This window comes from Nerophis ophidion, linkage group LG02 (genome assembly GCF_033978795.1).
Source record: "Nerophis ophidion isolate RoL-2023_Sa linkage group LG02, RoL_Noph_v1.0, whole genome shotgun sequence".
NCBI classification, from domain to species: domain Eukaryota; kingdom Metazoa; phylum Chordata; class Actinopteri; order Syngnathiformes; family Syngnathidae; genus Nerophis; species Nerophis ophidion.
The window spans coordinates 23,921,832-23,993,920 of NC_084612.1; the positions used below are offsets into that span (position 1 = coordinate 23,921,832).

Genomic DNA, 72,089 nt, shown 5'->3' on the forward strand with positions numbered 1-72,089 from the left:
GGGGCGGTACCTCTGGATTGGCAGACCGGGGTGGTGGTCCCTCTCTTTAAGAAGGGGGACCGGAGGGTGTGTTCCAACTATCGTGGGATCACACTCCTCAGCCTTCCCGGTAAGGTTTATTCAGGTGTACTGGAGAGGAGGCTTCGCCGGATAGTCGAACCTCGGATTCAGAAGGAACAGTGTGGTTTTCGTCCTGGTCGTGGAACTGTGGACCAGCTCTATACTCTCGGCAGGGTTTTTGAGGGTGCATGGGAGTTTGCCCAACCAGTCTACATGTGCTTTGTGGACTTGGAGAAGGCATTCGACCGTGTCCCTCGGGAAGTCCTGTGGGGAGTGCTCAGAGAGTATGGGGTACCGGACTGTCTTATTGTGGCAGTCCGCTCCCTGTATGATCAGTGTCAGAGCTTGGTCCGCATTGCTGGCAGTAAGTCGGACAAGTTTCCAGTGAGGGTTGGACTCCGCCAAGGCTGTCCTTTGTCACCGATTCTGTTCATAACTTTTATGGACATAATTTCTCGGCGCAACCACGGCGTTGAGGGGGATCCGGTTTGGTGGCCACGGGATTAGGTCTGTGCTTTTTGCAGATGATGTAGTCCTGATGGCTTCATCTGGCCGGGATCTTCAGCTCTCACTGGATCGGTTCGCAGCCAAGTGTGAAGCGACCGGAATGAGAATCAGCACCTCCAAGTCCGAGTCCCTGGTTCTCGCCCGGAGAAGGGTGGAGTGCCATCTCCGGGTTGGGGAGGAGACCCTGCCCCAAGTGGAGGAGTTCAAGTACCTAGGAGTCTTGTTCACGAGTGGGGGAAGAGTGGATCGTGAGATCGACAGGCGGATCGGTGCGGCGTCTTCAGTAATGCGGACGTTGTATCCATCCTTGTGGTGAAGAAGCAGCTGAGCCGGAAGGCAAAGCTCTCAATTTACCGGTCAATCTACGTTCCCATCCTCACCTATGGTCATGAGCTTTGGGTCATGACCGAAAGGATAAGATCACGGGTACAAGCGGCCGAAATGAGTTTCCTCCGCCGGGTGGCGGGGCTCTCCCTTAGAGATAGGGTGAGAAGCTCTGCCATCCGGGAGGAGCTCAACGTAAAGCCGCTGCTCCTCCACATCGAGAGGAGCCAGATGAGGTGGTTCGGACATCTGGTCAGGATGCCACCCGAACGCCTCCCTAGGGATGTGTTTAGGGCACGTCCAGCTGGTAGGAGGCCACGGGGAAGACCCAGGACACGTTGGGAAGACTGTCTCCCGGCTGGCCTGGGAACGCCTCGGGATCCCCCGGGAAGAGCTAGACGAAGTGGCTGGAGATAGGGAAGTCTGGATTTCCCTGCTTAGGCTGCTGCCCCCGCGACCCGACCTCGGATAAGCGGAAGATGATGGATGGATGGATGGATGGATCAACATCCATCCATCCATTTTCTACCGCTTATTCCCTTTCGGGGTCGTGGGGGGCGCTGGTAGCAAAATACCAAATATACAGTTATGTAAGCTATTGCTCTATAATCAAATGTACTTTAAACAAAGCATGATATGTAAACATAAAAAATGTGTAAATATGTCCGAAAAGGCTCTAACACTTATTAATGTTCTAAATAAGTTTTTTTTTGTAATGCTGTAGGTAAGGGAGCAGTGTACAGCTTCGACCCAGTGGGATCTTACCAGAGAGACACCTACAAGGCTGGAGGTTCTGCAAGTGCCATGCTGCAACCACTACTAGACAACCAAGTATACAACACACACATCTTGTTATTTCTCGTTCTTCACATTGTTTCACACACTTTTTCTTTTCCTAGATTGGCTTCAAGAACATGGAGGGCGTGACACATGTTGCTCTGACCCGTGAGAAGGCAGTTCAGCTTGTCAAAGATGTTTTCATCTCGGCTGCAGAAAGAGATGTTTACACCGGAGATGCCCTTATGATCTGCATGGTCACAAAGGAGGGAATCACTGAGGAGACTATCGCACTGAGGAAGGACTGAAGAAGAGCTCTATTATTGTTCGCTTGTCGTCTTTCCTCTTCTAGCGTTTCTTTTTACATTCTAACTGATAGTTTGGTTGCTTGCCTGCAGATTGCATATGACAGGAGTGTTGATCCACATCCTTTAAGCTTGAAACATATAATTCATATTTTGATACCAATATCCATACATACTCCCTTCTTTCCTGTTATGACAACCTTTTTGGATTAGTGTTCAAGCTACCGGATACTTGATCAATATGCCTGTTGCTTTAAATCTGCGCTCCCGGTTTGAAAATGTTCCATTTTGAAAGGCAACATAACTGCTATTATTTTTACATTCTTAATAAATGTAAGGAATTGGGGAAAAGTGTTTTGTTTAGTCTTATTTCTGCTGCAATATTGGCTTTATTTTCAGTGATAGTAAAGCATTAGTAAAAATGAAAAGATATCCGGGTTTAGTTTAGCATGGCTGTTGAAATGTTTTACGTACAAATGAAGTGCCTGCACATTTTCCCTTTCAATTGGTTTGCCAGAGAAGTCACTTGCGCCCAATTCTATTGGATGTGCTCTTACACTATCGTCAGCCCTTGGTAATAACATGTACTTAACATTTATACCAATGCAGCTCAGTTTACATTACTGGCATTGTTGCCGGATGGGAAATTGTCGTACCTGAAGGCTAGAGGGGACCTATCATGATTCTAATCTGCATTCAACACACTTCCTTGTTGTCTAGATCCCTCCAGATCTCTTAAGCTTTTTGACCTTGGAGCCCATCTTTTTCACTACAGTGGAGCATGGGACACGCTCAAATATAACAAACACTGACTTAGTAATCTTACTCTTGATTTTAATCGTATCCAATATCCTACTCAGGTTATAACATTGTCAAAAAGTATGAACCACGTTTGTTCGTCACAAAAAGTATTTATTGAACCCAAACCATAGGCTTAGATTAAGCTGATTCAAAAAAATAAGTAACCAAATATATTGCAAGAAAGGACTCAAATAACTGACAAAAAATATGTTTCATAACTAATTATCAAGTCGCAAATTGTGATACATTTTCTCCACCTTAGTCGTATTTTCTCCGCTAAAGAAACTTCTCTATGATTTTAGCTTCAGACTTCTGCTTGTTTAGCACTGTCGTTACTGCCACAAGTTCTGTAAAAGTGTATTAAAACTGAGGCCCACGGCTGAGCGATAGTGTCTAGATCAGGGGTGTCAAACTCATCTTAGCTCAGGGTCCGCATGGAGGGAAATCTGTGCACATGCAGGCCGGACTATTAAAATCATGTTATTAAAACTAAAAAATAAGGAAAACTTCGGATAATTTTTTTTATCTTACTTTGGCCAAAAATAGAACAAACACATTCTGAAAATACTGCAATAAAAATATAATCAGAAATACAGACAGTGGTAAAGTTTATATAGAATAGAATAGAATAGAATATCCATGAAGGAAAGAAGAAACTGAATGAATGTTTATAACTGAATACATTTACATAGGCATAAAAGATTGTTTACTTTTGTATTATTATTTTTAATGAATTACGTAATGCCTATGGTAACCTTTTTGCAAAACACAATATACCTGTGGAAAGTGAGATATAACAGAATAATGCGTACATTGATCATTTGTTTTCAAAACACTTACAAAGAAGTAGGACCCCAAAATTTACTGCGGCACCCCATTTTCATGTCCTGACGGGGTCCCTTGGACCCCATTTAGAAAATCCCTAGCGTCAACACTAATGGAGTATTGGTGCGTGCAAAACAGCAGCAGGCGGCTGTGGCCTGCGGGCCGGTTTTAATACTAATCAAATATCATCCCGGGGGCCATCGATAATTAATTTGCGGGCCACATCCGGCCCACGGGCCCTGACTTTGACACCCCTGGCTTAGATAATATAAATTAGATATACTTCGATGTAAATTTTGCTCCAGATTAATTTTTATCACCTACTTTAGGTGTGTGTCTGCAAGTGTTTCCTTTTTGGAGGCGTTCCATTTAGAGAGACTGAACCCGTCCACTCCCAACCTCTCCGAAAGTATCAGAATGTGTCTTTTGAAAATGTACATGTTAAATATATATCTTGAAGATGAACAGCACCGCTATTTTTTTGTCCAGAGACAGTCGAAAATAATATAACATTCATAAACATAGAGTCACCAGTCACAAATACAATTTGGCTTTATTGTACACATCCTATGGTTAGAAATAATACTTTATTTTATATTATTTTAAGGTCTCTCAAACCAAGTAGAAACGTGACAATGTATCGTCTTGTATCATCGGAGTTAAGCAGCGAAACCAATTTTCTAAAAGTCTATCATATCAAACAGTCCTATGTAAAATGTTGTGAACAAATAAAGACCTTATATATTTTTAAATATACGTCAGAGCGGATTCTGTCCCCGATTCTGTTTATAACTTTTATGGACAGAATTTCTAGGCGCAGTCGAGGCGTTGAGGGTATCTGGTTTGGTGGCTGCAGGATTAGGTCTCTATACATTTTGCAGATGATGTGGTTCTGATGGCTCCATCTGGCCAGGATCTGTAGCTCTCACTTGATTGGTTAACAGCCGAGTACGAAGCGACTGGGATGAGAATCAGCACCTCCAAGTCCGAGTCCATGGTTCTCACCCGGAAAAGGGTGGAGTGCCCCAAGTGGAGGAGTTCAAGTACTTTGGAGTCTTGTTCACGAGTGAGGAAAGAGTGGATCGTGAGATCGACAAGCAGATCGGTGCAGCATCTTCAGTAATACGGACGCTGTATCGATCTGTTGTGGTGAAGAAGGAGCTGAGCCGGAAGGCAAAGGCGGCATAGCTCGGTTGGTAGAGTGGCCGTGCCAGCAACTTGAGGGTTGCAGGTTTGATTCCCGCTTGTGCCATCCTAGTTACTGCCGTTGTGTCCTTGGGCAAGACACTTTACCCACCTGCTCCCAGTGCCACCCACACTGGTTTAAATGTAACTTAGATATTGGGTGTCACTATGTAAAGCGCTTTGAGTCACTTGAGAAAAGCACTATATAAATATAATTCACTTCACTTCACTTCACAAAGCTCTAAATTTACCGGTTGATCTACATTCCCATCCTCACCTATGGTCATGAGCTTTGGGTTATGACCGAAAGGACAAGATCACGGGTACAAGCGGCCGAAATCAGTTTCCTCCGCCGGGTGGCGGGGCTCTCCCTTAGAGATAGGGTGAGAAGCTCTGCCATCCGGGAGGAACTCAAAGTAAAGCCTCTGCTCCTCCACATCGAGAGAAGCCAGATCAGGTGGTTCGGGCATCTGGTCAGGATGCCACCCAAATGCCTCCCTAGGGAGGTGTTTAGGGCACGTCCGACCGGTAGGAGGCCACGGGGAAGACCCAGGACACGTTGGGAAGAGCTGGACAAAGTGGCTGGGGAGAGGAGAGTCTGGGCTTCCCTGCTTAGGCTGCTGCCCCCGCGACCCGACCTCGGATAAGCGGAAGAAGATGGATGTCATCAGAGCGAATGGGATGGCATGACACATTAAGGACTAACAGGGAAGACTGGGGCCAGCAGCAAAACCAGTCTCACAGCCTGGAGCAGAGTGGGAGACAGCAAGTACCAGAAATGCCCGTTCATGCTCCACATCATGACTCCCATTGTATACACTGGTTTAAAAAAGCTGCAAAATACAGGGGTGCCAAACGTAAGGCCTGCGGGCCGCATCAGACTCGCGAACAGATGAGTTTGCTAAGTATAAAATAAGTCAACATTTTTCAATGAAAGAAACTGCTGTTGAAAATGTGTCCAGTAGATGTCGCAATAGCAATTTTTTGTATCTATGTAAATTATGCTATATATGTAAAAAAAAAATAAACCACATGATGTTAGTACATCTGAAAATTTGATTTTACATAACTTTTTTTTGGATGCATTGAAAATGAACACCCATGAGTTGACTGATAAACATTATCACATCAATCAATCAATCAATCAATGTTTATTTATACAGCCCTAAATTACAAGTGTCTCAAAGGGCTGCACAAGCCACAATGCATCCTCGGTTCGGATCCCACATAAGGGCAAGGAAAAACTCACAACCCAGTGAGATGTCATTGTGAATGACTATATGACTATAAAACACCTTGGAGAGGACTGCAGATGTGGGTGACCCCCCCCCCCCCCCCCCTTTAGGGGAGACCGGATGCAATGGATGTCGAGCATAATATTGTGAAAGTCCAGTCCATAGTGGATCCAACATAATAGTGAGAGTCCAGTCCGTAGTGGATCTAACATAATAGTGAGAGTCCAGTTCATAGTAGGGCCAGCACGAGGCCAGCACGAGACCATCCCGAGCGGAGACGGGTCAGCAGCGCAGAGATGTCGATAATTTATTCAGAAAGTATAGATAATGACAAAAAGAGGTAGAATCCTATTAACCGCAACACGTTAGTGTAAAAAAAAAAAACAACGAACAACATTATGTTTTTTGTACAAGCTCAGAATGTGCTTGTTCTATTTTCAAACAAAGAAAACCAGCTGAAGTCGTCTTTATTTTTGAGTTATCGTGCCGTGATTTTACCAGTCCGGCCCACTTGGGAGTAGCTTGTTCTCCATGGCCCCGATCTAAAATGACTTTGACACCTTAGAGACTTCCAAAACTGCGTGCAAGCTCATTCCAAAATGCATGAACTTTATTGTTTGACACGTTGGCATTGTTTAACAGAAATATCCAGCATTTTAACAACAAGTTAGAAACGTGGAAAATCATCATAGGTCCCCTTTAAGAGTATCTAATCCATCCATTGCCTACAGCTTATTCCCTTCCGGGTTGCAGGGGGGGTGGGGGTGGGGGGTGGGGGGGGGGGTTACTGGAGCCTATCCCAGCTACAATCTGGCGGAAGGCAATGTACACCCTGGACAAGTCGCCACCTCATCGCAGGGCCAACACAGATAGACAGACAACATTCACACTCACATTCACACACTAGGGCCAATTCAGTGTTGTAAAAGTATATAGTATTGGGGATAATTGTCGTATACATTTGATTTGTTGTTGCTTTTGACGATACAGTATTACTGCGGACGGTGTATAGCAGGGGTCACCAGGTTGCCTGTAAGGACCAGATGAGTCACCCGCTGGCCTGTTCTAAAAATAGCTCAAATAGCAGCACTTACCAGTGGGCTGCTTCTTTTTTTAAATTTTTATTTATTTACTAGCAAGCTGGTCTTGCTTTGCTTGACCTTTTTAATTCTAGGAGAGACAAAACTCAAATAGAATTTGAAAATCCAAGAAAATATTTTAAAGACTTGGTCTTCATTTGTTTTAATGCATTCATTTATTTTATTCACTTTGCTTCTTATAACTTTCAAAAAGACAATTTTAGAGAAAAAATATAACCTTAAAAATTGTTTTAGGATTTTTAAACATATATACCTTTTTACCTTTTAAATTCCTTCCTCTTCTTTCCTGACAATTTAAATCAATGTTCAAGTATTTTTTTTATTGCAAAGAATAATAAATACATTTTAATTAAATTCTTTATTTTAGCTTCTGTTTTTTTGACGAATAATATTTGTGAAAGATTTCTTCAAACTTATTATGATTAAAATAAAATAAAAATATTCTGGTAAATCTAGAAAATCCGTAGAATCAAATTTAAATCTTATTTCAAAGTCTTTTGAATTTCTTTTCAAATTTTTGTTATGTAAAATCTACAAGAAATAATGATTTGTCTCTGTTAGAAATATAGCATGGTCCAATTTGTTATATTTTCTAACAAAGTGCAGATTGGATTTGAACCTATTTAAAACATTTAATCAAAATTCTAAAATTAATCTTAATCAGGAAAAAAATACTAATAATGTTCCATTACTTCTGTTTTTATTTTTATGAAAAAGATTTGAATTTGCTGGTTTTTCTCTTCATTTTTTTTCGGTTGAAATTTGAATTTTAAAGAGTCGAAATTGAAGATAAACTATGTTTCAAAATTTAGTTTTCATATTTTTTCGTGTTTTACTCTCTTTTAAACCGTTCAATTAAGTGTTTTTTTCTTCATTTATTCTCTACAAAAAACCTTCCGTAAAAGTAAAAAAAATGTACGACGGAATGACAGACAGAAATACCTTTTTTTTTTTTTTAAATATATATATAGATTTATTTATTAAAGGTAAATTGAGCAAACTGGCTATTTCTGGCAATTTATTTAAGCGTGTATCAAACTGGTAGCCCTTCGCATTAATCAGTACCCAAGAAGTAGCTCTTGGTTTCAAAAAGGTTGGTGAACCCTGGTGTATAGCATGGATTTTACATGCAGTTCTACCTTAAAACAAAACGCTGCGTTGGTAAAAAAAAAAGAAGAAAAAAAAAAGAAAAAAAAAAGCTACTGCCGGCAGAACAGCGCCCCCACCTGGATGTAGAAACACATCAGGCGCAGTGCAAGATGTATCCTGTTCGTGTTGGCTAAAAGACAAAGGCCAATTATTTGTACATAATTTAATGTGTAGAATTATTGCTCGAATAGAGCGTGAAATTAGTTTTTATCGCACAAATACGATGATAATCGTACGTCTGGCAACGTCTGGGTGACCTTTTGCGACAGTATCGTAAAGTGCATTTTGTGTTGGGAATTTGACCGGTCGTCCTTTGAGCTGTCAGTTCGTCGCCCTTCACCACCAATTTCAACATCTCTAGGTCAAAATAGATCCTAGCCAAGCGTTTAACTATGGCCGGGACAATTGCACGGAAAGCTATAGACCACCTAAAGAGCAAAGATTTCAGGGATTATTTGACGAGGTAAGTAACATAAAGCCGCTATGAGCAAACATGTTAAATGTAGCCTGCTAGCTATTTGTATGTGGTTCAAGTGTGACATGCTTTAAAGCTCACAAATGTTTCACTAATACTTCTTTTTACTATCCATTTTGTGAATTATTTCCTGTGACTTCAGTAAACTCGGTGTTACATTTGGCTTCCAAGGACACTGACGTTATGGAGTTCTATACTGTAGGTTTACATACTGGGTCGTCTTGTCCAGCCAGTTAGACATTGCACTGTAAATACAGAGCAACAACCTTTTCAACAATAACTAAATAACTCTACCCTGAACATTTATAATCGTGCTGAATGCAATAAAAATGTTTTTTGTTGCTTGTTCAAATGTTGTGAAAATCTGCAAATAATATGATTGTGCTCCAAATGCCCTACATCAGTGGTTCTCAACCTTTTTTCAGTGATGTACCCCCTGTGAACATTTTTTGTAATTCAAATACCCCCTAATCAGAGCAAAGCATTTTTGGTTGATAAAAAGAGATAACGAAGTAAAATACAGCACTATGTCATCAGTTTAGGATTTATTAAATTGTATAACAGTGCAAAATATTGCTCATTTGTAGTGGTCTTTCTTGAACTATTTGGGAAAAAAAAGATACAAAAATAACTAAAAACTTGTTGAAAAATAAACAAGTGATTCAATTATAAATAAAGATTTCTACACATAGAAGTAATCATCAACTTAAAGTGCCCTCTTTGGGGATTGTAATAGAGATCCATTTGGATTCATGAACTTAATTCTAAACATTTCTTCACAATAAAATAAATGTTAGATCAATATTTATAGAACATGTCCACAAAAAAATCTAGCTGTTGTTGTGGATTGGCCCGAAGCTTAAACAGCAAACAAAGTGGTTTTATTACAAAAGTTTTATTTACCCATAGTCAAAAGTACAAGTTGGATTGAATTGCCAATGCAAACAGACAGCATCATCCGAAGGATCCAGAATCATGCAAAATCATGCAAATCATATCAAATATTGGTCAACTGGCTTTTTATATGTTTCCCTCATGTGTCAAGGTCTCGTTGTTTTGCAACTGCTTGCTCCACAACAACCGTGGATCCCTTAGTCATAACAAACAATCAAAACATTTTGTAGAATGGTTAAAGCGACCACAAATTCAACTTTCCCCCACATATGCTCTTCCAGCGATTCAGAGGCTTTTAGATATACTTTCTTTTTGGACTAAAACAGACACAAAATATGGTATAAAGGTCAGAAATTCCACTACACTGTCAACACTTGATATTGAATTGTTGCTTTTCTTTTCAGTTTATGATCTTACGTTAATATTTTGTTGAAGTATTATAAAATAAATATATTTATAAAAGGATTTTGAATTGTTGCTATTTTTTAAATATTTTGTTAAAATCTCACGTACTCTTTGGCATACCTTCAAGTAACCCCAGGGGTACGGTGACCCCCATTTGAGAACCACTGCTCTACATGAACCATCCATCCATCCATTTTCTACAGCTTATTCCCTTTTGGGGCCGTGGGGGGCGCTGGCGCCTATCTCAGCTACATTCGGGCGGAAGATGGGTTACACCCTGGACAAGTCGCCAGCTCATCGCAGGGCTAACACAGATAGATAGACGGCCTTATTTCAGATATATTACACAACCTGCCGTTTGTTTTTGAACAGAGTGGGATTGTTTTTAATTTATATTTTTATTAATTATTTGCCAAAAATAACTCTACCCAAATCATATTACAAACAGAGAAAAAAAACAAAACACAAAGCAAGAAACATGGAAAGGAAAAAATTTGAGATGTCCGATATATCGGAACATATCCGATAAAACACGGACATAGGGGGAAGTACAAAGCAGATGCGTCTCCCAGTCAGCAGCCCCTCCCCTCTCCCGTCTCCCACACACAAAACAGGATTGACGACTGCAGCATGAGAGGTTTACTGGCGACGCTTGATGACCTCATCAAACCGCGGCGAGCGTAGCATAACAACAACGAGTGCGTGGTTAACAAGCGAGCTTGCTCGGTGACTGACTAATGACATGGTTTGGGATTATTTTAAAGTGTCTCTGACGGAAAAAAAACCTGGCAATTTGCAAAGACTTGAAAAAGTTGGTTATGCGAGGAGGAACCAAGACACCTTTCTTTAATACGAGCAGGTGATAGAGGAGCCTACCCATCATCCGTGGGAGAAGTTTATTGATTTCTATTTTAGTATTGGTCTAAAATATAACAACATCAAATCGTGTTCTGGTCCCACAACAGAGCACAGATGATGGGTAGGCTCCCGCATTCTCCCGCTTCTCCATCGTTGTGTCTGTTTTACTTCCAGTTCACTGACATAGGAAAAAAACCTTTTGCGAGATCTCGCACAAAGTATTGCAAGATCTCGCACAAAGTATTGCAAGATCTCGCACAAAGTATTGCAAGATCTCGGGCAAAATACTGTGAGATCTTGCAAAAAGTATTGCAAGATCTCGCACAAAGTATTGCGAAATCTGGCAAAACCAAACAAAACAACCCCCCACCCCCACACACACCCATTGAGAGATGCTTACATGAACTACAGAAAATCCAAAATTAAAATAAATTAAAATAATAATAACAAAAAATAAATATTAATTAAAAAAAGATAATAATAATAACAAAAATGCATACTTAAACCATCTAACCAAACCAGTTTATTGACTTTTGCAGTCAAGATATTTCATCACAGGGCCCCAGGGGTCCTCCCATTTTATTTGCGTGGATTGTCCGTTGTATCGCAGTTTCTCCATATATGTAACTCCCTCCACATAGCACTGACACAATGGCTTTCTTGAACTGATTTATTGAAGGCTTTCTTTCCCTTCAATTCACCGTGAAAACTGTTAATAAAATAAAGCACGTTACAAACGTAAAAATAACATGCACAGCATGTGGCTCAAACATTTACCGAAGTAAAATACAAACAGAAATGACAAATACCTCGTTGGCCTGCATGCTTCTTTTAGGAGGAAATTGTGATCTTCTGGCTCTTGTGGCCCAAACGCTGAAAGTTCTTGTGACACTTTTTAGTCCTTGTAACCATCAGTCGCTCTCTTTATCCCTTCTCATTGCATCAAACAGATTTTCCTCATACCCGGAAGTAGCTTCCTTATATCCGTTCACAGACCAATCGAGACACTTCAAAACAAACACATGCCCACAAACCCAACAAAAAGGCATGAAATTACATTTTTAACCACAGTAACTTAAATAAAGCCTTCTTATGAACTTTTATACATTTTGATTTGAATTCCCTTTTGTGAACTTAACTTATTCTGTTTTTAGAGAAATAAAACAAATTATAATTATTAGTCGCAACAGTTACACTCCCACCAAATCACACAAACCTTAATGTGGGATTTCTTTTAAACATTTTTAACTTCAAAATAAATTTCTTCTGTTCTTGTACATTTACAATGAAAGTGCACTCAAGCAAACACATGAAATTTAAACTCACTCTGCTTCAAGCAGAATAACCACCTTCTGTACAGGTCTGTCAAGAAACCCGGTTTTAGTTGTGAGCTTTCCCTTTTTATCAAATGTGGTTTCACTAACCATCAGTTTTAGTTTCCTCACCCTACCATCTGACCCTGGGTAGACATCGGTGATTCTGGCCAGCTTCCATTCGTTGCGTGGTGCCAGGTCGTCTTTCAGAAGGACGATGTCATTGACCTTCAAGTTCCTTCTGTTCTTGTGCCACTTTTGCCTTGATTGTAGATTCAAAAGATATTCCCTTTTCCAACGGGTCCAAAACTCATTGGCCAAATACTGGACTCGACGCCACCTCTTCTTAAGGTACAGATCTTCTCTGACGAATTCTCCAGGTGGGGGCAGTATAATTGTTGACTTCATTGTGAGTATATGGTTTGGGGTTAAAGGTTCTGGTCCGGATGGGTCATTTAAGTGTTCAGCAGTAAGTGGTCTACTGTTAATGATGGCCATGACCTCATACAGAACTGTTCGTAGTAAGGTACTGTCGAGCCTTCGCGCCGACTGGTCGAGAACAGCCATAAGAACACTTCTCATTGTTCTAATTTGCCTCTCCCATATGCCGCCCATGTGACTAGCCGCTGGAGTGTTCATAAGGAACTCGCATCCGAGAGCCTTCACTCTTTCTTGATCCATTCCTGTCATAAGTTCAGAAAACTCTCTCTTTGCACCAACAAAATTGGTGCCTTGGTCGCATCTTGGCTGACGAACATTTCCTCTTATGGCAATGAATGTTCTTAAAGCGTTGATAAATGCATCAGTTGTCATATCATCAACGACTTCAATGTGTATGGCTCTTGAGCATAGACACGTAAGTAAGAGACCATATCTTTTCATGTCCTTCCTTCCATCTTTAACATAGATCGGACCGAAGCAGTCTATGCCGGTGTAAGTGAAAGGTGGAGTAGTCTCTGTTCTATCTTCAGGTAAGTCACCCATTCTCTGTTCTTCAGTACTCCTTCTGTACTTTCGACACTTGACACATTTGAAAATGTGTGACGAGACGGCACTGCTGCATCCTAGGACCCACCATCCATTGGCTCGCATTTCGTTCATCGTCATTCCACGTCCTTGATGATGCACCTTCTTGTGGAAGTGCTTAATAAGCAAGGCTGTGATATGGCTGCTCTTTGGGAGTATTGCCGGATGCTTTACGTGTGGATGCAATGCGGCTTGACTCAAGCGGCCTCCCACTCTTAAGATGCCTTTTTTATCCAAGAATGGATTTAACTTGCACAGCTTACTGTCTTTAGTCTTGAAAACTGTTTTCTTAAGTTCCAAGCTCTTTATCTCATCTGAGAATACTTCTGCTTGAACTAACTTGATAATAGCAAGTTCTGCTTCTTTTCTTTCTTCCAGACTTGTACTTTCATTAGTTCTTTGTTTCACACCTTTGTGTTCTTTTCCACATCGTTTCAATCTGGCAATTGCTCTTACCACTCTTGACCAATCAGAGAATTTCTCCAGGCGATTCAGCAATGATCTATCTTCTTCTGCATTGGTGTTACACACGACAGCTTTGCGGAGTTCAGGATCATCTTCCTTGATTTCTCCCACCGTGCACTCTCTTTTGGGTAGTTGCGTTTGCCAGAGAAACTTTGGTCCCGTGAGGTTGACATTAGGCTTCAAACCTGGTGTCACTTGTCTCACTACAATGCGATGGCTGTCTCTGATGACATCGCCGTAGTCTACGTAGGGATTCTGGTTACCAATAATACTCCATCCAAGGTCTGTATGCTGGGCGTAGGGCTGGTTTTCTTTGCCAGACACGACTTCCCTGGGAAGTAAGGCTTGTGAGCAATTGTACCCGATGAGCAAACCTACTCCGCAGTCTTGCAGAGGTGGTATCTCATCTTGGAGATGCTCTAGATGGGACCATGCTTTTGCGGTTTCGCCTGTAGGTATATGAGTTCTGTTCGCCGGAATGAACTCACGTGTGTAGACTGGTGGTAAGGCAATCTTCTCACCTGAATAAAAGCCTCTTAATTGCGGGTTGGTTACTTTTTGGGAGCTTACTACAGTAATTCTTGAGGTCATAGTAGAAAGCTTTAGCTTGACTTGCTCTTTGTCCACTTCCAATGCATCTGCTACTTCACTCAGAACAAAAGTTGTATCACTTTGAGAATCCAACAGAACATACACAAGGACCTCTTGGGTTGGTTGAGTTGTGGATGAAAGCCAGACTGGGATTATTGCAGCTGTTTCCATCCATCATCTTCCGCTTATCCGAGGTCGGGTCGCGGGGGCAACAGCCTAAGCAGGGAAACCCAGACTTCCCTCTCCCCAGCCACTTCGTCTAGCTCTTCCCGGGGGATCCCGAGGCGTTCCCAGGCCAGCCGGGAGACATAGTCTTCCCAACGTGTCCTGGGTCTTCCCCGTGGCCTCCTACCGGTTGGACGTGCCCTAAACACCTCCCTAGGGAGGCGTTCGGGTGGCATCCTGACCAGATGCCCGAACCACCTCATCTGGCTCCTCTCGATGTGAAGGAGCAGCGGCTTTACTTTGAGTTCCTCCCGGATGGCAGAGCTTCTCACCCTATCTCTAAGGGAGAGCCCCGCCACACGGCGGAGGAAACTCATTTCGGCCGCTTGTACCCGTGATCTTATCCTTTCGGTCATGACCCAAAGCTCATGACCATAGGTGAGGATGGGAACGTAGATCGACCGGTAAATTGAGAGCTTTACCTTCCGGCTCAGCTCCTTCTTCACCACAACGGACCGGTACAACGTCCGCATTACTGAAGACGCCGCACCGATCCGCCTGTCGATCTCACGATCCACTCTTCCCTCACTCGTGAACAAGACTCCTAGGTACTTGAACTCCTCCACTTGGGGCAGGGTCTCCTCCCCAACCCGGAGATGGCACTCCACCCTTTTCCGGGCGAGAACCATGGACTCGGACTTGGAGGTGCTGATTCTCATTCCGGTCACTTCACACTCGGCTGCGAAACGATCCAGCGAGAGCTGAAGATCCCGGTCAGATGAAGCCATCAGGACCACATCATCTGCAAAAAGCAGAGACCTAATCCTGCGGTTACCAAACCGGAACCCCTCAACGCCTTGACTGCGCCTAGAAATTCTGTCCATAAAAGTTATGAACAGAATCGGTGACAAAGGACAGCCTTGGCGGAGTCCAACCCTCACTGGAAATTTGTTCGACTTACTGCCGGCAATGCGGACCAAGCTCTGGCACTGATCGTACAGGGAACGGACCGCCACAATAAGACAGTCCGATACCCCATACTCTCTGAGCACTCCCCACAGGACTTCCCGAGGGACACGGTCGAATGCCTTGTCCAAGTCCACAAAGCACATGTAGACTGGTTGGGCAAACTCCCATGCACCCTCAAGAACCCTGCCGAGAGTATAGAGCTGGTCCACAGTTCCACGACCAGGACGAAAACCACACTGTTCCTCCTGAATCCGAGGTTCGACTAACCGACGTAGCCTCCTCTCCAGTACACCTGAATAGCTGTTTGTATGTTATCTTTTTGAAGTATTACTCTACATGAAGTAGCTTCTTTGGTTCTTTCTTTGTTTTGGGGTGCTTGAGGTAATATTTCAATAGGATTTTCTTGACTTGTACTTGGCTTGGCTTACGGTGGCTTTTGCTCATCTTTGGTTCGCTCCTCATGCAGACAAGTTGGATGCTTCTTTTCGCATGTGTCGCAAACACTCCTATTGCTGCAGTTCTTTGAGCGGTGTCCAGACTGAAGACAACCAAAGCATAAACGTTCAGCTTGGATGAACTTGACTCTGTCCGTCACAGCTTTCTCCATGAACTTCCTGCATTTATGTAATGTATGATTGTTCCTTTCACAGAAAATACATGTCATGACATTCTTTTCTTTGGAGGTTGTCGTCTTTTCATTGAAACTTGTCAGTGTCTTTTCATTACAACTCGTGTTCAACGTCTTTGCTCCAAAGCTTTGTAATCTTTGAGACCTTGGCTTGTCCGTATCACTTGATTTCAGTGACTGCACTGAAGTGATAGGGTTGCAGGCGACTTTAGCTTCCCATGATAGAAATCTGACAAAATGACTGAAAGAGGGAAATTGTTTTTTCTCTTGTTCCATTTCCATAACCTTTCGATTCCAAGCTGCGATCAGCCAATCTGGTAACTTAGAAAGGATCTTCCTGTTTTCATTACAGTCATTCAGGATCTCCAATGCCTTGATGTTAACCATGGCAGCCTCACAACTGCGGAGAAAATCTGTGAACTCTCGGAGCTCCAGACTATCCTTAGAACCAATCTTAGGCCACGCTTGAAGCTTGTCTCTGTATGCTTTTGCAATTGTAAATGGGTTTCCGTATCGCTCCTCCAGAATCTCCCATGCAGCAGTATAGGCAGATTCAGTTCCGAGCAGGAAGTAACCATCAAGGGCTTTCTTGGCTTGACCACCTATGTATCTTCGTAGGTAATATATCTTCTCATTCTCTTGTATGTTCTTCTGGTCTATCAAAATTTGAAAAGATAGTTTCCAGTCACTATATTTCAATGGATCCCCACTGAATGTTGGAGGTTCAGGAATTGGGATTCTGTTGACACTTAAAGCACCTGCTAGCATCTTAACGAGCTCTGCCGTACTGTCATTGGAGGTTTTCTTAACTTTTGATACGGAAGACCTATGTGTAGACAGATGACTTGAGGGTGCAGATACTTGGTCATCTTCTTTAAAATCATCTCCTAACTTGTCACTCCGCTCTTCTTTGACACTCCTTTGATCATATATCAGCATTCTCGCATTTGCTGCATTAAGACTTTTCACTGTCTCCAATTTCTTTATCTTTCTCCGTTTTTCCTCTAGAGTTCTTTGTAGAGCTATATGTTCTTCTTCTAATTGAGCTTTTATTTCAGCTTCCTCTTCTTCTCTCTGTATTCTTCGCCTCACTTCATCTTCTTCTCGATGTAAGCGACGCTTTCGGGCTGCTGCTTCTTGTTCAGCTATCTTCTTTCTAGCTTTTTCTTCAAGAATATTTAATTCCAATTGTTCTCTTTCTTGCTCTTGTAGCACTTTTAGAACAGCTTGGCTTGCAGCAGCTTCAGCGGCAGCTTCTTGGCGACCCACGGAAGATTTGGTGCTTTCTTGCACTGTGTAGCCTTTCAAAATAGACATGACAGAGCTTTTACAAGTTGAGTTAAATATAGAACCAGCTTTTGGCCATTCTGGCTCCTCTTCTGGAATATTTCTATCCAGACGGCTTGTAGCTACAGAGAGAATGAAAGTGGATGTCTGTGTACATGTGTCAACTTTTCGTCGCGTTTCCTGTTCTGGAGTTGAAACTTGGCGTAGCTCTTCATAAGCACTCATGACATCTGTAGAAAGACGTTTGATTTCACCGATAATGGAATTAACCAATGACTCATCCAAAGGTTCTTTTGATGATAATGGCATCTTAGCAGGGCTTCACGGTGGCAGAGGGGTTAGTGCGTCTGCCTCACAATACGAAGGTCCTGCAGTCCTGGGTTCAAATCCAGGCTCGGGATCTTTCTGTGTGGAGTTTGCATGTTCTCCCCGTGAATGCGTGGGTTCCCTCCGGGTACTCCGGCTTCCTCCCACTTCCAAAGACATGCACCTCGGGATAGGTTGATTGGCAACACTAAATTGGCCCTAGTTTGTGAATGTGAGTGTGAATGTTGTCTGTGGGGGGGGGGGCTCTTCTGCTCCGTGCTGATGACGTCACAGCTGCGCTGCGCTGCCCGGGTTCTTTAATGTTGCCGACAGTCTCAGCGTTGTCCACCGGTCGTTGAACAGTTCGAGTTTTCACTGTAACTCCCTCCACATAGCACTGACACAATGGCTTTCTTGAACTGATTTATTGAAGGCTTTCTTTCCCTTCAATTCACCGTGAAAACTGTTAATAAAATAAAGCACGTTACAAACGTGAAAATAACATGCACAGCATGTGGCTCAAACATTTACCGAAGTAAAATACAAACAGAAATGACAAATACCTCGTTGGCCTGCATGCTTCTTTTAGGAGGAAATTGTGATCTTCTGGCTCTTGTGGCCCAAACGCTGAAAGTTCTTGTGACACTTTTTAGTCCTTGTAACCATCAGTCGCTCTCTTTATCCCTTCTCATTGCATCAAACAGATTTTCCTCATACCCGGAAGTAGCTTCCTTATATCCGTTCACAGACCAATCGAGACACTTCAAAACAAACACATGCCCACAAACCCAACAAAAAGGCATGAAATTACATTTTTAACCATAGTAACTTAAATAAAGCCTTCTTATGAACTTTTATACATTTTGATTTAAATTCCCTTTTGTGAACTTAACTTATTCTGTTTTTAGAGAAATAAAACAAATTATAATTATTAGTCGCAACAGTTACAATATATATCTGAAACAAGTTCACAAAGCCGATTTTGATAGGGTGGAGGAGTTGGTTTCTTCCATTCTGCCAGTATGAGTTTCTTGGCCAGCACTGTACCCATTAAGAGTGCAGTTTGGGTGTAGAGGGGAAGAGTTAATGAGTCCACTGAACATCCAAACAGGGCTAAGTCTCTGTCAGATAAGAATGGGCTTTGGAAAACTTCAGAAAAAAAAAAAAAAAATCCTTGACCAAAATGTACCGATGACTGAGCAGTTCCAAAATAAATGCAACAACGTACCATTCGTTCGTTTTTAAATTTTTTTAAATGGGAAAATAAAATGCATGCGGTGTTAACCGTGAATCCATTTTTCAAACTGATCCTGCCTTACTTAAAACGGCTCATACTTTATATGTGACCTCTTTAACATGTGACCTATTTGTATCACTGTTTTGTCTTACATGTGGTGCTGGATATTGAACAAACCTTCACTAGTACAGTGAGTCTTCTTAATGATTTTACTTTGACTTAAAATGTATACGTTCTGTTGCTTTTTTACAAAGATGTTATCATTATTCTATATTTTGCTTATTGTCTGATTTTTGTTGTGTGTGTTTACAGCATTTCTGGGGTCCAGTTGCAAACTGGGGTCTCCCGATAGCTGCCATCGCAGATATGAAGAAGAGCCCTGAGATCATCAGTGGAAGGATGACCTTTGGTAAGATGCATATACAGTACCGGGTTACCCCGAGTATCACTAGTTCTAAAAGGTGCGATGTAGGCCGAATCGTATGGAAACCAAGGTGATTTTTCCCATAGGAAACCATGTACAGTAGTGCCTGAACCTCCGAGCTTAATTGGTCCTGTGACGTAGCTTGCAACACGCTCTTATGTTTCTGATTATTTCTTTCTTCAATTCAAGGAGTATTATCCACCTTTTCTTCTGAGCACTGTCTTCAAATTTACTAAGATGAACAGCTAGACATTATGTCAATGTCTTGCTAATGCTACTGGGTTCACTGTCACATTTGCTACACCAACAAATGACAGATATGCTTGTAACTCAATATTTTGCTTGCTTCCTATCATTTGCAATTATTATTAGAGAAGGGGATGCACAAATTTTTGAAGGATTCCATTGATTAAAAAAAACACTTGCAAGATGCAGATAATGAGTCACCATTGTAGCCTTCAAATTACCCAAAAACAACTTCTAAACCCACCTTTAACGTTTTATGTACTAGCTGCAAGTGTATATATATATATATATATATATATATATATATATATATATATATATATATATAATATATAATATAAATACAGTATATATAATGTAGTAACAGACACTTTCATAACAATATGTAATATATACAATATTTATAGGATTTAGGTCATTTTAAAAATTACCAGAACTTATTTCTTATTTCTTTCTTTGCCCATAGCAACGCATTCCCTACTTCTGGCAAGCTTCGTCCGTAAACAAACGCATTTGCGTACTAATCGTGACCTTTGACAAGGATGTATATTTTTGGAGAAATTAGGTTAACAACCTTGTCTTTTTGAAGCTGAATATACAGGGGATGAACTACTGGTTATAGAAACCTCGCAAGCACAAAGACAGGGTGAAACGTTGGAGCAGACGGAAGCTGAGAGAGTCAGGACCGGCATGACTTGACATTATAAATGAGGACAGAAATGGAGTGCTTACCCAAAATCAATTGGGGAAAAAAACATCCCCAGCCAGCTTGACAAAAAAAACACATGTCCAACGAAATAATCGCTATATTATTGACCATGATACATGCAGCACGTTATGCTTGTTCGTGCAACTACATACATTTTTGAGGTAACCGTGTACAAACGAAACATGAAATGTGGCTTAATACTTTACAGATACTGTAATGATTGTTCATGTTTTCAGTCAGTACAGGTTAGTGTCCTATCGCTTTGTGTTGTGTATTACATACTCCAAAGCCATTCAGCTGCTGGCGCAAGAAGCTAGCTTACGGCTAATGCGGTCGCAAGGTGATGTGTTGTTACTACGCTTGAAAAACAGTACCTCAGTGTTTGCTCTTACAATAACAATGCAGCTCATTTATTATACAGGTTACGGAATGTAAAAAAAAAAGTATTCTTGGTAGTCTTTGAATGCATTTTTAGAATGATTTAGAGGCAGAAGGGAGTTTTCCCATTAGCTGCATTGTTAATCGCGTAGAACAAGCCGAATATTACCAATTTATGATGCAAAAAAAACCTGTGTTGTTGTTTTTCACAACGATTGTGAACTATGGGCACAATTCTTATTCAGTGGCCTAGTAGGTAGAGTGTCTGCCCTGAGATCGGTAGGTTGGGAGTTCAAACCCCGGCCGAGTCATACCAAAGACTATAAAAAAAAAATGGGACCCATTGCCTCCCTGCTCGGCACTCAGCATCAAGGGTTGGAATTGGGGGTTAAATCACCATAAATGATTCCCGGGCGAGGCACAGCTGCTGCCCACTGCTCCCCTCTCTTCCCAAGGGATGGGTCAAATGCAGAGGACAAATTTCACCACACCTAGTGTGTGTGTGTGACAATCATTGGTATTTTAACTTTAACTTTAATTAAAAAACAAGCGTAGTTCCCCTTTTAAAGCATAACAATGCGTCGAAAAACACTCATAAGTTGGGGCACTCTTAAGTTTAGGTACCACTGTAAAACCAATTAATTGGTTGCAGACACTCCAAAATAAAAACACATACATGGAAAAATGAATATTCAATATCACTTTTACCTTTATCAAAGACTCATGTTGTCAAAGAGGGGGTTGAGGGGAGAGGGAGGAGTATAAGCGTGAGCCACACGGATGGAACTTTTGTACTTTGCGACTACTTATTTCTTGAATTTAATAGTGTCTTCTATCTTCTTTCTCAAAGTGCTGACACACAAAACTTTATCTGGCCCCTTATTTTGCAGCTGTACTTAATTATTGACTTGCATCAACCAGGCATGTAACAGAGCTGGGGGATTTGTTGGATATCAGACACATTTTACAATGCTGTAATCAACTTTTACCTGTTTGTATGCTCTTTTTCCTCTCCTCTCAGCTCTGTGTTGCTACTCGCTGCTCTTCATGCGTTTTGCCTACAAGGTGCAGCCACGCAACTGGCTGTTGTTTGCTTGCCATGTGACCAACGAGTCCGCCCAGCTAATTCAGGCAGGCCGCCTCATAAAGTACAAGTAAGTGTGTTTTTTTTTCTTTTTTCAGCAACCTAGATTCCAAAGTTATGCAGTAGAAGCAATAACAGTCACACAATTCACCTTAGCCAGCAAGTAATACAGCTGTGGGAATTTCTAGTACATACCAGGGTTTCCCCGAGATTGCCAACACACCTGTGGTGGTGGGTGTGTGGTTAAAGTGTGGTCACATGACATTGTATAATTTGCTATGATATGATTTTCTTTAAGTCTAAAAAAAATGTAAACATACACCCCTAGAGGGGGGGTTGCCCACATATGTGGTCCTCTCCAAGGTTCTCATAGTCCTCATTGTCACCGACGTCCCACTGGGTCATCATTGTCACTGACGTCCCACTGGGTGTGAGTTTTCCATGCCCTTATGTGGGCCTACCGAGGATGTCGTAGTGGTTTGTGTTGTGGCTTGTGCAGCCCTTTGAGACAATAGTGATTTAGGGCTATATAAATGAACATTGATTGATTGATTGATTGATTTAAAAACAAGTCTTAAATTAGTTAGTATTTTTGCTCCATTTTTTAATTGTTGCTGCTTATTGTACAATGTATTTTTGTTGATCATTTTTCAATTGTCTAGAGACTTTTAGTAACTTATTCACCATCAACAAATCTAGCATCTTTTTTTGGTGTTATTATAGACTCTAGTCATGTTTAGAGACTCTACTTCTGTCCCTTGATGTGAGGTCACATGCTTCGCACTGATGCTCCAGTTTGACTTTTTCTCCATAAAATCTGCCGCTGTCTTCTTAATATTTGCTCATTTTGCTTTACGTTGTCCCAAGTATATTTGCAATATATTAAAGGACGTTCACATCGCAGACATGCTAACTCCTCTCCAGTGCGTATTGCTTACGCCATCACAACACCCTGTTCTTAATATATATATATATATATATATATATATATATATATATATATATATATATATATATATATATATAACAATTATTTTTTTAAAGACCTACTAGTGGGAATGTTTTATGTTTGTGTGTTATTGATTTGATGCTCATTGTTCCCATGATCGCACACACCATCCGTGCCTAAGGGATAGGGCTGGGCGATATTGCCTTTTTTTAATACCGCGATATTTTTAGGCCATATCGTGATATACGATATATATTACGATATTTTGCCTTAGCCTTGAATGAACACTTGATGCATATTATCACAGCAGTATGATGATTCTATGTGTCTACATTAAAACATTCTTGTTCAAACTGCACTAATATATGCTACTTTTAAACTTTCATGCAGAGAAGGAAATCACAACTAAGTCAATTGACCAAAACTGTATTCATTAAAGTTATTAGCAGGTGACTTTTCAAATGATGCTACATATTAGCAGTAATGCTACTTTTGGTAGCAACGCTTGTGCCCCACACATGACAAATTAAAGTTGTCTATTCGACATATTCCCGCTTGAAGCCAAACCACCGCCAGACGATGGGCCCCGTGCTGTTTTTCTTGGGAATTAATTCTTCCTTCACTTGTTACCAGAGTCGCATCTTCTTTCTCTCGCAACAACCCGCTAGCATCACAGCTAATGTTAGCCACGCCGCTACCTCTCCGCTGGGCGAGGGCGTGTACGTATGACGTGACAGTAAGTGACGTATGAATGTGCGCCTGCTTGTCTGTGAGAAGACACAGGATAGAGCGAGTAGAGTGTAATGCCCGCAGCTGCAATAGATCGTTTACTCGAATATTACGACATAGTCATTTTATATATCGCACAGAGACAAACCCGCGATATATATCGTATATCGATATATCGCCCAGCCCAACTAAGCGATTTGTCGAATAATGAGGAAGTGTTGTTGTGTGTCTGGGGAAGCACAGAGACGGACATGTGTGCAGTGAGGGAACACTGTTGAAATTGGGCCAGTGGTTAGCATAAGATTGGTAATAAAAACTAAAAATAGTGTCAGACTGTGTGTGACTCCTAGAGGCTTACTATAATTTTTTTGAATGTAAAATCAATAATTATTTAAGGGGTAGTGGTTATAATTTTGCTGTGGCTGTGCGCCATGATCAGATTCAAGGGAAACCCTGCATACTATACTGGATTATCAAAGACTTATGTATGAGCTCATGTGACAGGAAATGACACATATTCTGTTTTTGTAACATTTCAGGATGGAGAAGAAGGCATCCTAGTGTCAAAGTGAAGAATATGCCCAAGCGTCCCCCGTCACACCTCAGTGATCAAAACAGCCACATAAACTTGGTGCACTTATTAAATCACTGAAGCTGAGGCTGTTTTTGTACCCTTGTTCTCTGTAACCAAGATGGTAACCCAATTGATCATCTTCAAGTTTTAGTCACACTTTATCACAAAAAAATTGATGAATTAAAGGCCTGCTGCCTTAAATTATATTTGTGTTTTCTGGGTTATTAATCATGAGCGTATGTGGTTTTGGATAATCCTCATTTTCCGACACACTCTTTTATTCTAATTGTAAGAGCATTAGGAATCATCATTTTGCTCTTTCACAACTACATTTAACTTGAGATTTAAGTTAGTCTTCAGCGATGTTAATAAGCGAACACACAAGGTGATGACTGTTAGCTAGGTTATTAAAACTACTGATGGATATAATTCCTAAACACTATTAATAGGCCACCAATTGTCAAGATTTCATCCCTGTGTCAATTTCTGCTGACCAAATGTACTGAGTGTTACTGGATGTTTGTATAGTTCAAAATGATCTATTCACAACTGTACAATCACGTTTCCCTTACCAATGATTTAATTATTTGGCTTTGTAAATAAAAAAACTGGTGAAAACCAACTTGAACATTTGTTTTAGCCTTTTTTTTTTTGGACTTATTTTAAACACTTTGTTTTTCCTGCGCTCGGGATCTTTCTGTGTGGAGTTTGCATGTTCTCCCCATGATTGCGTGGGTTCCCTCCAGGTACTCCGACTTCCTCCCACCTCCAAAGACATGCACCTAGTCCGGATACTTTAAGACCTCCACCCCAGATCACACCTCACTCCAACCCACTTCTCCAAAGTGGGCTGGCTCAGGGTGGAGGAAAGAGTAAAACAACTTGCATTGAGCCTAGTCTATAAAATCCGCTACACCTCCCTGATACCGAAGTACATGTCGAACTACTTAATGTAAATGACCGCCATAATCACAACACCAGGGGGAGCTCCACAAACCACGTTAAACCCATATTCCGATCTAACAAACGTCTAAACTCATTCTCTTTCTATGCCACATCAATGTGGAATGCACTCCCAACAGATGTTAAAATAAGTGCATCTCTATCCTCCTTCAAAACCGCTCTAAAACAACACCTCCAGGCAACTTCAACCCTTTACTAATACCCTCCCACATCCCATCTCCCCGGATTGTAAATATGAATAATCTAATGTAAATAATAAAATGTATTTCTAATGTATATACTTGTTCTTATGCTATCTGAACTCACTATGTTCTCTGCTGGCTGACACCCCTTCTCAACTGTCTATGCGACGTCAAGGCTTGGTTAGCCCAGAATTTTTTAATAATGAATGAGGGAAAAACGGAAATTTCAGTTTTTGTTCCGGCCCTCACTGACTTGGGACCATTGCAAAATTATTTTATCCCAAAGTCATCAGCCTTGGCATCACTATAGACAGCGTTTTTAAACTAGACAAGTCAATGGCGTTTTAAAATCGTGTTTTTATCACCTTCGTCTTTTAGTAAAGGTTAAGCCGTTTTTATCTTTTAACCTTTTTGAACAAGTCGTGCATGCTTTTATTTCAAGTCGCCTGGACTACTGCAATGCACTTTATTCTGGCATTAGCCAAAAAGCTCTCTCCTGGTTGCAGTTAGTCCAGAACGCGGCAGCACGACTTTTAACAGGGGCCAGGAAACAGCAGCATATAACCCCAATTCCTCTGCAGCTGATCACAATTTGCTTTGTCTCTCCTTCCACACTCCTACTGTCATGCTTGTTGGCCCTTAAAAGCCCTACATTGCAATCACTCTTTGATCAACAGCAGGCGTGGGCTGTGCCATGTGGTGCGCCGCCGCTCTCCACCAGCTGGGGCCAAAACTCCTGTTTGTTGGAACCACCATCTCAGGGGAATTATCTTCCCCTCCAGCACACAGCCTCTCATGATGTCACAATAGTTAGTATGTTTTGTCTGAGATCCTTCTGTGTAAGATACTAAGATAAATAAATGTTTTATATTTTCAACTGTGGATTCTAGAGGAGAAAACATCCATCCATCCATCCCTTTTCAACCGCTTATTCCTTTCTGGGTCGCGGGGGGTGCTGGTGCCTATCTCAGCTGCAATCGGGCGGAAGGCGGTGTACACCCTGCACAAGTCGCCACCTCATCGCAGGGCTAACACAGATAGACCGACAACATGTGGCCAATCAACCTTATTTGATTGATTGATTGAAACTTGTATTAGTAGATTGCACAGTACAGTACATACTCCGTAAAATTGACCACTAAGTGGTAACACCCAAATAAGTTTTTCAACTTGTTTAAGTCGGGGTCCACGTTAATCAATTCATGGTACAAATATATACTATCAGCATAATACAGTCATCACACAAGTTAATCATCATAGTATATATGTACATTTAATTATTTACATTATTTACAATCTCGGGGGTGGGATGAGGAGCTTTGGTTGATATCAGTACTTCAGGCATCAACAGAGAAATTGACATTGAAACAGTGTAGGTCTTATTTAGTAGGATATGTAATCCAATCCAATCCACTTTATTTATATAGCACATTTAAACAACAATTACATTTCCAAAGTGCTGCACAGCCATGTTAAAAAAAATATTAAAAAAACAATATTATGCTCCACCAATGACTGAATAAAAACAAAAAATAAATAAATATAAAACCAATATAAAAAAAACAATATAAAAACAAATATGATTAAAAACAATTCTAAAGGGTAAAATCAATTAAAACAGTAAAATAGAAATCAAAGTGTATAAAAAACACAGAGGACAACAGAGGACAGAGGACCACACAACTCATGTAGTGTTAAAAGCCAAAGAATAAAAGTGGGTCTTAAGACGAGACTTAAAACACTTCACTGTGGAAGCAGTTTGAACATGGAGGGGCAGAGTGTTCTAGAGCTTAGGTCCGACCACAGAGAAGGCCCTGTCTCCCCTGGTCTTAAGTCTGGCTCTCGGACCTCAGAGCGCGCGCAGGAATATAAATTTGGATGAGGTCCGAGATATATTGAGGTGCCAGTCCATGTAAAGATTTAAAAACAAACAGCAATGTTTTAAAATCAATTCTAAAATTGATTTTATGCATGCGAAGTGTGTATGTGTACGTGTGTGTATATGTACAGTATGTGTGTGTTTATATATACAGTACAGGCCAAAAGTTTGGACACACCTCATTCAATGCATTTTCTTTTTTTTCATGACTATTTATTTATATTGTAGATAGTCACTGAAGGCATCAAAACTATGAATGAACACATGTGGAATTATGTACTTTTTTAAAAAAAAGGTGAAATAACTGAAAACATGTTTTATATTTTAGTTTCTTCAAAATCGCTCTGATTACTTTTTCGCACATTCTTGGCATTCTCTCGATGAGCTTCAAGAGGTAGTCACCTGAGGTGGTTTTCAATTCGCAGGTGTGCCTTATGAGGGTTGATTAATGGAATTTCTTGCTTTATAAATGGGGTTGGGACCATCAGTTGTGGTGTGAATCAGAGGGTGTGTCCAAACTGCATGCCTGTATTGTATATGTCATTGGTGAGAAGGATTATTATCTCATGATTCTTTTCTCAAAATGAATAGTATGTTGCCCCATATAGACACCAACTGTAGGATACCACATTTCTTCTTTGTTTAACATTTTCAATTAAAGTTATTTAATGGAAAGCAAACCCTTGCTTTGTCCCAATGGAAAGAGAATACTGTAACAGGAGATAAACTTGCCTTGTTTTTTATCGATCAATTTACATTGTTGACTGATGCCCACGTATACTTTCGCAAGAAAATTACTCCTTACCATGACCATAACAATCCCACAGTCATTCCAACACATTTGGCGTGCAGGCAAGCCCTAAAATTGAACCAGAATAAAAGTGGACATTACAGGCTACAGTCAACTATTTTCCCACACAAATCATGTATTTATACTTACTGGAATGGCATTCCAAGTCGCCACCTCATCGCAGGGCCAACACAGATAGACAGACAACATTCACACTCACATTCACACACTAGGGCCAACTTACTGTTGCCAATCAACCTATCCCCAGGTGCATGTCTTTGGAGGTGGGAAGAAGCCGGAGTACCCGGAGGGAACCCACGCAGTCACGGGGAGAACATCCAAACTCCACACAGAAAGATTCCAAGCCCGGGATTGAACTCAGGACTATACTCAGGACCTGCGTATTGTGAGGCACATGCACTAAACCCCTGTTCCACCATGCTGCCATCCATTATACAGTCGTGTTCAAAAGTTTACATACACTGTAAGAACATAATATCATGGCTGTCTTGAGTTTCCAATAATTTCTACAACTCTCATTTTTTGTGAGAGTGATTGGAGCACATACTTGTTGGTCACAAAAAACATTCATGAAGTTTGGTTCTGAATTTATTATGAGTCTACTGAAAATGTGACCAAATCTGCTGGGTCAAAAGTATACATACAGCAATGTTAATATTTGGTTACATGTCCCTTGGCAAGTATCACTGCAATATGCCGCTTTTGGTAGCCATCCACAAGCTTCTGGCTGAATTTTTGACCACTCCTTTTGACAAAATTGTTGCAGTTCAGCTAAATTTGTTGGTTTTCTGACATGGACTTGTACTATACTTGTATACTGCACTACAAAGAGCTAATGCAACAAATTTACGTTCTTATCTGTACTGTAAAGTTCAAATTTGAATGTCAATAAAAGGAAGTCTAAAGGCCTACTAAAACCCACTACTACCAACCAGTCTGATAGTTTATATATCAATGATGAAATACTAACATTGCAACACATGCCAATACGGCCTTTTTAGTTTACTAAATTGCAATTTTAAATTTCCCGGGAGTTTCTTGTTAAACGTCGCAGAATGATGACGTGTACGCGTGACATCACGGACTGTAAGGAAATATTAGCGCTGCGCATACACACAGCTAAAAGTCGTCTGTGTTTAACCGCATAATTACACAGTATTTTGGACATCTGTCTTGCTGAATCTTTTGCAATTTGTTCAATTAATAATGGAGAAGTCAAAGTAGAAAGATGCAGTTGGGAAGCTTTAGCCTTTAGCCACACAAACACACAGTGATTCCTTGTTTAAAATTCCCAGAGGTGAAGCTTTCCTATGGATCAGAGCGGTCAAGCGAACATGGATCCCGACCAAATGTCAACCAGCAGTTTTCGGTGAGAAAATTGTGGTAAAAAGTCGCCTCTTACTGGAGAACAGCTGAGCTTGTGCCGTCCATGCAGCTGCCGTCGACTTCCCTCAGACACTGGCCTCAAGACACCCGTGGACACACCCCTCCGACTATCAGGTACAATTAAACTCACTAAAACACTAGCAACACAATAGAAAGATAAGGGGATTTCCCAGAATTATCGTAGTAAATGTGTCTAAAAACATCTGAATCTGTCCCAATGCAATCGCCTTTTTTTTAAGTCCTTGCTATCAATATCCTCAAGGCTTTTCTATTAGCGACCAAACGTCAATGTTCTCTACTAAATCCTTTCAGCAAAAATATGGCAATATCGCGAAATGATCAAGTATGACACATAGAATGGACCTGCTATCCCCATTTAAATAAGAAAATCAAATTTCAGTAGGCCTTGAAGTCTAAGTCTAATGATCTGTATCCATAAACACTGAACGTGCAGCCTCCAACCAATAGGTGGCGCTGCACCACAAAGCCGATGGGTCTGAATGTGCAGCCTCCGGGTCTGCAGAAATGGCTTCTCACAGCAGCGACGAGTGGAAAACAATCTGCGATAAATTCAACAACGCCCAAAACCTCACTGATGTCGAATCCAGAAATGACCCTGAAAACGACCCATTTCGGTCCAAGTACAAAGCCAGGGACCTCCTTAGAGAGATCCAATGTTCACTGAAGAGCTTTGAGGCCGGCGAGGGAGAGGAAGACAGCGGGGCGGACGGCGGCGACCAGCGGCCGAGCGAGCAGCCTGTGGACGGCCTGTTGGAGGATTTGTTCCAGCGGGGCCTCGACGGGGACTCGCCGGCCGGCCTGGCGACTGCAAAGCTCGCCGCGGTGGAGTATTACCTGGGCGTCAACCATGTTGACACGGAGGAGCTGGCAGCAGGACAAGAACATCTAATGAACTGCATGAAACTACTGGAGAGATGCCGAGTGACCACCGACAATGTGTCGTTATGCATCCATTTCCGGGTCAGTTATTCATTTATTGTATGCCAATGTATTTCCATCCATCAATTTCTACCGCTTATTCCCTTTGGGGGAGCTACAATCGGGCAGAAGGTGGCGTACACCCTGGACAAGTCGCCAACTCATCGCAGGGCCAACACAGATAGACAGACAACATTCACACACTAGTGTTGCCAATCAACCTATCCCCAGGTGCATGTCTTTGGAGGTGGGAGGAAGCCGGAGTACCCAGAGGGAACCCACGCAGTCACGGGGAGAACATGCAAACTCCACACAGAAAGATTCAGAGCCCGGGATTGAACCCAGGACTACTCAGGACCTTCGTATTGTGAGGCAGACGCACTAACCCTTGTACCACCGTGCTGCCGCCAATGTATTTAAAGGTGCTATATGTAGTAATGTGGCCAGAAATGGTACTGCAATCAATTCTGTAGTGCCAGACACGCACCCGAATCCTACTCCGAGCAACTGTAAGGCAATCGATGAGTCCTACCCTGTAGGTTTCCCTTGTTAATGCTTCTTGCAAGATGGTTTCCTAAGTAATTATGCCACATTTTACTAATGTGGCATGTTGTTAAGTTACGCAGCAATATTTTAATCAGGACTGATTGTTGGCATTACCCTGCTAATATGTCTAGTTTGACCGCACGGATCACCATCAAAATAATTGTACATAGTAATATATATTATATATCGCATAGGCTACTTTGATGGCAAGCTGTCAGGTTCAAACACTGATGACATCCATTAAACAGAAAAGGAAGGACTCATGCAGAGACAAAGTTCAATTTAGCTCATGAGGAGAACGCATGGAGCTGCACACTTAGTCACAGTCTCGCCCTATGCTCTAACGTACAGCTCCTGCGTCCCTCTATTTATTCAGGAGTTCCCCAGTCAATATCACTGAGGTCGCCTTTAAAAGGAGTGGTCACATATATTATACAAAGCAGGTCCAGCACACACAATACGTGACGGAATATGCTGGGGCCTTGTGATTAGCTTGTCTCTGCTTCGTCTGCGTGCTGTCATCTTATCTTCGTTGAGGTCCTTGAAATCCTTGGCTGTTAGCGGGCTAAAACAAAGGTAACATCTGCGGCTGAGGCCACCCATCAGACAAGAAGTTTTGTCCTTGCACAGATACAAAAGTCTAACTTGAGCACAATTGCTAATAACTATAGCAACAGGCTTTAAGCATATTAAAGTTGTGTGATAATATACATACATGATTATTCTAACAAGGCCAACAGTAAAATTTTGTTCATCATAACTCCATGTTACATCCAACCTGACTCACTGCATTCTCTTCCATTTACGCACATCAAAAGAGTGTCATACACAAATACAACTCGACGGAGTAGATTTTGAAAGGGTAAAATTAACCAGATTTTTTCGGGTGTAATAATAGATGATGAAATTAACTGGAAAACTCATATAAAAATATGCAACATAAGGTGGCAAGAAATATTTCAGCAATGGATGAAGCAAAATATGTTTTGGACCAAAAATCACTACATATGCTCTACTGCTCGCTAGTGTTACCATATCCAGGTTATTGTGCAGAAATACGGGGAAATAACTACTGTGTGTTGGACTTAGGTCCTTGAAGGCAAGAAAGAGCAGTACATGTGCATATATTCCAAATAAAGTTGGAGCAAGCTTGCAGGCTTGCTTTACACTACTGTTGTACTTGATTGGCTCAGACAGCTCTCCATCAATTATCAATCTTGCATGTACATTTGTGTATAATTTCTTTATCACACAGCTGAGTTTGGCAGGACACCCAAGCTTTTGTAGGATGGTAAAAAGGATCTCGCGATTTACACAATCAAAAGCCTTGCTGAAGTCAAAGGCGCTTAGTAAAAATGCCATCGACAGTGCCTCTGTTTTTCCTGTACCCTGATTGGGATTCAGGTAAAACTGACTCAGCCAGATGTGGAAGTCTCTGTAGAAGGAAATCAGCAAACTTTTTCAACAGCACTTTGCAAAGATCCCCCCTATAGTTTGTAGTTTGACTTTCCACAAAAACCACAGTTATTTAACTTATTACAATAGTTTAGACAGTATGACATCAGATCATCTTTTGATCATGTGTTTATTGTGGTTGTAGAACCAGCTGGGCATCCTTTGGGCAGGCCGGGATGAAACAGAGAAGGCTCAGGAATTCTTGGAAACAGCCGAATCCATCTATATGCGCTATATGAAGGAGGTATGGTTGAATGAGGAGAGAGAACGTGGGTCCATCTTGACTATAATTAATATGAACATTTTGATCACAGGATGGAAGTCCTCCTACTGATCTGAAGGAATATTTTACAAACAATGAGAAGATGCTGACACACCAGGAAAAAAGCAAAAAGTAATTTATTGTGATTTGTGGAAAATAACTGGATGTCATTTTCCTCTTTACCTGATTTGTTTTCTTCTTTTACCAGGTTTGAGCTAGCCTACACCCACACTACGTATTACCTCGCTCAGGTCTATAAAAACCTTGGTGAGTCCAGTTTAGTTAGTTTTCTTCTCAGTATATTTCTTCGGCCACTTTGTTTTGTCTCATGCTATTGTCGTGGTGATACATGTCTTGCCAGGTCAAACTGAGCGTGCTGCCAACTACTGCCACAGCACCCTGCAAAGACAACTGCAATTAAATCAGTTCAGTCCAATGGAGTGGGCTCTAAACGCCGCAACGCTGTCACAATACTACATTACAAAGGTAAGACCTCTTCAGATTTAAATGAGTTTGTTTTATCTAGAGCAGCAATGGTTGAAATGATTAATTAGATTAGAAAAAAGCTTCTACTCTGTGGCTTTAATTATTTGTTTGAGTGTAACTACAGTTTTTTCAATTGCTAACAAAAGCTTACCCAGACTTCAGATACTTTTTTCTAATGTCTTAACACAGAGTCACACCTACAAAACACCACTGGCAAATTGATATATTTTTTTCTCAAACACATTTTGTTAAATACATACTAACTCTTCATTACAAAATAGAACACGTCTGCACATACTTTACCAAAACACATGACAACAGACTCAAAATTAAATGATTCCGTCATAGAATAACTATTGTTTTTACTTCACATGGTACATGCAGTCAAAGTACACCAGGTTTCAAAATACTGGCTATTTTTGACATGACATTACAAAAACTGCGTAGACTTTTATTTTTCAGTTTTACAGGTATTTGCATGCAAAACATTCAATCCACTATTTTTACAATACATTTATTGGTTGAGAACTGTATGTCCACATGTAATGTTCACAGTCAAAATTCTAGTAAAAAGGCAATCAGTTGTTTTCGTTTAATGTTTACTACATGAGATACAGTAGAACTACTGGCGGCATGGCGTAGTGGGTAGAGCGGCCATACCAGAAACCTGAGGGTTGCAGATTCGCTTCCCACCTATTGACATCCTTGGGCAGGACACCTCACCCTTGCCCCCTGTGCGGCTCACACTGGTGATTGAATGATGAATGAATGATTGGTGGTGGTCTTAGGGGCCGTAGGCGCAAACTGGCAGCCACGCTTCCGTCAGTCTACCCCAGGGCAGCTGTGGCTACAGATGTAGCTTACCACCACCAGGTGTGACTGAATGATGGGTTCCCACTTCTCTGTGAGCGCTTTGAGTATCTAACAATAGAAAAGCGCGATATAAATCTAATCCATTATTATTGTTGTTATTAAAATGTGATGGAACAGAAAAAGTTTTACAGTATTGCTTACAGTAAAAACATATCCATGAAATACACGAAAACATTCTGAACAAAAAAAAAAAGCAAAAGCCCAGATAAAAGGAGAAGGAACTAAAAAAAACACAAAATTGCTGTATCTTGTCTCTTCTTCAGGGTTAGGCCACATGTTTTCATCAACATTGCATCTAATATTATCCAAGGTGATGCATCTGGGATAAAACTGCTTTGTATGTTGGTCCATCCATTTTACACGGATTTTCCCTTTGACAAACATCAACTGTGATGTCCCTGTAGCTAGCATCCATGGCTTCAAGGAGGGACATCTGGTCCTGTACCTGATGGTCATAAACCGTCCACCTCTATGCAGAAAATGGGGTGAATAGGTTGGAAGGAAGAGACGTACCTGTCTAAGGTGAACTTTAAACCATGTTGTTGTTGCTTGCGAATGATGGAAAGCTACATTATCCCAGGTGATTACAAAGGTCTTCATGTTTTCACGCTGCTGATCCTCCTCTGCAACCAGGCACTGGTGGATATTTTTGAGAAAGGCAAGGAAGAGCTTGGAATTGTAGGGTCCACCTGACATCTGTTAAGGACTAATCCTCCATTTGCAATTGCTGCACACATGGTAATGTTTGCACCTCTCTTTCCTGGCACATAAACTGTGACCCTTTTTGGCCAGATTAAATCTTGCCTTATCTATGTATATGAATTCATGAGGGGCCTGGTTGGCATCCAATTCCATAATTCTCTAAAACAAAGTTTATGACAATCTCATTGCTGTATACCATACTGCAATGTAAACTATTTCTGTGTTGGTGACCTACTTGCAAAGTAGGTCACTGGACATCGAATTTAATATACAGTACTGTATGTATTGTCGTCATAGCTGTCAAAGTAACAGTGTAGAATTGCTTCATCAGCACTGTTTGGACAATTTTTGCCTAATGGTTTTGAGGCTGATACTATCGATATTGTCAAATATCTAATGGTCCTCCACAATTCTAATTTGAAATGCATGTAGTTTTATTTCATTATTTGCGACAACCATTTCTACAATGGTAAAATCTTGATCATTATTGAGGAGCTTTCCTCTTTTTCCAGAGGGAGTAAGATGTTGCATTCTTTAGATGGACAAAAAACAACATATTTGTTACTGTATGGCCCTATTGACATGCCAAGTGAGAATATAAACACTCAATGTAAAATGCAATACTTATCTGTTGGTTTGTTGAAAGATGTGGATAATGGAGGCGACTGTTGACTGCCTGTAACTGAGCTCCACTTTCTCACCAGGCTTTTTTAGTTAAAGACCATAGTTGATTACATGGTCATAGATAGTGACAAGAATTTCATCACAGACTACTGTTCTTGCAGCCCTTGGAAGGCCACCACCCCACATTCTTGCACCTCTACCCTGTCTTCTCCCTGGGCCTGGTCTTTTCTTGAGGCCTTTGCTCTTCCTCTTCGTCATCTTCATACAGACAGTAGAGTGTTTGTCTTTTTCTGTTTATCTCTTTTCAAAAACATCACTCTTCAACGTCCTCCTGACCACTGCCTCTGAGTCTAAGCCAGACTGGAATTAGCTGTGGTAGGCCCAATTTATCCAACATAAATCAGCTGTGTGTCAATTAATTAGTTGTTTATAATCAGCTGAGATATATTGTTGCTGAACTGATATCTTTGCAGAAGCAGAGGTTTTCATACTGTGTCTGAGATATGACATTGTTTTTGCTAATGTGGAATGTTGTTTGTTAACATTTGTACGAAAACAATCCATAATTTTGTTGGGAGGTATAGCTAGTCAATGTAAGCATTGTAGAAATGTGTTCACTGACTCCATTTTGTGTAAAAAAGACATTAAATGCATGAATGGTATGGCCACAAAACACTGATGCGATGCTAATTTTGTTTTAAGTTTTGAAAATGTGACAACTGGTTGGACAAACGTTTGTTAGCGATTGGAAAAAACTATAATAAAAATATTTAGGTTCCGGACCTAAGAGATTCTGGAATGCATTGATTAATAAAAAAAAAAAATTGATGGAACAATTATACGGCCACAACATCATTACAAATATATTGTGCAGTTGTACCTAATATTGTATTTACATCTACATGTTTTGTCAATAAGTGACAGTTAACTCAACTCATGTTGTGCAGTGTAAGCAAAAATGTTGGTTTTCAATGTGAATCACAAGGTTTGTGTGCTGTTACCTCCCTAGGGGTGCTACATGGAGGGCAGACACTGCCTCTCAGCAGCCACCGTTATATCAGCTTTGGCAGGAGACGCTCCCTCAGAGGCTGCTGCGCAGGAAAGTGAGTGCTCGATTTTTCCATTTTTGTCTATCAACTACCAGTTCCTCATGTCTTGTTGAAGTATCCTGGTTTTAGCTGGCTAAAAGAAACAGCAGTTGTACAGTGCTTAATCTTCAAACAGGGTTTCACTAAACAATGGCAGTGTATGCCTTAAGTAGCTTTTACATGCCATGTAATGCATTGGTCCCCAACCACCGGGCCGTGGCCCGATTGGTACCGGGCCGCAGAATAATTTTTTATTTAAAAAAAAAAAATGAAAAATGTATATATATATATATATTTTTTATTTTTTTATTTTGTATTAAATCAACATAAAAAACACAATATACACTTACAAATAGTGCACCAACCACAAAAATCTCCCTTTTTCATGACAAAAACGTCCCTTTTTCATGACAAAGAAAAAAAAAAAAAAAGGACCTCCCCCCCTCGGGTCGCGGGACAAATTATTAAGCGTTGACCGGTCCGTGGATACAAAAAGGTTGAGGACCACTGATGTAGTGTGTCTGTCTGAGTTTCAACTGCATTGACACAGAAGAAACGGCACCCTCTGCTGTCTGATTTTGGTATCAACCAGACGCAGTGCAGCTGCACTCGGGCGCAAAGCTGGGTAGCCTCTGGACAACTCGCCACTTCATCGCAGGGCCATCACACTCACATTCACACACTAGGTTCGATTTAGTGTTGCCAATCAACCTTTCCTCAGGTGCATGTTTTTGTAGGTGAGAACCCACACAGTCACGTAGAAATATGCAAACTCCCCACAGAAATATCCTGAGCCCGGGAATCGAACCTAGGACGTTCTTATTGGAGGAGCACTAACCACTGCTTCTCCATGCTGCCTAGACCCAGTGCCGTTGCAGTAAATGTGTTAATTTTACAAATAATGTCAATTAGATTGAGGGAAAAACTGCTGCATATGTTGGTATTGCTTGATATGGGTTGAATTGGGAAATTAAGTCTTGGGCAATGTTGGATATCCCTAATTAAGACACATATTTCCCCTCACTTTTTGCTCTTCCAGGTGAGATAGAGAGCGAGCGACGCGATCAGCTGCGACAAAAGAGAGCTGACATAGCAAGATGCTGGATCAAATACTGTCTCAACCTCCTTCAGGACGCTAAGAAAGTTCTCCAGGTAGCGTCCTCTCTCAACAACTCCAGGGATACACCCTTCATGACAATGATATCTGCAGTGTATATATTCATCTCTGTTTATGGTGTGTGTCTTCTCCATGTGAGCAGGACAACATCGGGGAGCTGGATTCGGATCTTCAGGAAGACATAAAGAGGAAAAGGAGGCTTGAGGAGGAGGAGGAAGAAAAAATCAGGAAGAGCGCGCTTAGGTTTGGCTCTGAGGACACGTTTGACTCCATTGCCAGTCTGGAGGAGAAGGTTTGCATGATGCTCTCCTGTGATACTTTCCCACATTTCTTAGCGTAACATGCTATTGATAATACTCTACTGTTTCCGTCTTGTATCGATATGTGCTACTGTGTATATATAAAACATATTCATTTCATCGTCCCGAACACAAGTAAAACTGCAGTGTCAAGTCGGTGTCATCATACTAACTCATTTGGGATTTTCAGGTGAGCTGTTTGCTCCCGGTGGACTTCACAGAAGCCAGAAATGTATTTCTTGTGGGACAAAACTACGTCACACAGGTAATCTATGCTTATTGGTATTAGGTGTAATCATAAAAGTCTGGTTAGGATCCAGTGAATCTTCCTGTGGCTATTCAACAATTGAAATGATTGATTTATAGTGAAGCCTTCTGAGTAGGAACTTCAATTTTAAGACAAATACACTTGTTATTTTTGTAGCAACTGACTTCAATAATGTAACGCTGTATGACTGAGGTTTTCCTTACTTAAATGGGTCCTGTTATGTTAGAACAACTTATCTTACCTGCTGATACCTGTTATTGTGTATTTATATGGTCCCATAAAATTTGAATTCGGACTACGGAGTCATGGCTGAGATATTTATAACACAAGTTTACTTTCTTCCAAACTTGCTTCAAACGAGCTGTTTGGAATTTGAGACTTAAGTGAAATTTTACCTTTGTTATGTCAGCGCCAGATATCTCCATTTATAGTGGAGGTTTACTCCAAGAGCTTTGTGTGAGTGCGCCATTTTTAATTCTGTTGTAGTCAATAAGTTCCTTATTTGTTTCTATCCCCTTGTTGTGGGGCAGACTGTCTTATACATGCACATGCATCTTCCGCTGTTGCCATATGTAATTTAAAATTAGCATATAGGTAATCCAACATATCTGTCAGTTGACTCCATATGGTAGTGCTAAAACTACAACATGGCTGACAGGTGGAGACACTGTCAAATAGGGTTTGGCCTGCAGGAGAGCTTCGGCACGTAAATAAGACCGCCCATCAAACGGCGCATTTTGAAGAAACAGTCAGAAAGCCGCTTGAAGATGGTCTGTATAACATCTATGCAACATTTTGACCAAAGAACCACCATTACATGTTGTGTGGACCACAATGTAGAACACATTAATGAAAAGACCCCTTTGAAATAGTCCAGTTTCTCCATAATACACAGTGAAATTAATAAGAATGAAATACATATATATTGGATATGCATTTGTCCTTCTGTCAGGCTAAGGAGTACTTTCAGATGGACGGCTTTGTGACGGATCACATTGAGATCCTGCAGGATCACAGCGCTCTCTTCAGAGCTTTGGCCTTCTTTGAAGAAGACGTTGAGCGGCGCTGCAAGATGCACAAACGACGTGTTGACATGCTGGAGACCATCTGCATCGGTACTCTTTTAACTTGAGTTGTTGTTGCTTTATTTGGGCAGTTTTATGTTGCCTAAATGCTCATGCCTCTTTATAGAGCTGAATGCCCAGTACTACCTCATGGTGCGCAGACAGCTAATGTTTGAGTTGGCCGAGATCTACAACGAAATGATGGACTTGAAACTGACGCTGGCCAACAGACAAGCTGATACACAGTCTTTGGACAACCACACCATAAAGAAATTCAACCACCTCTGTTCTGCATCTGCTAAGTGAGTGTAAATTCAGCTCAAACATACATGCTGTTTGTTCAATTGCATACTACCCTCTTCTCTGCAGGTACTACCAGATGTTTCTGGATTCTCTGTGCTCTCCAGATGGGAAGTTTCCCGAGCACCTAGAGGAGGAGGTGCTCAGACCAACCCTGATGGCTCGCTTCAGGCTGGCCCGTCTGCACAGCCGCCTGATCTGCTCTATTCCCCTTACACAGCTGGACAACCTCAACAAGTCACTGGAAAACTACAAGTAGGGAAAACACTTCTTTGAATACACATGAGCCATCGAATAAGATTCAATACAAGAGCCTTTCTTGTTTTTACCAGGCCTCCCAACATGTGCTTATTTTTCGTACTCTGCAAGAATTTTGATCCTTAAATACGCTCGTGTGCTTTACTGCTCTCCAGGTACACATTTTGTTACATTACACCGGCCATAGGGCTCACACCTCTCACTGCAAGCCTTTTTTGTAGTGTGATGTGTGCTCCAAAAACTTTACACAGAGTGTAAAGGCTGTGATCAGTTGGCTCGCAGATCGTTATTTTCTGGGTATACGACTTGTTCCGAGGGCTTACAACCCACCTACGCAAACGCCTTGTGTTCAACACTAACAAGGAACTTTTTATACCAGGGGTGTCCAAAGTGCAGCCTATTCATTTAACATACTGGCTAAATGGTCTGGATTTACCAAAATACTCTGAAATATTGCCCGTGTCTAGCGACATTCTCACTGACAATAAAAATATGTTATTTTGTGTGGATATGAAATATTGTAGCGTTTGCCCTGATGTTGAAAAGATGGCGAGAAGATAAATAGGTGATCAGTTAACAATCACTTTGGAGTTTTTTTTTTCATCCTTTTAGTTAATATTTGATATACTTTTGGCCAGGGTTATTGTTGTTACTCCATTATACATTTTTTTTTCATCCATCCATCCATCCATCCATTTTCTACCGCTGATTCCCTTTGGAGTCGCGGGGGGCACTAGTGCCTATCTCAGCTAGAATCGGAGGGAAGGTGTCATATACCCTGGACAAGTCGCCACCTCATCGCAGGGCCATCACATATAGACAGACAACAGTCAAACACTAGGGCCAATTTAGTGTTGCCAATCAACCTATCCCCAGGTGCATGATTTTGGAAATGGGAGGAAGCCGGAGTACCCGGAGGTAACCCACGCAGTCACAGGGAGGACATGCAAACACACAGAAAGATCCCGAGCCTGGGTTTGAATACAGGACTTCTCAGGACCTTCGTATTGTGAGGCAGACGCACTAACCCCTCTTCCACCGTGCTGCCCATTTTTTTTTTTCATGTACAATTTTAATACTTCAATGTCCAACTCTTTCATGTTTCATACATTGGCAGTTATTTGACAATTCCACAAAGCCAAACATGACAAAAAAAGCTTTTCATTTTTTCAAAGGGCATATATAAAAACATTAGGATTCTTTTTTTTTTTTTACTTTTTTCTCTCAAATCCCTCATTCAACTTCAGCCCTAAATGAAAAAACAGGTAATGTTTAAAAAGTATATATTTTAACTCTTTGATTGCCCCTTTATTTAATGATATTACAGAAAAATATTAAGTGTTTATGTTTTTGTTCAGGACTGAAGTTTGAGAAAATTGAGCAAAGTAAAAAAAAAAAAAATGATTCCAACATTTTATACGCCCTAAAAGCCCAAATTTCAGTTTTGGTTGATTTTGGCGGCACTTGTGAACCAAAGCGGCAGTGTTTTGCTAGAATAAGACCCCATTTCCCATGAGGACAAGCACATATAGCGTCAAACTGACAAGATGTCCGCTGTTATATTGGCACAGTTTACAAATATTTCATCTCTAATGGCTATACTGATATTAAATAGCAGACACTATCCAGGAATGATAATGGATTGCGCTACAAACATGACGCTACTACCAAGTATTTATTGGGGTGGATGCAGGTTCTAAGCAAAGAAAGACCAGTAAGAGAGTTTTTTCTAAGGAAGTAGTGTGCAACTGCGAACTATCAAGCTAGTGGCTTTTTATTGATACTTTCCAAATTTCAAATAGCTAACAATAGCATTATCACTTTGATTTGAGCATAGACATTTACTTACTAGATTAGCACAAACAAAGCCAAGGCGGCATCGACCGAAAATCCCTCCTCATCTTTGAGCTCACGCCAGCGAGTTAAAGCCGGGGCGATGTTGATCCTGACTGTTATTTCTTGCAGGCGTGTTTTTCTTTTTTTGTCTCCGCAGGCAAAACCTTTCGTTTCTTTGGTTGTTGTAAAGCTTTTGCCATGATAGCAGTAATTGCGCGTAGGCGTTCTTCTTCTTCTTCTTCTTCTTGTTTTCTGGCGGCCCGCAGATGTTCGCATCAACTTCCGTCTTTTTAACGAATGGAGAAATTAGGAGTTACGTATGCCGTAAAGCAAGTCAGCACATTTTAATCAATCAATCAATGTTTATTTATAGAGCCCTAAATCACAAATGTCTCAAAGGACTGTACAAACCATTACGACTACGACATCATCGGAAGAACCCACATAAGGGCAAGGAAAACTCACACCCAGTGGGGAGGGAGAATTCACACCCAGTGGGACGCCAGTGACAATGCTGACTATGAGAAACCTTGGAGAGAACCTCAAATGTGGGCAAACCCCCCCGCCCCCCCTCTAGGGGACCGAAAGCAATGGATGTCGAGCGGGTCTAACATGATACATTTGTAGTTTTTATGTGTGGCAGGGTTCCTGGCACCCTCCTTGGCGTTGCTAAGTGCCAGTAAACGCGAGACAAACCGCTTCAGGCCATGACAGCCCATTTCACTAGTTGTAAATTGATGTATAATCCCAATAGTTATGAAAATATTTTATGAAAGTGGCAGTTACTTAGTGCTGTTTGGTGTTGAAGATAATTAAAAAAGAAATGTCCCCCAGAAGGTCAGAACAATTAAAACATCATCTTACAACCATCTCACTTAAAGTGCGCAGGACATCCCTTTCCGTTTGACTTCTTTTTTCCTCGCACAAATCCAATCACCAGTCAAGACACATTCAGACTCTCAAACTGTCGGAAAATACAACTGTTAAGCAGGAATAAACATCAGGTATTTTTGAAAGTGCACCTTTCTTTCCGACTAGTGGTAAAAAAATGTCCCAACTCCGCTAGTGGAGTTAAAAAAAATACATGTCCATTCAAATAAATACATTCATGTGCTGTTATGCACATTTTGTCCTCGTCGGAAAAATGACCTGTGCTCATTAATTATGTGCTATTAGATGTGTAATGACATGTATGTTATCATTTTTATTTCCCTAAAGGAATCAATAAAGTACTATCTATCTAACTATTAAAATCAGCGCATAGAAACACATGTAATCCAACCTGAGAGTCTGAACAGCACATAACCTAAGTGTTGAGCTTGGACAAAAGTGCTTTAAGGGAGATCTATTTGATGGCAAATCCCAAATGTCAGCTGCTCTGTACCTGTGGATGTTACTATAGTTTTCCCATCGCATGGAGTTAAATAGGATGGTGCATCATAACTTATCCTGCACTACAACAAGCAAATGCAATAAAATTTCGCTCTTATTTGCACTGTAAAGTTCAAATTTGAATGACAATAAAAGGAAGTCTAAGTCTAACTTTAGAATTTGTTTTTTCCGAAGACATAATTTGTCATGCGGCTCTTGTATCGGGTCTTATTAGATTGTGCAAGTGATGTTTTTGCCAGTGACTAAATTTATTGGCAACATAGAATAGAGAACGCGCTGCACGCTGTCACGATCAACATGTTTTCTGTCGTCCAGATACGTTGTGCAGTACTGCGAAACCCACCCCGATGCCGGCACCACCATAGAGACGGAGCTGGAGTTGAGTAAGGAGATGGCCGGCTTGCTTCCTCTCAAAATCAACCGCCTCAAAGCAAGGATGGCTGCTAACTAACAATTGAATTCCTGGAAACAATCTTATGAATTTGTCATTGCTCCCTGTTTTGTGCCATGTGTGCATGCTAGGTGCTGTACAATGTAAGGTCAAATACACACTACTACGCATGTCCTGCTATACGACATTGCACACACCCTAATTAAATTTTAAATATTGCCTAATATGATGGTTTGTACATCAACCTTAACGGACACAATATAACATAACATATAAACCTGATACCTTGTGATGTTAACGGTGACGTAAATGTCCTCTCCAATTCAGTGTTGGCTAAAACAGGAAACTGCACTTTTGCATATAGATCCAATCCCTATGTGAGAGAAGAACACAAATAGCTTTCTCTTTTTTGTGTATTTCGCGAACTATTCACATTGCCATGGCTTGCATATTAATTAATTAGGTATAAGAGACATTGTTATTGCAAGAGCTAACGCCATTGGCGTCTTGATCACAGAGTGCTAACATACTACTGCATCAGAGTTGGTAAATTTTTTATGCTAGATTAGGGGTTTCCAAACTTTTTGACTTCGGGGCCACATTGTGCGAAAATAATTGGGCTGGGGGCCGACTGCATGTAATGTGCGTGCGTGCCTATGTGTGTGTGTGTGTATATATATATATATATATATATATATATATATATATATATATATATATATATATCCATCCATTTTCTACCGCTTGTCCCTTACGGGGTCCTGGTGGGCGCTGGCGCCTATCTCAGCTTCAATCGGGCGGAAGGCGGCGTACACCCTGGATAAGTCGCCACCTCATCGCAGGGCCAACACAGATAGACAGACAATTTTCACACTCACATTCACACACTAGGGCCAATTTAGCGTTGCCAATCAACCTATCCCCAGGTGCATGTCTTTGGAGGTGGGAGGAAGCCGGAGAACCCGGAGGGAACCCACGCATTCACGGGGAGAACATGCAAACTCCACACAGAAAGATCCCGAGCCTGGATTTGAACCCAGGACTGCAGGAACTTCGTATTGTGAGGCAGACGCACTAACCCCTCTGCCACCGTGAAGCCCATATATATATATATATATATATATATATATATATATATACATCATATATATGTATATATATATATATATATATATATATATATATATACATCATATATATGCATTGATGATGATGAGGAAGTCTCCCGTCGATTGAACGAATGAGTAGACAAAAACAGCTATTTCCTTTTTAGCGTGACTCCTCATGTGGGAGTGAAGCCCTATGTCTGGGACACAGTCTTCCACGAATACTGCAGGGAATTTTGTCCAGTGTGGAGGTGAGAGGTCCAAATTTCTTGCGGTCTCTCTTGTATTGGATGGAGTCCGCCCTTGTCCGTTCGAAGCTCTGAGTGCCTCGGGTGAACTGGTGCCTCAACCTTGCCCTGTTGGCAGCTGTATCCTCCCAGTTTGCTACATCGATGTTGCAGGCCCTGAGATTGGCCTTCAGGGTGTCCTTGAAACGGAGAAGGGGTCTTACTAGGCCACGCTGTCCCTCCTTTAGCTGACCGTAGAGCTGCATTTTTGGTGTCCGACTAACCGGGATACGGACAACATGACCTGTCCACCGGAGCTGGGTTTTGATGACCAGGCTTTGAACGCTGGGTAGACAACATTTCTGCAGGAGCTCGAGGTTAGACACTTTGTCCTGCCACTTGATGTTGCATATTGAGCGCAGACACCTCTGGTGGAACCGTTCCAGCTGATGGATGTGACGATGGTACGTTGTCCAGGTTTCACAGTCGTAGAGCAGTGCACTCACCTCAACTGCTCTGTTGACAGCAACTTTTGTGCAAAGCTTTATGCCGTGGTTCTGCCACAGCCTGTTTGTCAGTCCTCCAAATGATGAGCTGGCTTTGGCGATGCGCAGTGAAATCTCGTTGTCAACAGATCCATTGCTGGAGATGGTGCTTCCAAGGTAGCAGAACTTCCTTATGGTCTTGAGGTCGTGCTGTCAATAGTCACTGGCGGTGGAGGAAGCACAGCAGGGTTCTGAGGTGATGGGGACGGTTGAAACATGGCCACTGTCTTCCACAGGCTTATAGTCAGACCAAAGTGTACCGGATACTGAAAAGCGGTTCACAATGTGCTGGATGTCATCTGAAGTTGTAGCTTTCAAAGCACAGTCATCAACAAAGAGGAATTCCCGCAGTATAGCCTCAAACACTTTGGTCCTTGCCTGGAGTCTCCGCAAGTTGAAAAGGTTGCCATTGAAGCGGAATTGGATGCAAACACCTATGTCACAGTCTGTGAAAGCATCCAGCAGCATTGCAGAGAACAAGATGGAGAAGAGGGTTGGCGCCAGAACACATCCTAGCTTCACTCCATTCCTAACAGGGAATGGCTCAAATGCATCACCATTGTCTTAAACCCTGGCTTGCATCCCGTCATGGAAGGACTCAATGAGTGATATCAGCTTCTCTGGGCAGCCAAACTTGCCAAGAATCTGCCAGAGGCCCTCACGATTGACTGTGTCAAAGGCCTTGGTGAGGTCAACAAACACCATAAAGAGACCCTAGGTCTTCTCTCTGCACTTTTCTTGCAGTTGTTGGATGGAAAAGATCATGTCACAGGTACATCTGCCTGCACGGAAACCACATTGAGATTCAAAGACAACATTCTGAGCAACATGATTGATGAGTCGGTTGAGGATGATTCTCGCCAGGATCTTTCCTGCGATGCTCAGGAGGGCAATACCATGATGGTTATTGCAGGATACCCTGTCCCCTTTCCTCTTGTAGACATGCACTATGGATGCATTCTTGAAGTCTTGAAGGGACTTCACCTTTCCTCCGGATGACCCGGTACAGGGACGTTCGCCTCTCTACTAGTGGCATGCGTCCATTCATGTAGATGTCTGCGGGCAGCCCATTGTCTCCTGGTGCCTTTCCAGAAGTAGTCAGTTGGAGTGCTTTCACTGTCTCCGCACTGGTGGCTGGGTCAGCCAGCTCAACTTTCACTGGCAGCTGGGGGATTGTGGCAATTGTGTTTTCAGAAATTGAGGAATCTCTGTTTAAAGCTCCTTCATGTGCTCTGCCCAGCGTGGTAGGATGTCACTTTTGTCAGTGAGCAGGATTGCCCTGCCAGAGGAACAGACTGAAGCTGAACCAGTGGTTTTGGTCCCATAAACAGTACGCAGGTCTGCATGGAAAAACCCAAAGTCCATGGTGTCACCAGCAAGCTGAAGATCTTCAGTTTTATCCCACCAGTTGTTTTACATCTGCCGAGTCCTACGCTGCAGCTTTTGCTTGTTTGTTGGTATCCCTACTTCTTCTGGCTGCAAGCCTTGTCATCAATATGTTGTTCATGGGCTTCATGGAGCCTGTTGATGAGGATGTTGATCTCTGGGTCATTCTCGTCAAACCAGTCAGGTGCCTTTAGCAGGATACCTGCTTGTCTTACCAGCACAAATATGGTTTTATGTGTTGAGTGGCCGTGCAGTCCTTTCGCCACCCTCTTGCCTTCAGAGGGTCATTACTAAACAGGTGCAGATACTGCCACATTAGGGCGGTCCAAGAAGGTGCAGCTTTCTTGTTAGGCGTGTGCATCGCCGAGCCTTTGCAAGGCAGCAGGAGGATTTGAGGTCATAGTTTCCATCTCCTATAAAGCCTGTTCCTAAAGAGGACTGACCTTCCAGGCCACCGGTGGTTTGGAATCAGAGTTTCCCGGACGTACCATACGGGCAGATATTTATATACCCACACACACAATGTAGATAATATATGTAATGTAAAGCATCAAAATTAAATTTGATATTGAAATCACCAGCAGCACGTTGGAACAGGGGTTAATGCCTCTGCCTCACAATACGAAGGTCCTGGGTTCGATCCTGCGCTCGGGATTTTTCTGTGTGGAGTTTGTATGTTCTCCACGTGACTGCGTGGGTTCCCTCCGGGTACTCCGGCTTCCTCCCTACCTCCAAAGACATGCACCTGAGGATAGGTTGATTGGCAACACTAAAATTAGCCCTAGTGTGTGAATGTGAGTGTGAATGTTGTCTGTCTATCTGTGTTGGCCCTGTGATGAGGTGCGACTTGTCCAGGGTGTACGCCGCCCTCCGCCCGAATGCAGCTGAGATAGGCTCCAGCACCCCCGGGGACCCCAAAAGGATGGATAAGTACATGGCCAAAGTGGTCACATTGTTGCCACAAAAAAAAGCAGTGGTTCTCAAATGGGGGTACGCGTACCCCTGGGGGTACTTGAAGGTATGCCAAGGGGTATGTGAGACTTTTTAAAAATATTCTAAAAATAGCAACAGTTCAAAAATCCTTTATAAATATATTTATTGAATAATACTTCAACAAAATATGAATGTATGTTTATAAACTGTGAAAAGAAGTGCAACAATGGAATATTTAGCGTTGACAGATTTTTGAGGACATGTTCCATAAATATTGATGTTAAAGATTTCTTTTTTTGTGAAGAAATGTTTAGTTCATGAATCCAGATGGATCTCTATTACAATCCCCAAAGAGGGCACTTTAAGTTGATTACTTCTATGTGTAGAAATATTTATTTATAAATGAATCACTTGTTCATTTTTCAACAAGTTTTTAGTTATTTTTAGATCTCTTTTTCCAAATAGTTCAAGAAAGACCACTACAAATGAACAAGTGAATGTTTTCTATCTGTGTTGGCCCTGTGATGAGGTGGCGACTTGTCCAGGGTGTACCCACCTTCCGCCCGATTGTAGCTGAGATAGGCTCCAGCACCCCCCGTGACCCTAAAAGTGATAAATGGTAGAAAATGGACGGATGACTGGAGCGAAATCAACACACTAACTTCAGTTGTTTCTTACAATTTATTTCAACCCAGTTGTGCTGTCTTATTCAGAGTGCCTGTGTGCTCAAGTTGACACAGCTGTTTTTAAATGTAATCAGCGAGTCTGCATATCAATTTCATACCAAATTGAAGAGGAAAGTTATCCAAACATGTAAAGTTACAGTACAACCTGTGATAAAGCCATATTTTCGGGAGTAATTGCTAATACACTGCCCAATTAATGCACGCACACAAATACGCTTTTTTTCGCCACACAGCCAAGCATTGATTGTGACGTATCGAAAATTATTTGTACAAAAAGATGTTGGATTTTTATTATTAGGAAATTATCAAAGACACAGCTATAGCTAACTGACTGAACAACAACATATAACTGTTACCCCTCCAACAGACCCTGACGACACTTCAATGTGAAGTGGAAAGGATAAACCATTGAATGTTAAGAGTATGTTAAAATTTAACCCGTATCTTGTTTACTTTACCTCCTTAAAGTTTTGTAGTCAATCAGAAATATTAAGCAGCTAAAATGCGCCAAACATAAGTTTGGAGAGAATGTTTTGCGTTTTCCCATCGTGCATTGTAGTGGATTTAAAGAGGTTTAATTTAAAATTATGTATTGTGGTTGGATGATTTTCAGTGAGCAGGTTGGGTTGAGCGTGACCATGTTTGTTCAGATTGTGTTGGTTGCAGTTAATTTGAGCCATGAGCGGGAAGCGTTGTATGGATGGGGTCATATAATTCAATTCTGTGCTCACTTACTGCAATTACAAAATCAGACCACAAGATGGCGGAAAATTTGCAACCGGTAGACTTACAGATATTTAAGTTCAGCTGTAAACACCCCGCTGGCCAGACTACATATTAAACTTGTGATGTCTTGCGAGCCGGGCTTAAGTCGCAAGCCGTAATTTGGACACCACTGTGCCAGAATATATATCATGCATTTCACTTGTATAGTTGAAGGTTGTGGCCATAAACCGAGAAGTTGGTGAATTTTGCAATTCAACTTATAGCCAGGGACCTCGCTAGAAAGATGCAACAAGATGCTCATTTGGTCCTACTTTTTTATTTTTTATTTTAACCTATGTTAGGATTGTGATGGAAAATATTTCAAATCCCCATTACCTGCATTGTTATTAATTGTTTGATTGATACTTTTATTAGTAGATTGCACAGTTCAGTACATATTCTGTACAATTGACCACTAAATGGTAACACCCCAATAAGTTTTTCAACTTGTTTAAGTCGGGGTCCACGTTAATCAATTCATGGTTAAAAGCCACCTCATGCTACCATTTATTTACAATTGAGAATGCTTAAAGAGATGGACTTGTGTTCTTGTCTCACTTAAGGATTGTGAATGATGTGTAAAATTCCCCAAAAAGTGCAGATCGCTTTTAAGCGATGTAATGTCTGAAACATCTCAGTGAGATGTCAGTTAAGAAAAGGCCTTCCTACATTTTGCTTCTCTGAATGTGTTCATGTGATGATATCGAGATCATGTTTGTGTAGATACTGTATGTGCAATAATTAAATATTACTTCAAAGAGCATGTGATGTTGGGTGGCTTTTTCCAGTTGCATAAATTTAAATTGTGCTTCATGGAATTTATTTATACCACTACTCAAAAGCAGTGGCGGGCCGTGCATTTCCCATCCAGGCCTTCAGTGATCTCCGACTTCAATAATTACCTCTAAAAATACTGTATTTGATGTCACCACATGATCATTGCTGGAGAAATACTATACAGGAACACATTTATACTCCGGCTTCCTCCCACCTCCAAAGACATGCACCTGGGGATAGGTTGATTGGCAACACTAAATTGGCCCTAGTGTGTGAATGTGAGTGTGAATGTTGTCTGTCTATCTGTGTTGGCCCTGCGATGAGGTCGCGACTTGTCCAGGGTGTAAACCACCTTCCGCCCGCATGCAGCTGAGATAGCCTCCAGCACCCCCCGCGATCCTGAACGGGACAAGTGGTAGAAAATGGATGGATGTATGTGCATTAAATCACATCAACAGTATACATAACGGGTTATTTTCTGATCAATTAAAACACTTCAGCAATTAAAACATATACCATGAATTTCTCTGTTAGGCTTATGCAACTTCCGGTCAATAAAGTTTGATTCAAAGTACACACTTCTCAAAGATACTGTATATTAACTGTCCTGACCACACAATGGCGACAAATACACATGTAACAATGTTGATTAAAGGCCTACTGAAACCCACTACTACCGACCAGGCAGTCTGATAGTTTATACATCAATGATGAAATATTAACATTGCAACACATGCCAATACGGCCTTTTTAGTTTAATAAATTGCAATTTTAAATTTCCCGCGAGTTTCTTGTTGAAAACGTCGCGTAATGATGACGCGTGCGTGTGGCGTCACAGACTGTCAGGAAATATTAGCGCTGCACCATTAGCGGCTAAAAGTTGTCTACTTTAATCGCATAATTACACAGTATTCTGGACATCTGTGTTGCTGAATCTTTTGCAATTTGTTCATTTAATAATGGAGACTATAAAGAACAATGCTGTTGGTGGAAAGCGGTGGATTGCAGCTGTCTTTAGCACAGAGACACAGCTGGTGTTTTTTTGTTTGTTGTGAAGCTTTAACACAGAGCGGTCAAGCGAACATGTTTTCTCTACGTCAACAAGCATGTTTTTGGATGGGAAAATTGTGATATATATCTTACCGGAGACATCAGTGGATTATTTGTCGTCCTGCAGCAGCTGTCATGTCAAATAAGGCAGCTGTGAGCTTGGCTCCTTGGCTTCTCTCTGAGACATTGCCTGTTCACCGCAGCCATCTGACCTCGAGGTATGTCTTTACAATCTTTACAATCTCACTAAACACTATTAAAACAATAAACAGATAAGGGATCTTCCAGAATTATCCTAGTAAATGTGTCTAATTACATCTGAAGCGCTCACACTGCCGCGGCCCGTAGCCATCGCTTTTTTTTTTTTTTTTTCCTCTTGTCCTTCACTATCAATATTCTAATTCAGGAATCGTTCATCGTCGCTCAAATTATTGGGGAAATTGTCGCTTTCTCGGTCCAAATTGCTGTTAGTGCTGGTGGTTCCCGTTATAAACAATGTGAATATGTGTGGAGACCTGCAACTCGTGACGTCACGCGCACATACTTCCGGTAAAGGCAGGGCTTTTTTATTAGCGACCAAAAGTTGCGAACTTTATCGTGGATGTTCTCTACTAAATCCTTTCAGCAAAAATATGGCAATATCGCGAATTGATCAAGTATGACACATAGAATGGACCTGCTATCCCCGTTTAAATAAGAAAATCTAATTTCAGTAGGCCTTTAAATGACAAACATGACAAACTTTAACAAGAGTTTAACAGAACAACTACTGTCAACGACTTGTGATCTGATTGGCTACCGCAACTGTCTGTCAACTCTGTGTTCTCAAATTCATCCGCTGACAGTCCCGGCGAGTATCCAATCACAGGAGGCGTAAATGTCACGTTAAACGTGAGGCCAGCTAGAAGGCCTTACAGACTAAAACTTGTGATCTGATTGGCTATCGCAAATGTCTATCACCTGTATGTCCCGTTCACTTAGAGTGCACGGACGCCAATATTGTTGATTCAAAAGGCGTCTGGCAGATTTGGAACAGCATGGCAACATAAGCTAGCTGAATTGTGATTGGATACAAACTCAAACTAAAAACAACAGCACTGGAAGTAGCATAATATGACATGAAGAGACTATGAATAATTTTAGATATTCAGGGAAAGTAAATACAAATTTTATTTTTATTTTTAATTATGATCATGATTTTCTGCACACCACTGCTCAAAAGTCCCATGCTGAAATGTTTTTTTAAATCTTCAGACTTATCAGATTGATGTTATCTCCAAAATATATAGTTTTTAGCGGAAACGATTGCAAAAGAGTCTTGACGTTTGAACATGTCATATCTAACCACGAGGGCTTTTAACTTTAACCGAATTCACGCGGCTTCCTGTTTGATAGGGTTGTGATGCTCTAATAGTGCATCACTTGGAGGATGTGGACACTTTCTGCATGTGGAATGGGTTTTTAAAGAACACAACATCATGTAAGAAGACTGCTTGAAACTGTCCTATTGATGTTGTGGAGCCTTGATGATAAAATCAGCGAGCCCTCCCACAGTATGCAGGGGGAGGACGGTAGTAACAACTGTATGGACAATCAGTCATATTCTAACTTTGGAGATTTCTTTGAGAAAGTCTTGCTTCCGGTAACTTCGACGCCTACGTGTTCATGAAAACTCTATTTTGGGTCAATGCGTACCGTAGTCCCGTAAAAGCTGCTACATGACTGTGTGTCATAAGAGATAAAACATGTCACTTCCTGAAGAACATTGATGTTGCCACTTCCTGCAGCTTCGCACGGAAGTGTCAGCTGACATAAATGCCTTGTTCTGCCCTTCTTCAGTCAAAGAGGGGGAAGAGAAAGAAGCAGGAGAGATGGCAATTCAGTTTTGCAATATGAATGAATTGAGAATAACTACAGTATTCTTATCAAGCCAGTCGTATGTTATAGATATATCTTTATATGATATGTATTGTCAAGTATGGCATGCTTTTAAATGTAACGATGCAGATAGTTACCGTACAAAAGATAAAACCATATATATATATATATATATACACACACACACACACACACACACACACACACACACACACACACACACACACACACACACACACACACACACACTACATTGGTTCAGAAAAAACACAAGAGGCTATTTCATCCCTACAAGCCTGTTTTGCAGGTTTCCCTGAAGAAACAGAGCAGGGAAACCTGCAAAACAGGATTGTAGGGATGAAATGGCCTCCATGTTTTTTCCAACCTAACGTATATTCCGCTCTACAACGGTATTGAGCACTGTATAACTGTATAAACACACACTAATATATATATATATATATATAGATATATATATGTGTATATATACATATGTGTATATATATATATATATATATATATATATATATATATATATATATATATATATACACATATGTATATATATATATATATATATATACATCTGTTAAGGAAAGAATGAATGGGGCCATTTTGGTACAAACTCAATACGAGTTGAGTTTGTACCAAACACGACACAGAACAAACCAAAAGTAGTGAAACAAAAATGAATATTATCAACAACAGTATCAATATTAGTTATAATTTCAGCATAGCAGTGATTGAAAATCCCTCATTGACATTATCATTAGACATTTATAAAAATAAAAAAAAGAACAATAGTGTCACAGTGGCTTACACTTGCATCGCATCTCATAAGCTTGACAACACACTGTGCCCAATATTTTTACAAAGATAAAATAAGACATATTTTTGGTTCGTTTAATAGTTAAAACAAATTTACATTATTGCAATCAGTTAATAATACATTGTTCTTTACAATTATAAAAGCTTTTTTTTTTCAATCTACTACTCTGCTTGCATGTCAGCAGACTCAGGTAGATCCTGCTGAAATCCTATTGAATGAACTCAGAATCGGAAAAATATTGTTTTTGAATCGAATCGAAAAAAATCTATATATTATCGAATCGTGGGACACCCAAAGATTCACAGCCATAATGTATATGTATACACACACATATACATACATACACACACACACAAATATATATATATATATATATATATATACACACATATATACATACACCCACACACCCACACACATATATATATATATATATAAATATATATATATATATATATATATATATATATATATATATATATATATATATATATATATATATATATATACACATATATATATAGTGGCACCTGATTCTCATCAAGACACAGGAGTGTGCGTGCAAAAAGCCGAAAAGGGCATTTATTGCACAAGTCTTTGTAGGAAGTGTAGGGTGTGGAATAAGAAAACTTAAAGCGTCCATTAACAAACATAAATATCTCCCATCCGGGGCTCTCAATCCTGCACACAGCACACTTCTTTACTTGTCGTAGTTAATTGCCTATCAAACAAGAGAAAACATAGTATCAGAAAACATTTCCCTAATAATGTCATTAATGGGGAAATAGTGGATTTCTCACTTAACGCCTGATGCACCTGCCTTGACACAGAGGAGAGTCAGACATGAATGAGGCAGAGTTAAGAACTGTTTGTAGCTGAGTCCCACCTGGTCGCACAGCTGGTGGCACTTCAGGCTGATTGAGAAGGTACAGGGGAATGTACCGCCCCTCGATGATGCGACCAAGGCTGGGGCGTTGTCCTCTGTGTTCCACTCTGCCTCCATGCCCTGGCTCCTCCCCTGTGAGGTGCCTACCTGTCAGGCGGTGCTTAAATGAGACTCCACAGGATACATACAGTATATATACACAAACCCCGTTTCCATATGAGTTGGGAAATGGTGTTAGATGTAAATATAAACGGAATACAATGAATTGGAAATCATTTTCAATCCATATTCAGTTGAATATGCTACAAAGACAACGTATTTGATGTTCAAACTGATAAACATTTTTCTTTTGCAAATAATGATTAACTTTAGAATTTGATGCCAGCAACACACGACAAAGAAGTTTGGAAAGGTGGCAATAAATACTGATAAAGTTGAGGAATGTTCGATGAGCACTTATTTGGAACATCCCACAGGTGTGCAAGCTAATTGGGAACAGGTGGGTGCCATGATTGCGTATAAAAGCAGCTTTCATGAAATGCTAAGTAATTCACAAACAAGGATGGGGCGAGGGTCACCACTTTGTCCACAACTCGGTGAGCAAATAGTCAAACAGTTTAAGAACAATGTTTTTCAAAGTGCAATTGCATAAACATTTAGGGATTTCAACATCTACGGTCCATTATGTCATCAAAAGGTTCAGAAAAATCTGGAGAAATCACTCCACGTAACAGCATGGCCGGAAACCAACATTGAAGGACCGTGACCTTTGATCCCTCAGACGGCACTGTATCAAAAACCAGCATCAGTCTCTAAAGGATATCACCACATGGGCTCAGGAACACTTCAGAAAACCACTGTCACTAAATGCAGTTTTTTGCTACATCTGTAAGTGCAAGTTAAAGCTCTACTATGCAAAGCGAAAGCCATCAACAACATCCAGAATTGCCACCGGCTTCTCTGGGCCCGAGATCATCTAAGATGGACTGATGCAAAGTGGAAAAGTGTTCTGTGGTCTGACGAGCCCACATTTCAAATTGTTTTTGGAAATATTCGACATCGTGTCATCCGGACCAAAGGGGAAGCAAACCATCTAGACTGTTATCGACGCAAAGTTCCAAAGCCAGCATCTGTGATGGTATGGGGGTGCATTAGTGCCCAAGGCATAGGTAACTTACACATCTGTGAAGGCACCATTAATGCTGAAACGTACATACAGGTTTTGGAACAACATATCCTGCCATCCAAGCGCCGTCTTTTTCATGGACGCCCCTGCTTATTTCAGCAAGACAATGCCAAGCCACATTCAGCATGTGTTACAACAGCGTAGCTTCGTTAAAAAAGCGTGCGGGTACTTTTCTGGCCCGCCTGCATTTGAACATCAAAATCTTGTCTTCGTAGTGCATTGAACTGAATATAGGTTGAAAAGGATTTGCAAATCATTGTATTCCGTTTATATTTACATCTAACACAATTTCCCAACTTATATGGAAACGGGGTTTGTACATACATATGTGAATACATATATACACACATACATATAAATATATACATATACATACATACATACATATATACAAATATACAAACCCCATTTGAGATTCTCTGAAATGAGATTCTCTGATTCTCTAAAAGATTCTCTGAACCTTTTGATGATTTTACAGACCGTAGATGGTAAAATCCCTAAATTCCTTGCAATAGCTTGTTGAAAAATGTTGTTCTAAAACTGTTCGACAATTTGCTTACAAATTGGTGACCCTCGCCCCATCCTTGTTTGTGAATTACTTAACATTTCATGAAGCTGCTTTTATACCCAATCATGGCACCAACCTGTTCCCAATTAGCCTGCACACCCGTGGGATGTTCCAAATAAGTGTTTGATGAGAATTTGTCAACTTTATCAGTATTTATTGCCACCTTTCCCAACTTCTTTGTCACGTGTGGCTGGCATCAAATTCTACAGTTAAAGATTATTTGCAAAAAAAAAAAAGTTTATCAGTTTGAACATCGAATATGTTGTCTTTGTTGCATATTCAACTGAATATGGTTTGAAAATGATTTGCAAATCATTATATTCCGTTTATTTTTACATCTAACACAATTTCCTAACTCATATGGAAACGGGGTTTGTGTATATATGTATATTTATATATATATATATATATATATACATATATGTAGCTGAGATAGGCGCCAGCGCCCCCCGCGACCCCGGAAGGGAATAAGCGGTAGAAAATGGATGGATGGATGGATATATGTATGTATATATATATGTATGTATATATATATGAATGTATGTATGTTTATGTATATATATATATATATATGAAGATGGCGGCGCCCGGAAGGGCTGCGACCTCGAGGAGCTCCTGCTAAAGATGGAACATTTGGCAGAAATACCGGACAATTCTACAAACTTTATGGCTGGCTCACGTCGTGGTCACTCCGTGATCACGTACGACCGCCAGACACTTCTGGATGTGGACATATCGGGCCGTTTTGGACTGATAGACGCGTGCGTGCTAGACTTGCTAACTAGCGTGGGAATAATTCGGCGGCTACAGCCAGCGGCCTGTGAAGCAGGGGAGTCTATTAGCAGCGGGGGCCGTCTACGGAGCAGACGCCAGCGGTGTGATCGGAAACGCGGATGCCGAGCGGGGCTAAAAACAAAGCAGAAGGCTAATCCCCACAGAACACCACTTCCCTCCAGCCTGCAGCCGGATTTAAATGGAAGATGCGAGACTACTGGTCTGGGTAAGGAGTCAGTTAAATTAGAACAAGTTAAGGAGTCAGTTAAATTAGAACAAGTTTTTTCTGCTTTGAGTGTTTCAGAGTTGGACATGTGTTTTACTGAGGTGGCTAACTATGATGCGTGCAGTTTATCAAAGCAACAAACAAACAATCGGAAAATCCCCGTTACTGAGGTGGCTAACCATGATGCGTGCAGTTTATCAAAGCAACAATCAAACAATCGGAAAATTCCCGTCGTATCAATTCCTAGATATGGTCGTAATTATACTAAATGCACTGGGCATAATAAACACATTATTAATATTGCTACTACGGATAATTTGATCAAAATTTCCCTAAAACAGCCCACTACCTATAATATAGGTTTTTTAAACATAAGATCGTTGTCTCCCAAAACGTTGTTAGTTAATGATATTATCAGAGACAACAATCTTAACGTCATCGGTCTCAGCGAAACCTGGCTTAAACCAAATGACTTTTTTGCGCTAAACGAGGCATGTCCTCCTAACTTTACACATGCGCATATTGCCCGTCCGCTTAAAAGGGGTGGGGGGGTCGCACTAATATACAACGAAAACTTTAACCTTAGTCCTAACATAAATAATAAATATAAATCGTTTGAGGTGCTTACTATGAGGTCTGTCACACCGCTGCCTCTACACCTGGCTGTTATCTACCGCCCCCCAGGGCCCTATTCGGACTTTATCAATGAATTCTCAGAGTTCGTTGCTGATCTAGTGACACACGCCGATAATATAATCATAATGGGGGACTTTAATATCCATATGAATACCCCATTGGACCCACCGTGCGTAGCGCTCCAGACTATAATTGATAGCTGTGGTCTCACACAAATAATAAATGAACCCACGCATCGCAACGGTAATACGATAGACCTAGTGCTTGTCAGGGGTATCACCGTTTCCAAAGTTACGATACTCCCGCATACTAAAGTATTGTCCGATCATTACCTTATAAAATTCGAGGTTCAGACGCATGTTCGTCTAACTAATAATAATAATAACTGCTATACCAGTCGCAACATTAATACGGCCACAACGACAACTCTTGCTGACCTACTGCCCTCGGTAATGGCACCATTCCCAAAATATGTGGGCTCTATTGATAACCTCACTAACAACTTTAACGACGCCCTGCGCGAAACCATTGATAACATAGCACCGCTAAAGTTAAAAAAGGCTCCAAAAAAGCGCACCCCGTGGTTTACAGAAGAAACTAGAGCTAAGAAATTATTATGTAAAAAGCTGTAACGCAAATGGCGCACGACTAAACTTGAGGTGCACCATCAAGCATGGAGTGATAGTTTAATAACTTATAAACGCATGCTTACCTTAGCTAAAACTAAATATTTGTTGTGATCCGGCTTCCGGATCACACATCTCTAGCATGTTTGTCTTTTTTTGTATTGTCCTACTATGTTTTGATCATGTTTTGGACTCTACCGATCCCGTTTGTTAGCGCACTTCCTTGTTTTGTATTGTCACCATGGCAACCTAAGTATGCCTCCTGCACGGACTCATTACGCACACCTGTTTTGAATTATTTGTGTTGTATTTAAGACCACCTGCTACCTTAGTTCCTCCTGGCTGTTTTGTTTGCTACTTGCAACACGCACGTTGGTTCTTATTTTTGTAATCACTATTGCTAAGTCTCGCCTTAGCTTTGCGTGCGCTCTGCACCTCTATTCCTGTACTCTGCTCTCGTTGCTAATTATTAGCATAGCTCTCCGTGCATTCGGCACGCCTTTTCTTTGCATTTTGTACCAGTATTATTTTTGTTTTTGTATTAAATCTAATCTTACCTGCAACTCCTGCCTGTCCTGGTCCTCTTGCATCCCTGGGGTAGCAACACGCATCCATTATGCCTCGCCTTCGTGTCAGAAAACAGCCAGCACAACGCCGCCTCGCAGTGGACCACCAAAAGTCTTCCCTTCGCCAAGCCGCGAAGACTTTTTCCCCGGACAGCAGCGCGCAGACAACAGCCCAGTACTCTTCCCTGAGGTTTGGAAGTTTTGTTTTTTCTCCATATTCCAACCACTCTTCCGACTGGGCTGTAAGGCCAGGGCATACCTCCGGCCCACCGGTCCATCACGGTGACGTCATTTCGTCAACGCCCCCTGGTGACTCAATACCACCCCCTGTCGATATTTTTTCTGAGGATTTTTATATTGTTGAGTCTTATTCTCAACCTGTTTCAAATATTGACTATGATTTTTTGGACTCTATAGACACAACTAAGTTCTATACAGATGTTATTTCTAGATGCAAACTAAGGCAACATGAGCTACCTACTTTTCTTCCTCCACCTCTTAAGCCCCGTTCCCCGCCCAAGTCTGGGTTTTTTTCTCCTTTTTCAAAAGGACATGTTGGTCAACTTAAAGGGGAGGAGTCTGCCCACCTCCAAACCTCACACCACCCTCCCTTAAGGTCAGTCCCTGACCATAGGGAACGGGTCTGGGATCCCCGTCTGGAGGGAGGGGCTAAGGCCTATAGCTTTGGTGGGGAAGTAGCTCAGATGCTAACTGTCAAACCGCAGCCTCCTATGAGGCCACCTCCACCGATATTCCGCTTAGCTCCTCCTAGTAGACCTCCTCCACCTGTGTTTCCCCCGGTCAAGCCACTAAGGCCACCTAGACCTCCTCCACCGACTTTTCGACTCGCTAGTCCACTACCTCCAGTGCGCCCTCCACCACCGGTGTTCAAGCCTAGTCCCAGTCCTGGTCCGACTTCTGGCCAACATTGTAGATCAACTCGTAGACTGAGTCGTAGTCCGGGTCCTTGCCCAAGTCCTTATAAAAGCACTAGTTTGATTGTAAGTACTGGTCCTCACACAAGTCCTTGCCCAAGTCCTAGTGTTAGTCTAAATCCTCATAGTAGTCCTAGTCCTCCTCTCTGCCAGTCTCTTAGTGCTCCTCGGCTGACGCCGACTCCTGCTCCTCGGCTGACGCCGACTCCTGCTCCTCGGCTGACGCCGACTCCTGCTCCTCGGCTGACGCCGACTCCTGCTCCTCGGCTGACGCCGACTCCTGCTCCTCGGCTGACGCCGACACCTGCTCCCAGTCTGGTTCTCACACCAGCTCCCAGTCTGGTTCTCACACCAGCTCCCAGTCTGGTTCTCACACCAGCTCCCAGTCTGGTTCTCACACCAGCTCCCAGTCTGGTTCTCACACCAGCTCCCAGTCTGGTTCTCACACCAGCTCCCAGTCTGGTTCTCACACCAGCTCCCAGTCTGGTTCTCACACCAGCTCCCAGTCTGGTTCTCACACCAGCTCCCAGTCTGGTTCTCACACCAGCTCCCAGTCTGGTTCTCACACCAGCACAAACTCCCAGTCTGGTTCTCACACCAGCACAAACTCCCAGTCTGGTTCTCACACCAGCACAAACTCCAAGGCTGGAGCCCACTCCGGTACCAGCACCACGACAGGTACCGGTGCCAGCTCCGTGCCGCCAAGCACCGGTGCCAGCTCCGTGCCGCCAAGCACCGCCGACGACGGGGCTGGAGCCCACACCAGCGCCGACGACGGGGCTGGAGCCCACACCAGCGTCGACGACGGGGCTGGAGCCCACACCAGCGCCGACGACGGGGCTGGAGCCCACACCAGCACCACCGACGACTCCTGCGGCTCCCAGGCCGCCTCCGACGACTCCTGCGGCTCCCAGGCCGCCTCCGACGACTCCTGCGGCTCCCAGGCCGCCTCCGACGACTCCTGCGGCTCCCAGGCCGCCTCCGACGACTCCTGCGGCTCCCAGGCCGCCTCCGACGACTCCTGCGGCTCCCAGGCCGCCTCCGACGACTCCTGCGGCTGCAGCACCCGCATCATCCTCGCCAGCTGCACTCGGGCCTGCTTTGGCTGCAGTCCCCGCACCCTCGTCTGCTGCTTCCAAGCCTGCTGGGATTTCGGTGCTGAGGCGTCGTCCACCACGTCGACCACGGGCGTGGCCTCTGCGAGGTCATCCTCCTCGCCAGATACTCCCTCCTCCATGTCGGCCACGGATGTGGCCGTGCCCGGGTCGTCCGCCTCGCCGGGCACCTCATCCTGCGAGGCGGCCACTAATGTGGCCTTTTCGAGGTCGCCCGCCAAAACTTTTTCGGCAGCAGCGTTCCACCCGCCGCCGCCGCATGATGTGTCCTCGGTGGATTCGGGGACATGCGATCTGGCGACCCTCCACCGTGGACTCCTTCCGCCCTCCCTTCGTTTGTGAACTTTCTGGTTTTGGGAGGGGGTTCTCTTTATTGCAGTTTTTTGGGGGCATCTGGGATCTGCCCCTTAAGGGGGGGGTAATGTTGTGATCCGGCTTCCGGATCACACATCTCTAGCATGTTTGTCTTTTTTTGTATTGTCCTACTATGTTTTGATCATGTTTTGGACTCTACCGATCCCGTTTGTTAGCGCACTTCCTTGTTTTGTATTGTCACCATGGCAACCTAAGTATGCCTCCTGCACGGACTCATTACGCACACCTGTTTTGAATTATTTGTGTTGTATTTAAGACCACCTGCTACCTTAGTTCCTCCTGGCTGTTTTGTTTGCTACTTGCAACACGCACGTTGGTTCTTATTTTTGTAATCACTATTGCTAAGTCTCGCCTTAGCTTTGCGTGCGCTCTGCACCTCTATTCCTGTACTCTGCTCTCGTTGCTAATTATTAGCATAGCTCTCCGTGCATTCGGCACGCCTTTTCTTTGCATTTTGTACCAGTATTATTTTTGTTTTTGTATTAAATCTAATCTTACCTGCAACTCCTGCCTGTCCTGGTCCTCTTGCATCCCTGGGGTAGCAACACGCATCCATTATGCCTCGCCATCGTGTCAATATTACTCAAATCTCATCCACCGTAATAAAAACGATCCTAAATTTTTGTTTAGTACGGTAGCATCGCTAACCCAACAAGGAACCCCTTCCAGTAGCTCCACCCACTCAGCTGATGACTTTATGCAATTCTTTAGTAAGAAAATTGAAGTCATTAGAAAGGAGATTAAAGACAATGCGTCCCAGCTACAACTGGGTTCTATTAACACTGACACGATTGTATATACGGCGGATACTGCCCTCCAAAATAGTTTCTCTCGTTTTGAGGAAATAACATTAGAGGAATTGTTACAACGTGTAAATGGAATAAAACAAACAACATGTTTACTTGACCCTCTTCCTGGGAAACTGATCAAGGAGCTCTTTGTATTATTAGGTCCATCAGTGCTAAATATTATAAACTTATCACTTTCCTCGGGCACTGTTCCCGTAGCATTCAAAAAAGCGGTTATTCATCCTCTTCTTAAAAGACCTAACCTCGATCCTGTCCTCATGGTAAACTACCGACCGGTGTCTCACCTTCCCTTTATTTCAAAAATCCTCGAAAAAATTGTTGCGGAGCAGTTAAATGAACACTTAGCGTCCAACAATCTATTTGAAACCTTTCAATCCGGTTTCAGGGCAAATCACTCCACGGAGACAGCTCTCGCAAAAATGACTAATGATCTATTGCTAACGATGGATTCTGATGCGTCATCTATGTTGCTGCTCCTCGATCTTAGCGCTGCTTTCGATACTGTCGATCATAATATTTTATTAGAACGTATCAAAACACGAATTGGTATGTCAGACTTAGCCCTGTCTTGGTTTAACTCTTATCTTACTGATAGGATGCAGTGTGTCTCCCATAACAATGTGACCTCGGACTACGTTAAGGTAACGTGTGGAGTTCCCCAGGGTTCGGTCCTTGGCCCTGCACTCTTCAGCATCTACATGCTGCCGCTAGGTGACATCATACGCAAATACGGTGTTAGTTTTCACTGTTATGCTGATGACACCCAACTCTACATGCCCCTAAAGCTGACCAACACGCCGGATTGTAGTCAGCTGGAGGCGTGTCTTAATGAAATCAAACAATGGATGTCAGTTAACTTTTTGCAACTCAACGCCAAAAAAACGGAAATGCTGATTATCGGTCCTGCTAGACACCGAACTCTATTTAATAATACAACTCTAACATTTGACAACCAAACAATTAAACAAGGCGACACGGTAAAGAATCTGGGTATTATCTTCGACCCAACTCTCTCCTTTGAGGCAAACATTAAAAGCGTTACTAAAACGGCCTTCTTTCATCTCCGTAATATTGCTAAAATTCGCTCCATTTTGTCCACTAAAGACACTGAGATCATCATCCATGCGTTTGTTACGTCTCGCCTCGACTACTGTAACGTATTATTTTCGGGTCTCCCCATGTCTAGCATTAAAAGATTACAGTTGGTACAAAATGCGGCTGCTAGACTTTTGACAAGAACAAGAACGTTTGATCACATTACGCCTGTACTGGCTCACCTGCACTGGCTTCCTGTGCACTTAAGATGTGACTTTAAGGTTTTACTACTTACGTATAAAATACTACACGGTCTAGCTCCATCCTATCTTGCCGATTGTATTGTACCATATGTCCCGGCAAGAAATCTGCGTTCAAAGGACTCCGGCTTATTAGTGATTCCCAAAGCCCAAAAAAAGTCTGCGGGCTATAGAGCGTTTTCCGTTCGGGCTCCAGTACTCTGGAATGCCCTCCCGGTAACAGTTCGAGATGCCACCTCAGTAGAAGCATTTAAGTCTCACCTTAAAACTCATTTGTATAGTCTAGCCTTTAAATAGACTCCCTTTTTAGACCAGTTGATCTGCCGTTTCTTTTCTTTTTCTTCTATGTCCCACTCTCCCTTGTGGAGGGGGTCCGGTCCGATCCGGTGGCCATGTACTGCTCGCCTGTGTATCGGCTGGGGACATCTCTGCGCTGCTGATCCGCCTGCGCTTGGGATGGTTTCCTGCTGGCTCCGCTGTGAACGGGACTCTCGCTGCTGTGAAAGGGACTCTCGCTGCTGTGTTGGATCCATTATGGATTGAACTTTCACAGTATCATGTTGAACTTTCACAGTATCATGTTAGACCCGCTCGACATCCATTGCTTTCCTCCTCTCCAAGGTTCTCATAGTCATCATTGTCACCGACGTCCCACTGGGTGTGAGTTTTCCTTGCCCTTATGTGGGCCTACCGAGGATGTCGTAGTGGTTTGTGCAGCCCTTTGAGACACTAGTGATTTAAGGCTATATAAGTAAACATTGATTGAGTGATTGATTGATATATGTACATATATATACATTTATATGTATATCTGTATATAAATGTATAAATATGTTTATATATATATACATAGATATATATGTATAAATATGTTTATATGTTTATATATATACATACAGTATATATATACATATATATATGTATATATATATATATATATATATATATACATATATGTATTTATATATGTATGTATATATATATGAATGTATGTATGTATATGTATATATATATGTACATATATATACATTTATATGTATATAGGTATATAAATGTATAAATATGTTTATATATATATATATATATGTATAAATATGTTTATATGTTTATATATATATATACAGTATATATATATATATATATATATATATATATATATATATGTGTATATATATATATATATATATATATATAAAAAAATATATATATATATACACATATATATATATATATATATACATATCCATCCATTTCCTACCGCTTATTCCCTTTAGGGTTGCGGGGAGCGCTGGTGCTTATCTCAGCTACAATCGGGCGGAAGGCGGGGTACACCCTGGAAAACTCGGCACCTCATCGCAGGGCCAACACAAATAGACAGACAACATTCACACTCACATTCACCCACTAGGGCCAATTTAGTGTCGTCAACCATCATATCCCCAGGTGAATGTCTTTGGAGGTGGGAGGAAGCCGGGCTACCCGGAGGGAACCCCCGCAGCCACAGGGAGGACATGCAAACTCCACACAGAAAGATCATATGTATACATATATATGTATATATATGTATATGATATATGTGTATATATATATGTATGTATGTACATATATATGTATATATGTGTATGTAGATGTGTATATATATATGTGTATACGTGTACATATATGTATATATATTTGTATATATGTACATATACATATATAGTACATATGTATATATACATATATGTATATATAAAAAGAAAGTTTGATCATATTACGCCTGTACTGGCTCACCTGCACTGGCTTCCTGTGCACTTAAGATGTGACTTTAAGGTTTCACTACTTACGTATGAAATACTACCGGGTCTAGCTACATCCTATCTTGCCGATTGTATTGTATCATATGTCCCGGCAAGAAATCTGCGTTCAAAAGACTCCGGCTTATTAGTGATTCCTAAAGCCCAAAAAAAGTCTGCGGGCTATAGAGCGTTTTCCGTTCGGGCTCCAGTACTCTGGAATGCCCTCCCGGTAACAGTTCGAGATGTCACCTCAGTAGAAGCATTTAAGTCTCACCTTAAAACTCATTTGTATACTTTAGCCTTTAAATATACCTCCTTTTTAGACCAGTTGATCTGCCACTTCTTTTCTTTTTCTCCTCTGTCCCCCCCTCCTTTGTGGAGGGGGTCCGGTCCGATGACCATGGATGAAGTACTGGCTGTCCAGAGTCGGGACCCAGGATGGACCGCTCATCGGGACCCAGGATGGACCGCTCGCCTGTATATCGGTTGGGGAAATCTCTACGATGCTGATCCGACTCCGCTTGGGATGGTTTCCTGTGGACGGGACTCTCGCTGCTGTCTTGGATCCTCTTTGAACTGAACTCTCGCGGCTGTGTTGGAGCCACTATGGATTGAACTTTCACAGTATCATGTTAGACCCGCTCGACATCCATTGCTTTCGGTCCCCTAGAGGGGGGGGGGGGGGGGGGGGTTGCCCACATTTGAAGTCCTCTCCAAGGTTCTCATAGACATCATTGTCACTGGCGTCTCACTGGGTGTGAATTCTCCTTGCCCACTGGGTTTGAGTTTTCCTTGCCCTTATGTGGGTTCTTCCGAGGATGTCGTAGTCGTAGTGGTTTGTGCAGTCCTTTGAGACATTTGTGATTTAGGGCTATATAAATAAACATTGATATATATATATTATTTGTATTCGTATGTGTGTAGATGTGTGTCTATATATGTATATATACTGTATATGTGTATATATGTGTGTGTGTATGGTAAATGGTAAATGGGTTGTACTCGTATAGCGCTTTTCTACCCCTTTTTAAGGAGCCCAAAGTGCTTTTACAGTATTTCCACATTCGCCCATTCACACACACATTCACACACTGATGGCGAGAGTTGCCATGCAAGGCCCTCACCGGGACCCATCAGGAGCAAGGGTGAAGTGTCTTGCCCAAGGACGCAACGGACGTGACTAGGATGGTAGAAGGTGGGGATTGAACCAATAACCCTCAGAATGCTGGCACAGCCACTCTACCAACTTCGCCACGCCGTCCCGACGATATATGTGTGTATATACATATATGTGTCTATATTTGTGTATATACATGTGTGAATATTTGTGTATCGTATATATATATGTATGTATATATATATATATATATATATATATATATATATATATATATATATATATATATATATATATATATATATATATTATTTGTATTCGTATGTGTGTAGATGTGTGTCTATATATATGTATATATATATGTGTATATATGTGTGTGTGTATGGTAAATGGTAAATGGGTTGTACTCGTATAGCGCTTTTCTACCCCTTTTTAAGGAGCCCAAAGTGCTTTTACAGTATTTCCACATTCGCCCATTCACACACACATTCACACACTGATGGCGAGAGTTGCCATGCAAGGCCCTCACCGGGACCCATCAGGAGCAAGGGTGAAGTGTCTTGCCCAAGGACACAACGGACGTGACTAGGATGGTAGAAGGTGGGGATTGAACCAATAACCCTCAGAATGCTGGCACAGCCACTCTACCAACTTCGCCACGCCGTCCCGACGATATATGTGTGTATATACATATATGTGTCTATATTTGTGTATATACATGTGTGAATATTTGTGTATCGTATATATATATGTATGTATATATATATATATATATATATATATATATATTATTTGTATTCGTATGTGTGTAGATGTGTGTCTATATATATGTATATATATATGTGTATATATGTGTGTGTGTATGGTAAATGGTAAATGGGTTGTACTCGTATAGCGCTTTTCTACCCCTTTTTAAGGAGCCCAAAGTGCTTTTACAGTATTTCCACATTCGCCCATTCACACACACATTCACACACTGATGGCGAGAGTTGCCATGCAAGGCCCTCACCGGGACCCATCAGGAGCAAGGGTGAAGTGTCTTGCCCAAGGACACCAACGGACGTGACTAGGATGGTAGAAGGTGGGGATTGAACCAATATCCCTCAGATTGCTGGCACAGCCACTCTACCAACTTCGCCACGCCGTCCCGACGATATATGTGTGTATATACATATATGTGTCTATATTTGTGTATATACATGTGTGAATATTTGTGTATCGTATATATATATGTATGTATATATATATATATATATATATATATATATATATATATATATATATATTTATATATTTGGGGTGGGCAAATTAATGCATTAATTACGAGTTAACTCATCAATCTATTAACGCCGACAATTATTTTATCGCGCATTTGCGTATGTTGTTTACATGCTTTTATTTTGTTAACGCCTTTTCTTATAAAGATGGCGGCGCCCGGACGGGCTTCGGCGTGTAGTGGCTGTTGGTAAAGATGGAACATTTGGCAAAAATACCGGACAATTCTGCAAATTTCATGGCTGGCTTACAGCGTGGTCACTCTGGGATCACTTACGACCGCCAGATAATTCTGGATGTGGATAGATCGGGCCGTTTTGGACTGAATGACGCGTGCTTGCTAGACCGGCTAGCTAGCATGGGAATACTTTGCCAGCTACATCCAGCGGCCTGTGAAGCAGCGGAGTATATGTGTTGTCTGTCTATTTATGAATAATGCAGACGAGGAGTGTTGGCTGAGTTTTTAACGTTTGCTTTCAGAGCATGCATATCACAACATACAAGATGCCGTCATGGCAACACAACCTATACCGGGCTACCGCGCATGCTCGTCACTCCTGTTGCATGCTGGGTAGGGTAGTTCTTTTTTCCCCTGGCTCATAACATCACAATATAGTACCATGTATATGATGCGTTCAGTTTATCAAAGCACCAAGCAAACACTCGGAAAATTTCCATCATATCAATTCCTAGATATGGTCATAATTATTTTAAGTGCACTACGCATAATAAACACAACATTATTAATATTGCTACTACGGATAATTTAATAAAAAATTCCCTAAAACAGCCCACTACCTATAATATCTGATTTTTAAACATAAGATCCCTGATAAAAAAAAATGTTCCTGCTGTTACCTGAGAAATTGCCTATTTGGATGTTATGATTGTGGCTCAGAGATTTGTATGAAGATTATATTTATTTTCCATAACAAACATCCATCCATCCATCCATCCATCATCTTCCGCTTATCCGAGGTCGGGTCGCGGGGACAGCAGCCTAAGCAGGGAAGCCCAGACTTCCCTCTCTCCAGCCACTTCGTCCAGCTCTTCCCGGGGGATTCCGAGGCGTTCCCAGGCCAGCCGGGAGACATAGTCTTCCCAACGTGTCCTGGGTCTTCCCCGTGGCCTCCTACCAGCTGGACGTGCCCTAAGCACCTCCCTAGGGAGGCGTTCGGGTGGCATCCTGACCAGATGCCCGAACCACCCCATCTGGCTCCTCTCGATGTGGAGGAGCAGCGGCTTTACGTTGAGCACCTCCCGAATGGCAGAGCTTCTCACCCTATCTCTAAGGGAGAGCCCCGCCACCCGGCGGAGGAAACTCATTTCGGCTGCTTGTACCCGTGATCTTATCCTTTCGGTCATGACCCAAAGCTCATGACCATAGGTGAGGATGGGAACGTAGATCGACGGGTAAATTGAGAGCTTTGCCTTCCGGCTCAGCTCCTTCTTCCCCACAACGGATCGATACAACGTTCGCATTACTGAAGACGCCGCACCGGTCCGCCTGTCGATCTCACGATCCACTCTTCCCTCACTCGTGAACAAGACTCCTAGTTACTTGAACTCCTCCACTTGGGGCAGGGTCTCCTCCCCAACCCGGAGATGGCACTCCACACTTTTCCGGGCGAGAACCATGGACCCTGTTCTTGGAGGTGCTGATTCTCATTCCGGTCGCTTCACACTCGGCTGCAAACCGATCCAGTGAGAGCTGAAGATTCCGGCCAGATGAAGCCATCAGGACCACATCATCTGCAAAAAGCAGAGACCCAATCCCGCGGCCACCAAACCGGATCCCCTCAACGCCTTGGCTGCGCCTAGAGATTCTGTCCATAAAAGTTATGAACAGAATCGGGGACAAAGGACAGCCTTGGCGGAGTCCAACCCTCACTGGAAACGTGTCCGACTTACTGCCAGCAATGCGGACCAATCTCTGACACTGATCATACAGGGAGCGGACTGCCACAATAAGACAGTCCGGTACCCCATACTCTCTGAGCACTCCCCACAGGACTTCCCGAGGGACACGGTCGAATGCCTTCTCCAAGTCCACAAAGCACATGTAGACTGGTTGGGCGAACTCCCATGCACCCTGAAGAACCCTGCCGAGAGTAAAGAGCTGGTCCACAGTTCCACGAACAGGACAAAAACCACACTGTTCCTCCTGGATCCGAGGTTCAACTATCCGGCGTAGCCTCCTCTCCAGTACACCTGAATAAACCTTACCGGAAAGGCTGAGGAGTGTGATCCCACGATAGTTGGAACACACCCTCCGGTCCCCCTTCTTAAAGAGAGGGACCACCACCCCGGTCTGCCAATCCAGAGGTACCGCCCCTGATGTCCACGCGATGCTGCAGAGTATTGTCAACCAAGACAGCCCCACAGCATCCAGAGCCTTAAGGAACTCCGGGCGGATCTCATCTACCCCCGGGGCCTTGCTGCCGAGGAGCTTTTTGACTATCTCAGCAACCTCATCCCCAGGAATAGGAGAGCCCACCACAGATTCCCCAGGCACAGCTTCCTCAAAGGACGACGTGTTGGTGGGATTGAGGAGGTCTTCGAAGTATTCCTTCCACCGATCCACAACATCCGCAGTCGAAGTCAGCAGAACACCATTTGCACCATACACGGTGTTGATAGTGCACTGCTTCCCCTTCCTGAGGCGACGTGTGGTGGTCCAGAATCGCTTCAAAGCCGTCCGGAAGTCATTTTCCATGGCTTCCCCGAACTCTTCCCATGTCCGAGTTTTTGCCTCCGCGACCGCTAAAGCTGCACAACGCTTGGCCCGTCGGTACCCGTCCACTGCCTCCGGAGTCCTATGAGCCAAAAGAACCCAATAGGACTCCTTCTTCAGCTTGACAGCATCCCTCACTCCTGGTGTCCACCAACGGGTTCTGGGATTACCGCCACGACAGGCACTAACAACCTTGCGGCCACAGCTCCAATCAGCCGCCTCGACAATAGAGGTTCGGAACATGGTCCACTCGGACTCAATGTCCCGCACCTCCCTCGTGACATGTTCAAAGTTCTCCCGGAGGTGTGAATTCAAACTCTCTCTGACAGGAGACTCTGCCAGACGTTCCCAGCAGACCCTCACAATGCGCTTGGGCCTGCCAGGTCTGTCCGGCATCCTCCCCCACCATCGCAGCCATCTCACCACCAGGTGGTGATCGGTAGAAAGCTCCGCCCCTCTCTTCACCCGAGTGTCCAAAACATAAGGCCGCAAATCCGATGACACAACTACAAAGTCGATCATGGAACTTCGGCCTAGGGTGTCCTGGTGCCAAGTGCACATATGGACACCCTTATGTTTGAACATGGTGTTCGTTATGGACAATCCGTGACGAGCACAAAAGTCCAATAACAAAACACCACTCGGGTTTAGATCCGGGCGACCATTCTTCCCAATCACGCCTCTCCAGGTTTCACTGTCGTTGCCAACATGAGCGTTGAAGTCCCCCAGTAGGACAAGGGAATCACCCGGGGGAGCACTTTCCAGTACTCCCTCGAGTGTACCCAAAAAGGGTGGGTACTCTGAACTGCTGTTTGGTGCGTAAGCACAAACAACAGTCAGGACCCGTCCCCCCACCCGAAGGCGGAGGGAAGCTACCCTCTCGTCCACTGGGTTGAACTCCAACGTGCAGGCTTTGAGCCAGGGGGCAACGAGAATTGCCACCCCAGCCCGTCGCCTCTCACTGCCGACAACGCCAGAGTGGAAGAGAGTCCAGTCCCTCTCGAGAGAACTGGTTCCAGAGCCCTTGCTGTGCGTCGAGGTGAGTCCGACTATATCCAGCCGAAACTTCTCTACCTCGCGCACTAGCTCAGGCTCCTCCCCCCCCCAGTGAGGTGACGTTCCACGTCCCAAGAGCTAGCTTCTGTAGCCGAGGATCGGACCGCCAAGTGCCCTGCCTTCGGCTGTCGCCCAGCTCACAATGCACCCGACCTCTATGGCTCCTCCTATGAGTGGTGAGCCCATTGGAGGGATGACCCACGTTGCTTCTTCGGGCTGTGCCCGGCCGGGCCCCATGGGGACAGGCACGGCCACCAGGCACTCGCCATCGTGCCCCAACTCCGGGCCTGGCTCCAGAGCGGGGCCCCGGTGACCCGCGTCCGGGCAAGGGAAATCTGAGTTCATTTTGTTGTAATTCCATAGAAGTCTTTGAGCTGCTCTTTGTCTGATCACTCACCTAGGACCTGTTTGTCTTGGGAGACCCTACCAGGGGGCATGAAAGCCCCCAGACAACATTGGGACACGCAAACTCCTCTACCACGGTAAGGTACCAGCTCAGAGAGGAGTATATATATATATATATATATATATATATATATATATATATATATATATATATATATATATATATATATATATATACATATATATATATATATATATATGTATATATATATATATATACATATATATATATATATACATATATATATATATGTATATATATATATATATATATATATATATACATATATATATATGTATATATATATATATATATATATATATATATATATATATATATATATATATATATATATATATATATATATATGAGATCCAAACAAATGCTGCCTTTACAGATATAGAAATGCAGATATGTTTATATGGTTATTATTGTGGTGGAGT

The 72,089-nt window shown here is 42.2% G+C and overlaps 3 protein-coding genes across 3 annotated transcripts in view; all 3 read left to right on the forward strand.

Moving 5' to 3' along the window:
• psmb1 (proteasome 20S subunit beta 1) overlaps window positions 1-2,327 on the forward strand; it is a 9,961-nt gene extending 7,634 nt beyond the window's left edge. The window contains exons 5-6 of the mRNA XM_061879829.1: window positions 1,616-1,722; window positions 1,791-2,327. Coding sequence (XP_061735813.1) covers window positions 1,616-1,722; window positions 1,791-1,976 — 293 coding nt within the window. The 3' untranslated portion in view covers window positions 1,977-2,327. The remainder of the gene's footprint in view (window positions 1-1,615; window positions 1,723-1,790) is intronic.
• Window positions 2,328-8,373: 6,046 nt separating this feature from the next.
• Window positions 8,374-24,608, forward strand: mpc1 (mitochondrial pyruvate carrier 1). Its single transcript, XM_061879843.1, is given in 4 exon segments — window positions 8,374-8,735; window positions 19,200-19,296; window positions 21,666-21,798; window positions 23,946-24,608. Coding segments are annotated over 4 exon segments (327 nt in total). The 5' UTR covers window positions 8,374-8,660; the 3' UTR covers window positions 23,968-24,608.
• A 5,074-nt stretch (window positions 24,609-29,682) lies between these two features.
• kifbp (kinesin family binding protein) lies at window positions 29,683-43,325 on the forward strand. Its single transcript, XM_061879856.1, has 13 exons — window positions 29,683-30,182; window positions 32,287-32,385; window positions 32,456-32,535; window positions 32,612-32,670; window positions 32,765-32,889; window positions 36,098-36,191; window positions 37,216-37,328; window positions 37,436-37,585; window positions 37,783-37,857; window positions 38,813-38,975; window positions 39,052-39,226; window positions 39,294-39,479; window positions 43,026-43,325. Exons 1-13 carry the CDS (start codon window positions 29,727-29,729, stop codon window positions 43,159-43,161), a joined length of 1,911 nt encoding a protein of 636 aa, XP_061735840.1. The 5' UTR covers window positions 29,683-29,726; the 3' UTR covers window positions 43,162-43,325.
• Window positions 43,326-72,089: the final 28,764 nt, after the last annotated feature.

Excerpts from the sequence above, each read along its gene's own strand:
- kifbp (XM_061879856.1), top strand. The coding sequence starts at position 29,727 with ATGGCTTCTCACAGCAGCGACGAGTGGAAAACAATCTGCGATAAATTC. Across the intron at positions 36,192-37,215 it reads AGAGGCTGCTGCGCAGGAAA|GTGAGATAGAGAGCGAGCGA; the intron begins GTGAGTGCTCGA and ends TTGCTCTTCCAG. Across the intron at positions 39,227-39,293 it reads CTCTGTTCTGCATCTGCTAA|GTACTACCAGATGTTTCTGG; the intron begins GTGAGTGTAAAT and ends TCTTCTCTGCAG.